Consider the following 65,442-nt stretch of genomic DNA (forward strand, 5'->3'; position numbering starts at 1 on the left):
AATATTCATATTTATCTATCTAGTTTGTTACCGTTAAAGCACGGTTTAGCCGTAGAAAAGTAAAATAATATTTTTGTTCTTATAAATACATCCCTCTAAGAGTTCTAACTATTAGAATTATACAGAAATATTCTTCCAAAAAATATTTTATCCAATAATATGAGAGAGGTAGAAAGGTAAATTTAACTCATAAAAAAAAGAAAAACTCATTCATTAACTAGGGCTAAGTAATTTACTTATGATTAATTATATTTTTCTAACGGATTCTAGGAGTATATTTGAGAACGTTAGAACTTTTGTGAGGATAAAAATATTAAAAATTTGAACTTTATAAGGATATATATTTGCTATTTGATATGTTTATAGAGAGCTGTATGCAATTAACCCAATAATTTAGTAGGCTCATCTTTTCAATCAAAATTATTAATTATACAGTTATTTTAGTCGTGCGTCATACACATCAACTACAAATATATATAGAAATTTATCTTTTCTATTTTTATAACTAAGCATGCGAATCGGAATATAAAAAGTGCGTACTTTAAATTTTTATTTTTTTAATATAATATGTTATAATAGAAAAATTAACTATGTTTATGCCTTAAGGCTTCTTTGACTTTGTCATTAATAACTTCAATTGAACAGAGGGATCTCTCGAAATATTTGATAAATTTTAGAAGCTCTAATTGTTAAGATTAAAAATTTAGAGGTGTACGTAGTACACTTTTTTTGTTAATAAATTACCACCTCTTGATATCCAAGAAATTTTATTTGCTTTAAGTGTAAATCTTTTTAATTTTTAAGTTGAAAAATTTATCTGTATTTTCAACTTTGTCCCTGACTATTGTCTTATTTGCTCTTGAAACAGTACCAGTTTCTTTCCAATATATTTCTGTCCTTGAGAATTATTAAAAACGTTTAAAATTTTAGATGAATAAATTTAAAATATGAATACTTTTTTAGAGGCGTATAAGAAATTGCCTATTTAGTTTATTATTCAATATCGATACATTTATGCAAATTATATACTTTTTTTTAAAATTTTTTTTGAGGTCCATAACAAACATGCTCATCACAGTTTGATCCCAAAATTTTTGAAATTTATTGTCAATATTTAGTTAGAAATGGACTAAAGTGGAAATTGAAAATTTCCTATTTATATTCAAATCTTTTTGCTAGCTTTTGCTGTGTAGAAAACAAATCTATTTTGGATTCTTTTCATTGAGAAAAAGTCTATTCATTTTTAGACTAAGTACATCAACTTAAAATTTTGAAAAATAAAATATAGAATTTTGAAGTCAGAAAAAAAAAAAAAATATTTATAAGAGAATTTTTTGAATTTTGGCCTGTTATACAATTATAGATAAAATTAGATTAGCGTTGATAAAATTATGTCAAATGACTGATCAAGCGCAAAATGCGGCTCTAAAAATATTTGCTTCTTCCAAATATTTACTATATTATTATCGACGTAGATAAAAATTTTATTTTTTTGTAACTTTTGAAATTATACTATAAGTTAATTTTTAGATAGAAAATAATTTTCAATTGAAAAGCTCAAGTGAGAATCAGAATACGAATCGATTTATCACATCCATTGAAAGTGCCTCTCCCATCTCTTTATTACAATTATGATAAAGTTATTATTATATACGCATGTGCCCTCACAGTCTTTTTGTTGTACGATTGGACACCTTAAAAAGGAAAAGAGAAAAGAGCTTCGGTACGGGCCACGTGGCGTGAGATGCATCTGTCAATAGATACGGATACTTAAAAAATTTTAAAGTTCAAATTCAAAAAAAAAATCGAATTTTTTCGATACATGAGGGATATGGTTTTAAATACGGATATTTTTTAAAAAAAAAGTCGATGGGTTTTGACTCTAATTTGATTCAGATCGGATCTCTAAAAACGGTTAAACCTCTTCTCTTACCGATTTGATTGCAGGTCCGATAATTTAATTAGGGATGTCAATGGATTGAATTCAAAACGAATTTTTTAAAAAATTTGAATCCGAACCCAACTACCAACCCGAATCCTATGGATTTTAAAAATTCATATCCAAATCCGAATCTGTCCAAAAATTCGAAACTTGAACCTGAATCCGAACTCAAAAATTCGAACCTGAAATAATTATTTCTCTTTATAATATTTACAATATATTATATTAAATCTAAACTTTTAAAAATATAAATTTAAATACAGCATCAAACATATATATATAATGTAAAATAATTTCATATTAGTGTCGGATTCAAATAGGATACAATTAAAAATTCATATCCGAATTTAAATCCATTAGGTTTTCATTTTTAAAATTCATATCTAAAACTATATCTATTTAGTATCGAACAAATTCATCTCGTACGGATTTGGATTCGGATAAAATTTCGAGTATCAATATCTATAAACATCCCTAATTTCGATGCATGGCACAAATATAAATGTGTGAGTTGTTTTCACAATTATCGATAGTTGAGGGGTCTTTCTACAATTTTTACGAGCTAAAAAACAGCGGCACATCGCCACGGCCCTGTCGCATTCGCGCTTGCTTTTGTCGCGGCATAGAAAAACAATTCCATGAACCGCGAGCGCCACGTCATCCGTAGATTAGTAAATTATCTACCGTTCAATTTTTGCTCCCGCGGCCGAAACTTGTCGGTTTATGATGACGTGGCACGGTGAGTCCACGCAGAAAATATCTCGGTGGTGTGGCCTACGAAATCAAATATATTTAAAATTTAAAAAAAAATCCGAATAAAATTACACCACGAGTCCCCAACCTTTGCAATGCATTTTCACTTTGGTACCTAACTTTTTATTTTTAGCAACGAAATCCCTAACATATAGATGCCGACCCTCTAATTTTCTATTACGGAATTGAAACACATCAACTCTGATGAAGTCCTATTTATTCACATAAATTATAGCATGATCTAGTATCCCCACTAGTCAATTACAGTAAAGCCTATTTATTTTCACTAAAGGTGAATTTCATATTAAAATAAACTTTCAGGTAAACTAAAATTCGTGATAAAAATTAATTTTTAATTATTTATTTGTATAATTATGCAGCTAAAATTTTTTCAGTTCTCACATTTTTTTCTATTAATTTTGATTTGATATGTGCCGAAGCCAATCACGTTATTAGCTTATTTAGTGAGGGAGAACACCCATGGTGAGGAAAAAAAAAAATAGGGGGCAAATCAAAAGTGGAGTAAAGGATGAGGACCACCCCGAAAGTTTACATTAATTAATTTTTTAAATTATTAAAAAAAATTTAAAAAATTATGATGATAATGATGATGATGATGATGATGAGAATAAAAGGGGGCGACGCGGTCATTGTGGGGAGGAGCATTTTGGCCATAATAAAATCCCCAAATCTCTCTCTCTCTCTCTCTCTCTCTCTCTCTCTCTGTGTTCGATTCGTAGCAACGCCTCTCATCTCTAAGCGTGGAGTAATCGATCAATTGTTGTAAGCATTAATCCTCTTCCTTTGTGGTTTTTACCCTAATTTTCCGGATTTTACTGCATTTTTTGGCGTATTTTTGGCTTAATTTCACTTCAAATTGGAGATTGTAGTGAGCTCCTCTTAGTTTGTGGAATTTCGAGTTTCGGAGCTTATTTTGATGTAATTTTTGCTTGGTTTGGCTCAAACTAGGGAACCCTAGGTCGGAGAAGTGTTGGAGTTGGTGATCTTAGTGGGGAGGAGATGGGGAGACGAGGTGCCCTCGGATTCGCGGCGAGATTCGCCGTTTAAGTTGATGGAAACATCGGTGAGGTCCCTTTTTGATCCTGGTTCCGAATCTCGATCGCCTCCTCCTCGATTTGTTTCTTGTGATTTTTGTCGATTATTTTTTGGTTTGATTCGGTTTGCTTTGTTAGGGAATCGGTTGGAAAAGAGTTGGTTTTGGAACTGCGTTTGTTGCATCTTATCCATGGGTTCGTTCGTTAAGGAGAAGGCCCCCGTTCTTTTCGCATTCGCAGGTAAAGGTGTTATCATCATCTTTTTGTGATTTGTTACAATAGAGGTTAAAATGGTTAATGAGAGGAGGGATCTTGTGGAGACCGTACAAAGTTGGTTTCTTGTGAAATGATTTATCCATTTGATGTTGTGTAATTAAAACATCCCCAGGAAAAGGATTGTGATTTAGATTTGACAAGCTTATCCTCGGAAAATCGTAGAAAACTACTTTTCAAAAAAAAAAAAAAAAAAAAAAAATTCCATAGAAAACACCCTTTCCATAGTTTTCATTTTATTTCTACTTTAACTGGGAGCCAAACAGACGGAAAATATTATTTTTCCAATTAGAAAATTGTTTTCTGGGATATTTTCCGAGAAACCAAGCACCCCTTTAGATCTTGTTATTACTATCTTGCCATTTAGATAGATCTCGCTTTATTTATGGAGTGTTTATTTTTGCATCCATATCCCTGGGCATATCCAAAATCTTATAGATATCCTTGAATCTTGGTCTTTGTGGCGTACCCTCAGAAACCTTGCTTATTTGCGCACTTGCCGTGCCAGGAGTATACATGCAAAATTATTTTTCAGGGGTGTGGAAGCATATGGCAATTTTCAGGGTCTTCGCGCTATTTCGAATATTGTTATGCACGCGAGTATAAACCGTACGATACTGCTCGTTGATTAGTGCATCAGCACATGAATTATTAACATGTAACCATAAAAATTGTATTAGTCATTTCACCGTTAAAGTAGATAGTTGATTTATTCCATTTAACATAGCTGCATAATAGTCATATTCTTCTTTATCTGATTTGCTGAATATGGGTTTTGTGGATGTTCCCCAACTCTGTAATATTATATTATTACTACTTTTGTGGTAATAATGACTGTCCAGCCATTTTTTGCCTTCTTTTGTTACTGGATGTAATGTTCAAAAAATCTTTCTTGGTTGATATGGTATCAGCATATAATTTTATATTTCTGCCAGCTTGTTGCTTTCGCTGCAATGCTCTTTTTGGATTATTGGTATGGAATTTGTAAATAATATGCCCCTTTTTGAGTCAGCGTATATTTCGTTTGCGTATTCTTAGTTCTGCCATGGGATTACAGAATACAGTTGCATGATTCAATTGATTGTGAGAAATGTCGCTAAGGTGTCCTATGAACTATAATGAACTTTATTGTGAATTCAGGAGATTTTATTCGTTTACACTGTGTGTGGTTTCCTTAAATTTCACTGACTGAGTGGTGGTTCTATCTCAAGAGGAACTGAGGATCTAATATTTGCTTTTTTGTATCCACCAATCAGATCGTACCAAACTATTGGCCAATTGATTTTTTTTAAAAAAATTATTACATAGGTATAAGCCACATGATAGAAAGTTCTGCGCACACCAACTCTATGATCATTTTGCATAGATAGGCGCAACCAATCCTTTGTCCAGACTATTGAAATATGAGATTCTAGAAAATTGTCTGGTAAGACATGTACAATGAACAGTCTGCTGGACAAATGAAAGATTTGCAAAGAATCGTTGAATCATCAAGAGGACGCTCAAATTGGTAGAGTATTATTCGATCGCATGTCTGATGTAATTAGTAAACGAATGATAAGTACATGTAAATGCAGATGGTAGGGAGTAATAACTTTAATTGTAGAAATAATATGGCATATACTATATATTAACCCATAATAGGCTTGACGTGCTTCACAGTGAGTTCTCATTTTTCTTTATGAGAACCACTATTTGAACTAGTCATTATCATAGTAAGTTGTGCTCTTATTATTCCACTTATTTCTAATTAATTATTTGCCATATGTTGTATTTAGAATTCTTTTTTGCTTTTTTTTTTTTTTATGTCCTCATTGTAATAATTTTCTTACTTGCTAAAGGAGTCAATGTTGTTCACAAGAGATTAATTATCTTCCAATGCAACTTTTTTCGTAGGGTTGGTTTGCTTTTGGTTTTAAATATAAAAAGAGTTTGTCATTCGGTCTGGTATAGAGTTGAGCCAAATTTTGAGCAGAAGAGCAAAATTTTCTACAGAATGATTCGCCTCCCATCTTTTCCTTCAGATACAATGGAAGAATTTGAAGAACATGCCGAGATAAACAGCGACCTTAAAGTCAGCTTCGGCTATCACTGCAACTCCTCCCGAAGTTGTTTCGCTGAAGCTAACTATGAATGTGAACTTTCTTCGGGGCTTCAAATTCAAGATTCCAAAATCAAGTCTCGGAGTAGTTCATTTTCCTGCTTATCTGGCGCTGCTATTAGTGCGAATTTCACATTAGCAAATACCAATATATGCAACGGACTAATTGGGGAGGAAATTCTACCGGAATTGGACTCGCCAAATTCATTCAGAAAGATGACGCTTTCGCCCTCTGTCTCGCGATTGGACCTGCTATCTTCCTCTCAGGGCAGCGTGTCAACTGATAATGAAAACGGTGAAGTTGGTAAACACTTTTGGCAATCTATGAGTGCTCCTACTAGGGTAGAATCCTCAAGTTTTCTCAAGGGCATGGATGTACAGATGGCTGGGGGAGCAGCTGGAGAAGATCGGGTCCAAGCTGTATGTTCTGAGGAAAACGGTCTGCTATTTTGTGGGGTGTACGATGGGTTCAATGGCCGAGATGCAGCCGATTATTTGGCCGGAACGCTGTACGATAATATAGGGTATTATCTGTATTTGCTGGAGTGGCGCATCAAACAACAAAATGAACTCAGCGGCTCACATGAAGAAAATCATTTTCCGTGCAGCGATGGCTTAGTCAAGAGCAACTTATCTTTGGCCATTAAGAGATCAGAGACCGAAGATACACAAAAGATGCCACTTAATACTATAGATGTCTTGGATTGCCTTACTCAAGCTCTTGCACAAGCTGAGAGCGATTTTATGAGAATGGTCGAGCAAGAAATGGAAGACAGGCCTGATTTAGTTTCTGTTGGGTCCTGTGTGCTGATTGCTCTTCTTCATGGGATGGATTTGCATATTTTGAATCTCGGAGATAGCAGAGCAGTTCTGGCTACTTGCAATGCTTCCGGAAGCGGTTTGTTGCGCGCCATTCAACTAACAGAGACCCATAATGTTGATAACGAGTTAGAGCATAAAAAACTCTTGGCGGACCATCCTGATGATACTGCAGTCGTCCTCGGCGGCAAAATAAAAGGCAAATTGAAAGTAACTCGTGCATTTGGGGTTGGATATCTGAAAGAGGTAAACAATTTGCTTTAAAATTTAGACATGACGTACTCTCTATATTTTGAGTGAACTAAAAATCTTTTTAAACAGAAAAAATTCAATGATGCACTGATGGGCATTCTTCGTGTACGCAACTTGCGTAGCCCGCCGTATGTCTATACCAATCCGCACACCTTAAGCCATCGGGTGTCAGAGAGCGACTTGTTCGTTGTACTTGGCAGCGATGGACTCTTTGATTTCTTCAGCAACGATGAAGTTGTGAAACTAGCTCATGAGTTTATCCAGGGTAATCCGTGTGGCGATCCCGCCAAATATCTAATCGAGCAACTTCTTCTTCGAGCGGCGAAAAATGCAGGTATCTGTTGGATACGTATTATGCCTTATATTCTCATACTGCAAACTTTTCTTCTACTCACACGCGGAGAGTGATTTTACATACAAGTATGCAACTGTTGACTGCAATACTGTGGATTGCATAAACCATTTAGCCTTTTCTTTTCATCTGAAAGTCAGTTTATAGAGACCCAGGTTCATGCATCTTCATAATCCTGCTTTCTTTCTGGTCTTTTTCACTGCAATAATCTCATAAAATTCCGAAAAATTTCATGCCAAGCATTGTAAAACAAGCAAATTTGTTTATTACAAGCTAAAAATCCATGATCTAGTTTTGCTTTCAAAGCCGTCTTCTCATCTTAGGACTTGTACTGCTTTGAAATGCTTCGAGTTTTGAAATACGTTCCTTGCTATCTATCAACATCGGATGTTGTATCTTTCTCTTCGTGGCCCGATTTACAGGTTTGAGCGCCGAAGAGCTGACGAGGATACCAGTCGGGAGGAGGAGGAAGTATCACGATGACGTCACCGTCATTGTGATCATCCTGGGAAATAAGCAGCGAACTTCAAGGGCGTCGACGTCGTATTAATCAGCATCGAAATCTTTGGATCTCGCATTCTATCCTTCGCCTTTTAAGTTTTGAAGGACCACGCGAGCACATCATTTCCACGACATGTGGTGTAAATAATTCGTGTCCGAAACCTCCTAGTGGCGATGTTTGAGTCCTTTTTTTACCCCTTTTTTTTTTTGGTTGGATTTAGGTTTTGGTTATTGGGTAATGCGACGATTAGTCGGTTTGTTTTCGAATAAATAACAGTAGTGCATGATATACTGTATGCTAAGCTTCGGTGCTTTTGTATTCATGTCCTGCAAAAACCCTGCTCAAAGTTAAAGAAATTTTGAAGTTGCAGAAGAAATTGTTGCTTTGGTAGCTGATTCAGATCATCCTTTTCTCTTCATCTTTTTTTTTCTTTATTTTTGAGGGGCCAAGTAGAACTAACTCTTTGCAGGCTTTATTAGAGAAGTAATTTGTTATGGTGCAGTTGTTGTTATCTTGTATACTGTAATAAGGCTCAGTATTTTATTTTGTTATGAAAGTGATGTTTACTTTGTACCTTATCTAAGATGGATATAATTATAATAATAATATTTGGGAAAAATGTACAAAGGCCTCCTGAGTTTTGGCTCTTTTGCAAATAGGTCTTTGAAGTTTTAATTTTGGTAAAAAAGAAAAAGGTTTAAATTTAACAGGTAGTTCCATATGTTCCTCTCCTCAATCTAAGTTACTAATTATACAGTCGTTTTAGTCCTACGTCATGTATAGAACTTTTTAGAACTTTTTAAAACTTTTAAAACGCCGAAATTTGTTTCTTTAAATGCATGAATAAAACAATAAGAATCGAAGCTAGGCTCGTCCTATTTTCGCAATTCTCAAGTTTAATTATCAAAAATTTTTTAAAAAATTAGGGTTTTATTTTTATGTACACATCTTACAAAAATCATGTGCAAGACAGGCAATCAAGACAGCTATATAATCAGTAACTTTGATTCGGAAGAGGGTCCTACCGAAATATTTGATAAAATTTGAGGAGTCTATCTGTCAAAATTAAAAGTTATCTTCAAAAATGCTACAATTTAGAGGGCTTGTATAAATTTTTCATAAATTTATCGTAGAGTATTACCAAAATACCCTTCTAAATTCCAAATTCCACTAGTAAACCCTAAAAGTTTGGGGATATTTGAAGGAATTTTTAGAAATTAAGAAGAGCATTTTGGTCAACCAGAGATATGTTAGATAGTTTCGAAGTTTTAAACTTATCCCTTAAACTTATGATGAAGTTGATCTGGGAATGATTAATCCGAAATCAGCTGACGAAAGAGCATATGTAACAAACAAAAAAATAATAGAAGGGTCAATTTTAGGCTTAATTACGTTCTATTGTACTATACTTTTTTCCAAAGACACGTTGTATTATCATATTTTATCAATCTTTACGCTACGTTTTAAATTTCTTTTTTCGTTTCTCTACTTTGTACTTTTTTACCGTAAATATTACTAAACTATTTTATTCTCGCCAATGTCTACATTACTTTTTAACAAATTTACTATTTTAGATAAAATTTGACAACTCTATTAAGAGAAACTAGTCAAATAGTAGGAAATCGAGAAACTGAATCTTCATAGCAGACTTATTGAAAACTTCTATCAAATTATTTTTAAATAGTTTTTTTTTATATTTTTTTTTATTTTTGTGTTAAAATGGGCCGAATATATGTTCTGACGTTTTCAGCCAGTATGTTTCAACAACTTTTATATAAAATTATAAATTTATTACTTATGATATAGGAATTGAAAAAATAATGCCTTTGAAAATAAAAAAATAGTATATTGCAGAAAGTGAAAAATCTATAAAGAATGATGTAGTATAGTATAATTAAGCCTAAATTTTATTGTTTATATTTTTTAAGGGTAAATATAAAAGTCCCATATTTTTAAGAGATTTTTAGGTAATTATACCTAGAAATATCTAAGAGAGCATCTAATCACTGTGGGATTGATAGATTATGCTGGTGAAATATTATTATTATTATTATTATTATTATTATTATTATTATTTAATCACTTTTGGCAAAGATATGCTGGTGGGAAGCCATGCTAAATATTTTTTTTTACCATTAATTGCACTGTTGGGCCCTAACCTTTACCTATTCTTTCAGATTGATCCCTAACCTTTCTTTCCTGCTATTAACTCCCCATTTTTTTTATTTTTTTGCACTTTGGTCCCTGCTATCCAAATTTTTATTAATTTTGATAGAATAGTTTCACCTTTAACTTTGATATATATATAGTCATGACTGCATGACATATAGCCTTTGGTTATTTTAAGTTTTATAATAATTTTTGTGGTATATTTGGTTTGGTGCTGAAATGTCAAATGCTCCAAAAGAGATAATAGATGCCATATGTGAAATCGAGATGGTTATATGAATGAAAAACGATGTTAAGAGTGGCAAGGTTGGGCTTGACGGAATGAGCATATATACGGGAGAAGAGGTTAGGAATAATAGTGAAAAAATAGGGGCAAAGTTTAGGAACCAATGGTGCTATTAATCCTAAAAGTAAAGAACCTGATTGCCGAGGACAAAAAAAAAGATTAAGAACCAAAATAAAAAACAGGATAGATCGGGGACTGCTGATGTAATTACTCTTTTATTTTAGTACTATGCCATCCATACCTATAATAAAATGCAAGATATACATCTTAACCTCTTCCTTACTTAACAGTGTTCTTCTTGTTTTTTCTTTTTCTTTTTAACCAAAAATCCAAGAGGACTATGTGAACCACCTTGGATTGTTGGGTTGTATGATGTGCACCAAATTATAGAGATGTACACTTGCATTTTTCTTTTTATTCTAAGACAATATATAACACCGTAGTAATCTCACATCCCATAAAGAAAAAAAGTTGTAATTGAAAATATAAAAGACTACTTACTATAGTAATAGTAACTAGGATTAAGTATTTTGGGCCGGTGGTTTAGATCCAACGAGTTATTATTGCTAGCAGATTGGGTCGTCACATTTGGTATCAAAGTTGGTTCATTCGCCGGAATTGTGAGGTGGACCTCACATTTTCTTACGATCTTGAACTATGTGTGTTACATTTGGTATCAAAGTTGATTCACTAGCCGGAAATGTGGGTGGACCTCACATCTCCTGATGATCTTGAGTTATATGTGTGATTGGGCTGATCAGGACGTCAAGACACCTAAACGAAGGAGTCAATGCCACTTTAGTAGTCTCACATCAAATGAGAATGGAGTTGTGAATAAAAATATAAGAAACTATGATCCCTAGTAGTAATAACTGGGTTTAAGTATTTTGGACCGATAGTTTAGGCCCAACAAGTTATTATTGTTAGCGGATGGAGTCGTTACAAACTAACCTTTTAGATAGCATTCGAAATAAGAAACCAGCTGCTCTATACGGTGGTTATTTGCAACTACGGTTTCGTTTCTTTATTTGCATCATTTTATTTTACATGATTAGACAGGTAAGGAAAGCATGCAGTAACCTTTGTTTGGGCAAGCTTTTCTGATAATACTAAACTCCAAATGGGGAATCTAGTGATCAATTGGTGAAGATGCTTGTGGATGGATAGAGGAATAATGAAACACAAGAGAATTGGATTCAATGCTCCAATTACACATATATAGGCCAACACTATCCAATATTGTGCTCTTTTCAAGGGCCCAAAACTACTGATATTTCAGTGATAAGGTATCTGACCACTGGTTGTGACTTGTGAGAGGTGAGTTTATAATCAAAAAAAAAAAAAAAAAAAAAAAAAAAAAAACTCATATATAGACCTAAAATTCCTAAGTAATATTAATATAATAGAATATAAACTGTCTTTTCTATAATACTTTTTTCCACGTTCAATTGCTCCTACTAGCTGAGAAATAAAGAAATATATCTTTACATGCTTTTGTCCCAAATTTTTTTTGTCCAAATAACGTTCGGTAGCTTTTGATACCAATCAAATCCCGAATAAAAATTAGTCGAATACTAAGAGTTGCTTGACTACATATTGTTGTACAAATCCAGATATGATATTTGGATTGATCAATAATTTAGCTGTAACTGTCAGAGCTGCATCCAAATTAGCTGTGATTTCAAATGCAATAATTAAAAAGAGTAAATTTAAATAAGAAATAAGTTAAAGATTAATGATATATAGATTCATTTATGTAGAATACTTGTCAAAGGGAAACTTATTGGAGACAACCCCTCCTTAAATTTTGGTGCCCACAAATAATAAAATAAATTAAGCAGGACCCAAAATTAACCTCTTGGCCATCCAGCTTTCTCCTGTCATTGCCATGCAATTAATGAATTTAAAATTTATATATAAAAGAAAGAACTTGTGCTTATCCAAAAAGCACCATTCAATGTGTGGATATATCACTAGGCCACTCTTGATGTTGGCATATGATGATGATGATAATAATAATAATAATAATAATAATGTGGAGCAGGTCGGGTGTGCTATTAAAAGCATGGAGGCCATCATGCTGCTAAGCCGCCTTCAATAATAGAGCTTTCAAATTGACGATCGACTCTGTTAGACTTGATCTAGCATATTTGAAGTATCTAAATAATAAATTTTATGATTTTTCAATATCATTTACTTAGTGATCAGGTAGTCGTAGACATTTGATCATACTAATTAATTTTTGAATATTATGTGCTTCTTAAATAAATTTGAAAGGATATACTGAATAAAATATTCATGCATCGGTTAAGCGTAATAAAAATCTGCCACAATCGTTTTCGAGTGAAGCACTGTAAAATTTTTTAAATGGTCAAAACTTTTTCTTCTTCTTTTTGGTAAAAGCGTATATAATTTATCTGAATTATGAATCATTTTGAATCGACTATTCGATCTTTTAAAATTTTGATTTTACTATCTAATCTTTCAATTTGTTTGATTTAAAACAGCCAACAGCAATTTACCTTCAAAACTTGAATATGTTGTTTATGTTTATCAACTATAATCAATACAATTCTCGCAACGATAAATTTATCAAAAGAAGTAATTAATTTAAATTTTGAAATCAAAATGTCGATAACTGACTCAAATCAAACAAGTTAATTAAAAAGCTTGATAATAAAATCAAAATTTTGAAGGGCTAAAAAATAATCCATATTTTAGATAAATACAAAACGGAACCTTCTCTCTCTGACTTTTTATTTTTGTTTTTCATTTTTTTCTTTTCTTTTCTTTTTTTTTTTTTGTTTTTTGTTTTTGTGTGTTATTTGGTAGTATTTGGGGTACAAGGAAACACAAGGCTCTCTCTCTCTCTCATTGGTGAGTGAGTGGACCCGGAATTGTCCCTGAAATTAACAGAGACCCAATCAATTAATGTCCCCCATAATCAATTATTTAATGAATTAATAATTAAATTATTACACTCACAAACATTGCCTATATATTGCCTATAAATATGAGGCTATACTTTTTTAGAGCAGCTTCTTCTCCTGTTTCCTCTTCAACTTGTAATCTAAACTATCTTTCTTACTACCAACTAGCTAGTTTAGAATACAAGAAGCAGGAGAAGATTAAAAAAAGAAAAAAAAAAATGGATATCTTTATTCCGGAGGACTACGTCAGGACTCGACGGGAGATAAAAAGGCAGCAGAGCCAGACGCCAGCACAGCAGAAGCAGAAGCTCCAAATTCAGATCTTCCAAGTAGGCTCTCACGATGGCTCTCCGTTGCCGACGCCGCGCGATAGCCCGAGCAGCCTAGCTTCGGCGACGGCGGCGGGGGCTGCTTTTGCTTCTGCTGCAGCGAGATTCCCGAAGGCGAGTGCCGAGGGGCGGGCTTTTTCGACCGATCATCTCTTCGACTGCTTCAAGCCTTACTAAATCAGACTCCCAGAAACTCTTTGGTGTTCTTCTCTTCTGTTTGTTTGATTAGTCTGTGGGTGGATCTTTTATCATTAGTATGTGTTTTGCTCTCTCTTAATGTTGAGCTTCTTATGTTGCCAATGAATGATCTGGTTGTTTGTCTTATGGCTCACTCCAGTAGATCCATCTGCAAGATATGAATGAATCTCAATGATCGAAACGAGACGACTGAAATTCAACAAACAGCTCTGTGCGCAGAAAATTTCTACACACTGAGACCATCCTACAACACGCGCAATCAGTAGCAAAATATGAATCTCGACAGTCTGACAGCCCAAAAGCGCCTAATCGATGGCAGGATACGAAACCTCAGCTCAGCAATCTGATGGCTGGGATGAATCTCGGTCATCGAAACTTGACGACTGAAATTCAACAAATGACTACGTGTGCAAAAAATTTCTGCACACGCACGCAGATCATCCTACCGCCCGCCCATCAGTTGTGAATCTCAAGAGCCTGATGATGTCTGGATGAATCTCAGTCATCTACATCAGATGGCTGCGATTCATCTGGCCAGAGTGGGGCGATGCAAAACTGCTCTACTTTCGGAGTCTGTAAATTCCCAAACTTAACTACAGCACAATCACAAATAAGTACGTAACAAATCCTAAAAATGTAAGCAAATCAAATGATTTGTGATCCAATTCGTAAAAATAAGAAGAATGGTCCAAGAATTTACTTTTTTTAGGGTCCAAAACATACTGGAGGAAACAGAAAATCTAAACGACAGAATTTAAATACCCGTTAGTTCATTCCGAACATCAGACGGAATTTAAATACCCGTTAGCTCATTCCGAACATCAGAGTTCAACTCGAGTCAGATTCACTTAAATTAATTGAATCATAACCCGATTCGAGTCCATCATGATTTGGTAGCAACCGCAGTGTTAAAAACGCACGAACGGCATGAACTTCAGAAACCATATGCGGGCAAGTGCTTCAAAATGCACGACGAGGCAAAATGTCGAATAGCTAATGAGAATTTTACAACTACAAACAGTTGAATATAAACTTCGATGCAACAAATAAAATTGCCTTTCTAATTTGGCCAGAAATTTTCATGTTCAACTCAGCACAACTTAGCAACCACAGAAGAGCCTTTGAAGTCCCTATTTCGTTTACGGATACAAGTATTTCGCTCTAGTACTATTCTCAAAAGAAAGAGTATTACAAACATAGCAGACGGGGAAGTGACAGATATCTCAGACCAACATTGTGCAGATGGGAAAGTTACTGATAACTCAGTAGTCGTCGCCTCGGGAAATTACTTCTTTACAAGTAGGTCGAAGTAAGATAGTGTGCTCGAACTGCGACACATAGCTTCCTTTTACATCGCACAGAGGAGGGTACGGCTGCGAATGGAGAGCAACATCGTAAGCGTACCATTATTTGTATCAGCAAATGGAAAGAAAATCTAATAAAAACTAGAATAGATGAATCTTTTAAAATGATCGTGATAAGAAAGCTCAAGATGCATAAGTGTCTGCGACTGACAGCACATATCGAAGTGAAAATGAGAGACAGAAAGCACCTAAGTTTCATCTGTTTTTTGATGATACAAAATTCATTCGAGTAATAGAATTGCAGGAACATAAAAATGGTAACACAGCAGCTTCGCTATATAAGGAGAAGGGCATAATCAAGCTCTAGGAGTCGGCAAATACGCTGTGTGATCTTTAAAAGCTGCAAACAGAAGCATATGGTTTTGCTTCCAATTACTGGGGCAAACAACAGGAAGATTTTTTGGACAAAACTTCAAACCCAACATATATCAATGTCAATAGGAAAATTATCTAGCAAATTTTTATCTGTGTTATCCTCTCTGTTGACTTGTATCATGGCACTTGTCCATGCACATTTGACAACAACATCAATGACTTGCGATAGACTCTTCCATGTACACTACACATGATTTTACTAAATCTTTGTTTTCTTTTTTTTTTAAACTCATACTTGGGTAGCATGCTCAAGTGAGAAGGGACAAATTTTAATAACTAAACGTGATTATAGAATACATTACCAACAATAGGCAGTCAGATTACTTTTAAAAATAGAAGTATTTTATATGAGAAATAAGCTTGCAACTATACCTAAAAATGGATCGAGCTTGCATTTTCCTAGCAATACCCAAATTATATTATGGCCAAAATTATGTAATGAGAGAGAATAAATCGCAGATCAACAATTATGTTCTGCTGCTTTGCTGCTTTACTAAACATTAGTAAGAGTGTAAGACCATATCCACTACTACAAAAGCACATCACTCCCATGATTAATTGGAAAACAGCCATGAAATGGTTTTGGTAGGAAAGCCCAAAATCTATGTAGATTCCAAGTTGAGCCATTGTATGTACCTGAACAATACCAGCATCACATAGGTTTTTGAGTGCCATAAGATACTTGGTCTCTCCAATACGGTCCAAGTAACGACGGCAAAAGGCCAAAGTTGAAAAGTGCTTGTTGATTGTTGTAAGAAGTTGCTTTGCCCTCGGCAATCTTAGCGGTATGTGTCCAACATCAAAGTTCTTCATGTAATGGCTGCATTCCAAGTCCTCCCTAACTAGTCCTTTTCCTGCAAATTTGCGAGTAATTTAGGAACAATGTCTTTTCGTGTATTATTTACAAATCATTTAGGTTAACAGTTTAAACGTTTGCATTTCTTCATATTAATTTGCCACAAACTTAAATTAAATCTTGAATCTCTATCCTCAGAATAAGAGGTAGTTTTAATGCCTAGAATCATATCTATGACAGGATTATAATCTATGATGGAATTTCTTGTCCAAACAAATTAAATGGTGCATTATGTGTAACCAAGTGCAAGCACTACAGAAGTACGTTGTAATGTTTATACTAGCAGAACAACTATCACTTTGCAGCAAAGGTATATGTTGGTTACCTGTAGATCCAAAAGTTTCAATCGCATAAAATTCTCCTTCCTCCATTTTTGTTTGCTCCCCACCTTTTACAATTGGAACAGATTTTCCAGCATGTATTTGATATGGTCCAATACTGTGTCCGTTCAGGTTTCTCACACTTTTAACTGCAAACAAAAACATACAGACACACAAGCAAATAGTGTATAAATTAGAAAATTTATTTACGAATGTAAAAATCCTAATTTTGGGCATTCACTTTAAACTTGCACGAGCTCTGACTCTCAAGGCTGTGCGTAGAAAAGGATGAGTTATCTAAAAGAAACTCACGGGATCTCAGACAAACACTTCGTGAGAAAAAATTTAAGCCTAGATGTTTCTCTAGGAGCTTCTATTATATCCTTCAATTAGTTAGATGTTTTCGTGTACCCATTTATCTCGTAAAAAATAGTCTGGCAACAGTGATGCAGTTCAAACCTCAACAGTCCAATTTGTGTCGGATTTGATCCAATTTTATTTAAAATTCTAATTTTATTCACTTTTATTTGACTGCTAGAATAAGATCAGAATCTTTAAGTTCAGTTGTAATTTGTTATTTTTAAATTTTTATTTGAATAACATCAAATTTGGACATCAGAGGAGTTGATTACGTTATTGGTCTTTAAATAAGCCCTAAAGGGCCTCTTGTAAGCATATAATAGATCACTAAAAATATTGTGATAGGTTAAACGGTTCTGAACCCTCCCTTTCCACTATTGCTCGGCTCTGAACCCTGCCTTTCCACTATTGCTCGGCTAGAACAGCTATGCCATATTCCTCCACAGATTATTCTCCCACTATCTCTCCCCTTCTATTTCTCTCTGTCTCTCTCCATCTTGTCTATTTCTCTGAACCCTGCCTTTCCACTATTGCTCGGCTAGAACAGCTATGCCATATTCCTCCACAGATTATTCTCCCACTATCTCTCCCCTTTTATTTCTCTCTGTCTCTCTCCATCTTTCATCTCAGCAAAGAGTCAGACAACACCCATTTGCAAGACCCGCTTGCAATTACAGTTGAGTTGCTGCCAAACCCGACCAAGCTCCTTGAACTGGCACCACCCTCACCCCTCTGCAGCAGTCCCCGCCAACCACATCTCCACTGCCGGCTGCCTGCAAAGCTGCACCGTCATCGACTATTTCCTTGCTGTCATCTTGCCAGGAACCTGGCACTGCAGCTGCTGTAATTCACGATGTCCACTGCGTCGGTCGGTCAAGTCCAACATCCCCATCACATAAAACCCTCTCAACTGTTACTTTTACTGAGGGCCCACTATTTAATATGCCAAGTACCCATTTCTCCTGTCCCATTCACTGATTTCATGCCCCAAGCACCTAACATAGATAACTTATGGACCTCAGACATTTTGTGCCACCCATGGCCCATCAAAAAGTTTAGATCAGCCTTTGCACCTTCACAGAAAGGTCCCCAGTCCCGCACGTCCATTCAGAGGACACCACTGTAACAGTGTAAAATTAAGGCTGCATTAGATATTGGCCCATGTATGTATACCGCCAACGTCTATCTTTGCTAGCTCACCAAACTGTCCATGGTTGTAATCTTTACTCCAGTAAAATTCTTTTTAAGTCTCTTATCCACTTGAGCTTACCGACTATCTCCCATGTTTTAAGTGTAAGGTTTGATTGCCTCACTTCAGCTAGCAAAAGTATTTAAGCTGGCTCAGCTACGCAAAGGAAACAGAATATGCACAAGAGAGAGCAAGTAAAAACATCGAGACCCAAGGCCAGACAATCTACCTCAAATCAATTTGAAAGTCTGATATTATACCAATTAGAATGTCTTCCACATGAGGTGAAAAGGGAAAAAAGAGTATTGCAGGGTCAAATAAGTACGAAAAAAAAAATGTTTCAGCATCCAAGAAATAAATGAAATGTTATCTGCAAAAACAAAATCATTATAAATCAGCAAGCATTTAGTCACACCTTGGAACACCTTCCCATTGATTTCAACCTCATATGATTCCATGACTTCTTGAATTGCAGCGCCAACATCGCAAAGTCGTGCATCTATCCCCGCTTCCTAGATAAGAGGACAACATTTCGACATTATGAAAGTCGGACATTGTTTACAATCAGAAGTGATATTCCACATGAAAAGGCATTGTTCTTTCTTCACACCTACATAGATATTTATATTCACGATAGAACCATCATTGAACATTTTCACCAGTGTTTCACTATGCCTAGTACATCATTGATGATCTATCCTCTTTAGAGATTGCAACATCTGATAATCATCAATCTATAAAGATGAAATAGACAAACTGAAACTCCAGAAACATAATTAGTTAACAAGGCAAACAACTTATCTATAAACTATAATGATGAAACTAATGGACTATGGAACCATCTCCATTCTGGTGCTTGGCTCCTATAGATCAATGCGCTATGAAGGAATGCACAAGCAGTAGAAATTGACTGACAAAGATTCAGCAATTCGATCAACATGTTGGTAGATGATTGCTTCCTAATTGTTGCTAATCAGTGAACCTGGCACTTAAGACACAAATGAACTGGGGATAGACAGGCAGAAACACACTATATACTCCTTGATTATTTAGGCCTTCCAATGTGTAAATGCGCATGAAGCTAATAAGCTAGTGAAAAAGAATCACAAGCTCTATTCTGCTTGCCTGGCCATCCACCGACCCATGCCACCCCAAACCCTCGAGCCTAAAAAAGGAGGGGAAAAAAAGGACACAAATCTCTGCAGTAGTTCCATACCTTCAGGCTTCAGTTGCTAATAGGTTGAATTGTGATACCAGAATGAGGTAAAGAGTAATTCAAAGGGAAGATAAAGACCATAGGTTACACTGAAGCAGACAAAAAGATAAGCAAAATTCTACATTCTCTTTGTAAGGAAAGAAAACACTTACCAAAGATATTTTCTCGGGGAAAAAAAAAGAAAATACTCAAAAAAAAGACCAGTAAAAATTCCTAAAGCATGTCAAACAGACCAAAGAACATTATGTAAAACATTACCTTAACCCCGGTATTTGTAGCTTCTCTTGAAGCCTCAAGCAACGGATTGAACATGGGATTAAAAGCCACTGTAAATGCACAATCAACAATATGTCCTGAAAACACAAAAAACTATTCAAGTTGGAAAACTTCGAGAACCTGTTGTCCAAAAGGTTTTCAGGGGAATATTGCCCAGGAAAACTGCAAGCGTAAATATTCAAAAGAAAAAAGCAGGAAATAATACAGCTAACAGCTAAGCCTACCATCTATGTGTGTTCCAAAATCCAACTTCATCACATCATCATACTGAAGGACAGTTTTATCACCGGAATTGGGAGTCCAATGAGCTGCAACCCTATAAGCAAGCCATAGTCAAGCCAAGTCCAAGGAACATAAGAACAGAGAAAAGTATTTCACAGCAACAGTACCAATTTAGGGAGCATCCTGTCGGAAAAGCAATGCCCGCTTGAAGCCCATTCTCTTTGATAAGTTTCCTTACCATATTTTCCAAGGTCTCACACAGGTCAATCATTAAAATTCCAGGCTTCAAAATACTCCTGATATATTTCCGAACCTAACAATCAATAACAATGTACCATCATTGTTGTGAGGTGAAATAATATGTAAAATGGATTGCAAGGCATTTGACTAATCGAACATGTTTAGTAATTCTAACCTGTCGATGAACTTCAGCTGCTCGCCGAACTACATTGTACATAGGCTTCTCTAGCCGTTCTAATTCCCTCTTTTCCTCCGAGGTTGTTCTCCATAGATTACTGTGAAAATAGTCTAAAGTAATTATGCGCTCCAGCAAATCAAACATTACCCATTTGCAGTTCAACAAAGGTTGTCTGACAATAGCTCAGTTAAAGAATCAGCAACTCCTTGTTACAGCAAATATTGAAATTATGAAAGAACAATCAGTAGGCAGTCATGGGAAAACTACATAAATCAGATAACATTTTAAGCAACTCTTCCAGCGGATATTTCAAGAAATAACGTCTGCAAAAAGAATCCTGCAAAATGACTCGGATGGGAAGTAAAAAACCAAGATATACTATATGAGGCCTATTGTATCCTAAAATATCCGAAAGAAAGTACCAGAAAACCATTATTGACTATAATGACAATAGGTTCAAAAAGAAAGACTAGCATTGGATGAACAAGCCAAAACAAAATTGACAATAATAAAAGAAGCATCTGCGCTGAATATTTGTTACATTATTTATCAACAAACTTGATGCTGCTTGTCTGAGACAGCTTTGACGCTGAAGCTAGTTAACTCCTTTTTCTTGGATGTGACTAGAAACCAATATCTTTCCAACTAACACAACAATACAGCTGAAAAGAAATTTCTACAATTTAGTAAATAATCCAAGCTAATGATTGTGTTTTCATGACAACTCTCATACATACAGATACTACATAACAATGATAAAAGGTGATTAAGTGCCAATCTCAGTTCTAGTAAGCTTTCAAACTACAATTTAAATACTCTCCAATGGATCAAATTTGGCATTAATATTGGGCAACCTACTAAAAATTCGTAGTTTTACTAGTTTCCACTAAAGTCCTAAAAAGTAACTATCAGAAAATCAAAACCATAAATAACTACAAACTGAATAATTGTTAAAAAAATCACAGAACACAGATAACTGCAAACTCATTTTAGGAGACTATAAGCTAATATGCACCTACCCAGCAACATTTGGCGTTAAATTCGAAAGTTCTCCTTTTAATTAATAAACTACCACAAGGTTTAAATGTACTTATGAGTGTTCAATTAACTCAAAGAAGAGATCCAGTTCTTCAAAAATGAAAAACACTAAAGAGTGAGCAAGGAGCGAATTTGTATTCATGTTGGGCAAAGTAAGATATAAGATGCTGATTTTCTAACTCACAAAAGACCAAAGCATAAAAAAGTAATCCGATCGCTTATTGATAACACTGACAACTAAAATATAGAATTATATGCTTACTCATCCTTGTACTGCTGGATTTCGCCCTCAGGAAATTCTCCGGAAGGAAAGAGTTCATCAACAGGAATAGATGGTGGGTCGGTCTGCTGAAGAGGCTCTTTCTTTTTCCTACAGATGACAAATAACAAACAATAATAGATACCAAAGCAATATAAAATTCAAAATTCTCATGGCTTATAGAACAGAAGCACTTACTTGGATCTACTCTTCTTCTTCTTCTTCTTCGATGTTTCTGGTTCCAAGATCGATTAAGCAGTAAGTATTTCGAAATGTTTGCCATATCAGCTTTTTTTACTAAGTCAGAAGATAACCTCAAAATGATATAATGCCAGCAAGAAGATATTGTTTGGCATAACAGATACATAAACAGCTAAAGACTTTGAAATTACAGATAAACAAACAGCTAAAGACTTCAAACTTCAAGCAAATGCACCATTTCATAGCTAATGCTCTGCAGGGTGAAATAAAAGAGTTTGCTCTAGAAGGGATGCAGATGATTTTTCAGGCATCCAGCTCAAGTCATTTCATAATAGATCAGGTAAATTATACTTTCCATGACATACATTTTTAGCCAACCAAAATCCTGTTTAACACTTTAATTCACCCATATTTGTATTTCTATTAAACATATTTATTAAACTGACCATCTTTCAGTTATATAGTAAGCACATGCTTATCAGCATATTATTCTTCATCAGGGATCAAGCAAGTGACGTAAATTTGGCTTTTCATTCCACTTCCTTCTTCTGTTTATTCCATTTAAATATTCATATTAAATGCAAGAAATGAAGCTACGGATTGACAAACAACAACCTTGTTACAAGGTCTTAGCGACGAACTAGCCCTTCTAATGACAGGACTAAAACCATGGGCTTGCTGGGTAGTCTGGAGTTTCTGCAGAAATGTAGTCTCCATAGAGCAGTTTGCAGAAGCAATAGCATTTCTCATTAAAATCCCTCCAATGACTCTTCATTGAAGTTTTAAGAAGCTTTAAACTGATCACCTATTAGCCCCAGAAGCTTATTTAGTTTTCTACTTCAGCCAAAAGCTCTAAACATTTTATTTTCCAAAACCATTGGTTATACTTCTCGATAAAAGCACTTACTGAAAGCTGGGTGAAACAATCTACAAGTATTTCTAGACTAGCTCTGGCAATAACCTCACGCACTAGGCTGACCCTTTTCATACGACTGCTCTTAACCAATAACTGACAAAGCATCACAGCTGGTAGTAGAATAGCTAAACAATCAAAAAGATGCAATACTCAGTACAACATCGGTATCACCAATAACTACGTTAATGATTAGTGGGGAGAGTTAAACTGTGTTAAATAGACATCACACATCTCACACTGCTTCAATCATGATAAATTATTGTCTCGGCTAAACTAATCACACTATCTGCATCACGTATAGTCCGTCATGTGCCCCTGAATAGGGGTCCTTTGAGTCTTAAAAATCTTTTCTCAACCACCAAAGTTAGCATTCTCAACTACCAAATGTTGTTTGCCTCACCCAATCCACAAAACCAGGTCCAGCTGAGCCATAGAATCTCTCATTGTCATGTGTTAGCATTTAAACTACACTATCAAACTTTGAAGGAAGAAAATAAGTTCAATTTTCGACTTATAACTATGTCAACAAAAAAAATTACAAGAAGATTCTTATTTGTTTTGCTCTTTCCTCCACCAATAATACGGTAACCGGCATTAGTAGAATTACAATGCTCGGGTCAATTCCTAGATTTCTTGTCCCAATCCCACATTATTCAATCACAATCTCAAGAACAGTATGAATAAATTATGCCCCAAAATGGCCTACCAAACGTTAAAGAATGACCAAATATTCCACATAGCAAAGTAAAGTGAAAACAGCTCAGAAGAGACTACAGAAACAATAGGATAATTCAAAACATGTTAGCCGTTAAAATAAGATTATAAGGCCAACAAGCTGCCAATCCATTGATTGGAAACACAAAGTAAAACAGCCAGGCAAGGTTAAAATATGCAATTATGAACCACCTGATGTTCCATCTTGAGCAGGACCATCTCCTTGCTGGTCATCTTCGTCGTCCGGCACAGAGGATTCGGATGCACAAGCCTTACCATTGCTCTCTACAAGCTTTGAACCTTTATTTTCTTCTGGCTCAGCTGATCGTACTTCAGCCACGTTATTTAAACTCTCCTGCATGCAAAAGAAATGTTATAAGCATGCAAAATGATACTGAAATAGTTATTGAAAGCAGAAAAGTTAATAAATTTGCAAATGTTACTAACATCAGTTGTTTGCTTTGGACCAATATGTAATCCTTCCACGCCTTCAACTACTTCAGCCTTACTTCCACCCATCTCCTCTCCCTTATCGCGGACAACTTTCTTTATCCCAACCTGAATTTAGAACATGCAAAGAAATTTAAAATTCTGCTTGTAAAGCTAGACAGTAGATAGATACTTCCCTGAGGAGAAGATTCTGAACTCGATTCCTTTGGATGTAACATTAAATAGTGTAAAGAATAACCACTAAAAGTTTGATCGATGATGATGATCCAAGTTCCTTGGAAACATCTAGAATATTCTGAGGAGAAGTAAACCTATTTAGCAGGACATAAAACCATGGTGGGATTAAACCTACTTGTCATTTTCCGCATACACTTATTTACCAGGACAGAGTAAACCTATTTAGAAGAATAAAAGAACATGGTGGGGTTAAGCATACTTGTCATTTTCCACATACACTTATATACCAGGACAAAGCCATGATTAAGACCCTAAGGTAAACTTTTGTCGAAAAACACATGATGATATATAGATTTCTATTACTAGATTTCAAAAAATTTATCACCAATAAAAGAACAAGTACATTTAACTCTTGCTGTAATAGCTTATGAGCAAAGTTGAGATTTTGTTTTCTTGAAAAAAAAAAGAAGAAAAGATAAAGCGCTTATACGTAGTATAGATAGTTGTAGAGATTGATTGCCCCAACTCCCAAGATGAAATAACAGTTCAGTAATTCTTTATCGGATATATCTGAAGAGATAACAATCCAGCAATACTCTGATTAACTCCCCCAACTTGCCTCTTGCTTTGAAAATCGACTTTAGGGTAGAGCAAATGAGCTGAATACATAAAAAACTGTTTGCATGTCAGAACAAATTATCAAGCGACAACTTGTGAGCTACAACAATTTTCTTTCTTGCGATCGCAATCTAAGAATTTGCTTTTCGTCCTTGCAAGATCCGGGCAGTCATGCTTTACTAGCATAACGCATTTCACGTAAGAAGTAATTTATCTTACTCGGTGAAAATTGCTTAACACATCTAATCATACTCTCCATCTACCAATTACTGCATGCTCCTTGAGCTAACAAAAAGCACCTTTGGGGATCCAAACAGGCCATTCTCTATTGGGACGCATTAACACGCCAACAAGAGCATATAATTGCAACAATAACCATAATTTAAAAGCAAAAAAAGCCTTAATAGAAGGAACTTGACACGCAAATTTCTCGTTTCCTACAATCCAAAACAAAAACAACCAAAATCCAAGATGATGATCCACTACACCGCAATTATGATACAACAAAAGCATTGCCAAATCGCAAAATTGAGGTGCGGGAACAAGTCGAGTTGAAACCAAACTGCAGAACCAGCTAGGGTTTTGCCAAGAGGGGGAGAGAGAGAGAGAGAGAAGGGATCGTATTAACGAGGTTTGCGATATCGGGATCCTACGCCATGATCAAAAGCTAGGGTTTTGGGAGAGGAGATCGAGGAGGAGAAGAGAATCGTCGCATACCCGAGAGAGATGATAACAGGGTCGGCGAATTCGCGAAGTGAGAGAGAAAGAGGGAGAAGGGCTTATTACTACTACGGGTTAATTGTACTATTGGTCCCTAATCTTTACTACGTTTTTACTTTGGTGCTTAATCTTTGTTTTTTTTTGCTACTTAGGCCCCTAACCTATATATTTTTTTGCAGTTAGGTCCTAATTATTTAAAATTTTATTTATTTAGACAAAATAAGCCACTCTCACTGCATCAGCCACATTAAAACTCTGCTTACAAATTTAGATCATGATCATGATCCAGCTTCTCATGGTCAATCTGGACATCGACTTTTTTAAATTTCTGAAAGTTTAATGGTGCGTCTGATTCAATGCCGAGAGTGTCAAATGACTCAAAAGCGGTGCTAGGCGTCATGTGTGAGGTTTGAAATAATTATAAGCATGGAGGATAGTATTGAGGATGATGAAATTGGGTTTCATCTGAAGTGCGAGCACATGGGAGAAAACGTTAAAGATAAAAGTGAAAAAAAAAAAAGGTAAAGATGAAGGATTTGATTGTCAAAAATAAAAGAACAATACTACCGATACAATTCAAAATGAAATGTATTATTTACACCTACTCCATTCAAGACTATTAATACTCTACTTGTCACATCAATTTTTTTTAATTTTTATTAAAATTTATTTAAATTTTTATCAACCTTGTGATGGAGGGTGTAAAATGTACACCCCTTTTTCGGTGTACACAAAATATTTTTTTCCTTTCTTATTTTGGTCTCTAACTTTTTATTTTAGAAAAGCTTTTTGTATACTTTAAAAGAAATATAAATCTTATACCCTATTCTAGAATTAATAAAAATTCAAATAATTTTTAGTAAAAATAAAAAAAAATTGATGTGACAAGTAGAGTGTTTTATAGCCTTGAGATGAAATGGGTGTAAGATATATATTGCTCAACAAAAAAAAAAAAATCAAGTGAAGACCAGGGACCAATGGTGCAGTTAAACCTCACTATTAATAGGGTAAACTTTAAATACCATTCCTGTAATTTTGCATTTTCTCACTTTGGTACCTTGTGGTTTAAAGTGTATTGACTTAGTACCTTGTGATTTCATTTTTCTTTTTTCATCGGCCCTTCCGTTAACTTTTCGTCAAATCATATACAAAAAACTTCGGATATACCCCACCTATAGTTTATCGAATATTTAATTTTAACTTTATTACTAATTTTACGAAAAAATTAATAAAAGGAATAATAAAAAGAGAAAAACAAAATCACAGAATACAAAAGTGATGCATTTTAAACCACGGAGTATTAAAGTGAGAAAGTGCAAAACCGCATGGGTGGTAATATGTAGGCGTGTCGGGTTTGCACGGCCCATATTTTTGGGTAAATTCGGCCCACAATGTGACTCAGCCCACCAACACTGTTCATGAAGTAGACCCACAAATTAGAAGCCCAAGCCCAAGCCCAAGCCCAGGAGTCCAATCACAGCCACTCATCATCAGCAGCAGTTGCATGATGTAGAGCAGGAGCAGCTGCAGCCTCACGTTCACCCACACAAGGGCTATCCGTAATCTCACTCCCACTCAATCCCCTCGGCCGCCCTCTCGGTCGCCAACGCCTCGCTCCAGGTATACACTTTCACGATCATGATAACAACTAACTGTGTCCTCAGCAACCTACCTCCTGCTGCTAATGCTGCTGTGTGCTGGTTGCAGGGGAGCGGGAAGGGGTTCTCCGAATTCTCGGGGCTGAGGAGCGCCTCGCTGCCCGTCAGGAAGATCGCCACCTCCGACGACTTCGTCTCCGTCATCGCCTTCAGAACTTGCGCGGTAAACTCAGCTTGATTCTACTACTAAACTTTTTTTAGTTATCTTAGGATTTACATTACCATTAATTACCTTCCAATGTACATGAGCTTAAATGAATTAACAATGAGCAAGATTGTTAATTTACTATATACCTGTTTAATTAGTAGTTTTCCATAACAGCCCCCGATCGTTTACTAATTAAACTCAATGCTCATTACACTTCCTTTAATAATATACTAAATTGGCTCATTTTGTTATATATATATCTCACGTTCATTTTAGCGATTAAAAAATTATCTGAATGCTAGAAAAGTAATTTTTGAATCTATATATCATTAAACGACAAATTAGAACTTACCAATTAACAAAATGGATGGTTAAAATTTTTAAAAAAGAAAAACAAAGAAGAAGAGGTATTAATTATAGTGGCAAATATCCTTAATTTTTTAGGTTGAAATTGTAGGTTCATGCATATATATATATATATAATTATGAATTACTTAGTAGTTCTCATAATCAAGTGTAGTTAATTAATAAATTTGTGAATTGGTTTAAGCAACCATCGTTCTACTACTGGTTGAACCGGTGAACCTCGAACTTGAAACTTTTCGTAAATATATCTTTTGTAGTTAGTGGTAACGGCGGTTCCAAGAAGTGAACCTTGAACTTGAAACTTTTCATAAATATATCTTTGGTAACGGCGGTTACAAGAAGTGAACCTTGAACTTGAAACTTTTCGTAAATATATCTTTTGTTGGTGAGCGGTAACGGCGGTTACAAGAAGTGAACCTTGAACTAAAAACTTTTCGTAAATATATCTTTTGTAGGTAAGCGGTAACGGCGGTTACAAGAAGTGAACCTTGAACTAAAAACTTTTCGTAAATATATCTTTTGTAGGTGAGCGGTAATGGCGGTTACAAGAAGGGAGTGACGGAGGCAAAGCTAAAGGTGGCGATCAACGGGTTCGGGCGCATCGGGCGCAACTTCCTGCGGTGCTGGCACGGGCGGAAGGACTCACAGTTGGAGGTGATTGCGATCAACGACACCGGCGGCGTGAAGCAGGCCTCGCACCTCCTCAAGTACGACTCGACGCTTGGCATCTTCGACGCCGACGTCAAGCCCGAGGGTGACTCCGCCATCTCTGTTGACGGCAAGGTCATTAAGGTCGTCTCCAACCGCAACCCCGCCAACCTCCCGTGGAAGTACGAAGCCAAAATCTCCCTCCTCTCTCTCTCTCTGTTTCTCTTTTTTTAAAATTTATCTGAACCACAAACCATTTTGAAATGAGTAATGCTATTGGTGGGCCCTTATAATACGATAAATGTAAAGGATTTTTAAACCTTAGGATGATGTTTTTAAGGACTTCGCTTTTTTTTGGTTAATTTCTTCTTTACCCTCCTAAAAGATTATAATTTCATAGATGCCCTTCTAAATTGGTTGGAAATATCATTATTGCCCTTATATACATAAGAGATCGAGCTTAGGGATTAGAGGTATTAGTGATAGAAAGGTTTTGAGCTTGCTTAGGGTGTATTGGTGATATTTATATATATTGATAGTATGTCCAGCATTGGAGGGGTATCTATAATATTTTTGAAGTTTTGATGGGCATGAATTAATGCACGCGAATGCAGGGAGCTAGGGATCGACCTGGTGATTGAGGGGACGGGAGTGTTCGTCGACCGAGAGGGGGCGGGGAAGCACATCTCAGCGGGGGCAAAGAAGGTGCTGATCACGGCGCCCGGGAAGGGCGACATTCCCACCTACGTCGTGGGCGTCAACGCCGACACGTACGCTCCCGATGAGCCCATCATCAGCAACGCCTCCTGCACCACCAACTGCCTCGCCCCCTTCGTCAAGGTCCTCGACCAGAAATTTGGTACGTGAAATTATATGAAACAATTGTTTGTGGATCGTAAGTGCTAACCAACTATTCCAAAAATACATGCTAATAGAACTGGCACACCCATCGCACTTAAGGGCTCAATTACAGTGCCCACAGGCTTTGACCTTACTCAACCCACTTGGACATTAGGTCTATTATTGGACCTCTTGTGGACCGTAGCTTCACTCAACTTATTAGGCTCACCCAACTCAATTTATTAATTTTCTGGGCTTATTGTTAAAAGGACAAAAAAATGGACCTATTTTAGCCTAATAATAAATAGCCAACAACCCACTTGGACATTAGGTCTATTATTGGACCTCTTGTGGATCGCAGTTTTACTCAACTTATAAGGCTCATGCAACTCAACTTATTAGTCTTCTGGGCCTATTGTTAGGAGGATAAAAAGATGGACCTATTTTGGCCTAATAATAAATAGCCAACAATCCACTTGGACATTAGGTCTATTATTGGACCTTTTGTGGACCGCATCACTCAATTTATAAGGCTCACCCAATTCAACTTATTAATCTTCTGGGCTTATTATTAGGAGAACAAAAAGATGGACCTATTTTAGCCTAATAATAAATAGCCAACAACCCACTTGGACATTAGGTCTATTATTGGACCTCTTGTGGACAGCAATTTCACTCAACTTATAAGGCTCACCCAACTCAACTTATTAGTCTTATGGGCCTATTGTTAGAGGGTAAAAAGATGGACCTATTTTAACCTAATAATAAATAGCCAACAACCCACTTAGACATTAGGTCTATTATTGGACCTCTTGTGGACCGCAGTTTCACTCAACTTATAAGACTCATCCAACTTAACTTATTAATCTTCTGGGCCTATTGTTAGTAGGACAAAAAAATGGACCTATTTTAGCTTAATAATAAATAGCCAACAAATCCCTCCTCTCCAATATCTGGACCATTAATGCAGCATGTGGAAATCGAACCCATGCCACTAGCTCTAATACCACTTGTAGATCGTAAGCACTAACCAACTATTCTAAAAGCACGTACTGATAAAAATGGCGTACTCATCTCACTTAAGGACTCAAACACAGCGCTCGCAGGTTTCGACCTAACTCAACCACCTGGACGTTGGGTCTATTGTTGGGCCTCTTGCCGTTAGTTAGGTCTCTTGTAGACTGCAGCTCCACTCGACTTATTAGACTCATCCAACTCATTTTATTAATTTTTTGGGCCTATTGTCATGGGACAGAAAGTTGGACATATTTTAGCCCAATAATAAATAGCTGACACCGTTGTTCTCCAGAAACTTAAGCTATAGAGAACTATGTTTTTAATAAATACTTGCGTTCATTCATACTCAACATCCTCTCGAGTATTATAAAATAGCATAAACAAACTAGTGTCTGTGAGAGAGGCTTTGAATGATTTACTCTGAAATAGAAATTGGAATTCAATTTCTGTAAAACAAATAATAACTATCGAACATAGTAAATCTTACTCTAATTTCAGAGTCTAAAATAGGTGAATTGAACAAGTCGTTAGAGTAATCAGGTATTTTACATGGTACCAAAATTGGAGGTCCTAAATTCAAAGCCCCCTGATCTTCTATTCAAGCAATTGGCAATATCGGACATTTCATATCCTCTAGAGCCAAACAAAAAACCCGGCCCCTAACACCATGGTTCAAAATGCATGCGGTAGTCATTGACCCGAGAAAAGTTTCAGACATCGTTCCTTGTCGTTACTAAATGTACATTTGCACTTTGAATCATGTAATGGTATAATGAGCTACCTAAAAGATCGATCTGATAGGATATGAGATTGAAACAATACTATCAAACTACGTTCATGTGCATAGTAGAGATCAGATGAGCCGTATACCAGTTTACACTGCATGTGGGAACTGAGTCCATAAGTTTTCAAAACTAAGTGCGCCTAGAAATGACTCAGATACCATGTTGGCTAAAAGATGATCGGATAAGAAGTGGTTGAGTCAGAGCCACTCAATCAAAAGATCCAAACCAGTAGTACATTAGCAACATTGGCTACTCATAACTTGGTTAACTAGATCATCTTATTGAGGATCAAAAGATCCGAACCACAATCAAAAGATCCAAACCAGTAGTACATTAGCAACATTGGTTACATATAACTTGGTTAACTATATCATCTTATTGAGGATTCAATTTTGTTACCAATCCAAATATATGATTCATTTGCTTGGTGCTCGCATAGGCTATGGTTTGTTTATAATTCATCCGATACAAATATGTACTTTTATATATAGTATAGATATATGACCAGGTATCATTAAGGGAACGATGACCACCACCCACTCCTACACCGGCGACCAGAGGCTGCTCGACGCGAGCCACCGCGACCTGCGCCGTGCCCGTGCCGCGGCCCTCAACATCGTGCCGACGTCCACCGGCGCGGCCAAGGCGGTGGCGCTCGTGCTCCCCTCTCTCAAGGGCAAGCTCAACGGCATCGCGCTCCGCGTCCCCACCCCGAACGTCTCCGTCGTCGACCTCGTCGTCCAGGTCAGTAAGAAGACCTTCGCGGAAGAAGTGAACGCGGCTTTCCGCGAAAGCGCCGAGAAGGAGCTGAGCGGCATACTGTCGGTGTGCGACGAGCCGCTCGTGTCGGTGGACTTCCGCTGCACCGACGTGTCGTCCACCGTCGACTCGTCGCTCACGATGGTCATGGGCGACGACATGGTCAAGGTGATCGCGTGGTACGACAACGAGTGGGGGTACTCGCAGAGGGTTGTAGATTTGGCCGACATCGTCGCAGCAAACTGGAAGTAGAGCAAACCGTACGTACGTAACATTTTCTCTTGTTCCTTCAATTTTTCCCCTTCGCTGGGAACTTTGTAACGAGAACGCGAAAAACCTTTTCTTCTCTTTTTCTTTCTTTTTCCCTTTCCTTTTTTTTTTTGGTCCTTGAATGAATGCAACGGTTCTGTATCTTGTAAACCGATTCTTATAATATATCTGATGTTATTAAACAGAGTCTGATGTGCTTAATTATTTCAGTTTCAGATTCTTGAAGAATTGTATAGTAATCTTAACATATATATATATATATGTATGTATATATATATATGTATATGTATGTATATATATATATACATATATATGTATGTATATATATATATACATGTATGTTAGTAACTGAGATGAATGGAATTTTTTGCTTTTCCATTTTCTGATCAAAAAACATCCTTTTCTGATTCTCTGTTGCCTGCCACAGTGATTTACAATTCATTATACCAAGCCCATGCACCTAAGATGCTATTTGATTACATGGAATTAATGTGTTTACTTTGATGCACTTAAATTTATGGGTTGTTTTTGGTTGCACATAATTGTTACTGCACTGCAGCTGTAATTACATACAAATTCAAATTTGTCGTTTGGATTCGTGCATTTTATTTCAGTTACTACAATTGGAACTGTATGAGGAGGCTCAAATACAACAGTTGGAACTACGCTTAAATTGACCGCAGTTCCAACTACAACAATTAGAGAGAGTAATATTAAAAAAAAAGGTAAACTTATCTTCCTAATAATCTTTCAAGTAGAGATTTTTGTTTATACATATAACATGATAAAAATATTGTAAAACGTACTTGTTGACTACACAAAATCAAACAAAGTATTTATAGATGCTGCACTTTCGGCTACATCCAACCAAACAAAATGTATATAATTATAACTGTTGTATTTATAATTGCATGCATTTTCAATTATACTATATTTATAATTACATCCAACCAAGCAGCCCCTTAACTATTACAATTGGAACGGCACAAGAATACTTAATTGCAACAACTGGAACTACGTCATTCCAACTGCAGTAGTTACATAGAGTAATCTTAAATAAAAAGTTGGCTTACCTGCGTAATAAGTATTTGAACAAAAAATATTTTAACTTCCATATAGAAGGCAAAAAAATATTTTAACTTCTGTATAGAAGGTATCCTTGTCACCGTACATATAAAAATAGTAAATTCGGTAGGCGCAAGTTGTCAACTTGCGTACAGCTAAATAAATTATTTATAACTTTAATATTTTCTTCCACGTCCAATCAAATATGATGTACGTAGTTGTAACAATTATATTTTTAACTCTATATATTTTCAACTATACTGTATTTACAATTTCATTAACGGTCTGATTTCTATTTTAAATCAAACATGCTCTAGATTAGGGCTGGACCAGATACGAACTTGGTGAATTTCACGTGGCATGAGCCCGACCCAGCCCAATTTGTTTAGACTGACTTTAAGCCCTAGTCCAATCTGAAATAAGCGAGCCGGGCCAGATCGGGTCGGATCAAATGGAAAAACGTCGACAAGTCCGGGTCCGGCGCGAATTTTCTCAAGCCTTTGTTTTGAGGGGCTAATCCGGCCCAACAAACTAAAATTGGGCCGGGTGTGCGAGTTGCGCGGGTTGGGCAGTGTTTGCAAAAGATCAATTGCAAGTATTGATACTAAGGTTCATTTGGTATTGAGAGCCGCCTAAGGCTTAGTTTGGTATTAAGATCTATTTGACGCTGTTAGATAAAATGGAGTTAGGAAAAAAGCATATAGAAATATGCTTTTGCGTTCTCCGATAGGAGCGCAGAAAATATATTATAACCGACTTATCGCAATTTGCGGAAAGTAATATTACGTAAGGAAACAAATATAGGATATTTTTCCAACGTACTTTCTCACCGCACTTAACGCAATCTCCCCGTAATCCCAAACGAAGCCTAATTCTATTCGGCGAAAAGGAGTTGTAACGAAAGCAGACAGAGATTTATTCTTTTCATTTTTCTGGTGGGACTGTAATGACTACGGACTTAAAACTAAATAAGACATAGTTAAAACAAAATAAAAGGTTGGGTGAGACTCAAACTTAGGAGCTCTAGCTATAATATCATGCCAACAAAGCAACAATCTATAGTTAAAATCTAAAAATTTAAGTGTCGTGACACGAGATTGTGTCAAGTCAGTGTATGTCGATCATAAAAATATCTATGCACCGACACACTATGACATAAATATTTATTTTTTTAACACCAAATATGTTATATTTTTTTATTATATCTTTTATCAATTTTTTGAAGTTTATTGAGATAGCTACTATCTAGTTTCACAGAAAAAGATGGTTTTAATTAAGTTATGCTATCAGCACTAGAATCGTATCGTATCGATATTTTGTCGGCATGGCTCATACTGATGGACACTTAAATTCTTATTAAAATTTTAAATTAATTGAGAATTAGAATTAGGCTACTGTATTATTAATAGCACCAAGTTATTGCTGCTATTAGGTTTTTGGCTCTTGGATGAAGGGATGTGCAGTTAGGATGGTAGCAGTCTCCGAGGATTGAGTGGATAGTTGGCTGAATAGTATGATGGAATATGTGAAAATTGTAGATCACGAAAAACTCGATAACACTAAACGCTTGGTGTTATCGGTCTATATATATATATATAGAAAGAGAGAGAGAGAGAGTCCGACTGGGATACTATCGATAGCACCAAGTGCTTGGTGCTACCAAGTTTTCCGTCGTTAAATTTAATCCTTTGACTATTTTTACCCGTTAGATTATACTATTCAACCAATAACTTACTCAACCCTAGGGTGCCCGCATTATCGTAACCGTACATTTTTTTCATCCAAAGGCCAAGAACTTAATAGTACCAATAGCTTTGTGTTATTGATAGTATTCCAGCCTATATATATATATATATATGGCTAAGTGCACGTGCAATGCGCGTAGCATAAAATATAAAAATAAAATGCATATTATTTAATAACTTAGAAAACTAAACACATAGCTTCGAAAAACCTTTTTTAAAATTCTAAACCAATAGAAATTTAATTCTGGCTAACATGTTGAAGTATATAAGAGTGCCTTAGTAGATTTTCTTTCTTGGCGCATATGCAAGTGTCGATATTTGTATAGAATAGATTGGCCTTCTTGTGGATGTGGATTGAGTTCTGCAATAATTTAAAAGCCAAAAAATATTATAAATTCCTTCATAAATTAATAGGAAATTTCTTTTGAAATGATATAAGCAGAAAAATCAAAACAACATAATAATCCGAAGCTACAGAAAAATACAAACATCACATATATACATGTATATGTACATGTNCTTTTGACCCCCCTAGCTTCTTTTTTTAATTTTTTTTTCTTTTCTTTTTTTTTTGTAGTACCTTCAGTTGTCAGTTACTAATATGCATAAGCAACTAGCAAAAAAAAAAAGAAAAGAAAAAAAGGTCCTCTACTTTCTCATAATTAAAGCCTTGTACAGAGAGTAAAAGAGTGGTCTGTTCACAAATGTGAAAGCTCACGAGAGAAACCGCATTATTACAACAAAAGAAAAAAGGTACCAAAGCCAAAAGAGGTACCAAAGCAGAAACAGGAGGGAAGGTGCGTTTAATGAAAGCTCCCTCCAGCTTCCTCATCCAAATCATTGCGTTGCGTAGAAGCACTGCAAACCACGTTGGATTGGGTTCATACATATTCTTTCTTTTTTTCTTTTTTTCTTTTTAATGTTTTAAGTTTGTAGGCTTTTACACATGCACACACGCTTCTATTCACGTGCTCGGTTTTACTACTACAGTAGAAGATTACTTACTAACTGGTCTATCAGCATTGGCCGACAACTTATGTTAAACTTGTTTATATACATATATATATATATATATATGTATATATTTTTACTGTAGAATGTAAAGCTGTTTGAAAAAGTGTTGTTGTGTTGAATAGCAGTTTTAGGAGAAGGATTTTACTGAAACATTTATGAGCTCATTAATTGCAAGTTGGTGAACGTAGTGCGAGTTACAAATCAGAACTCTGCGGAGAACTCGGACCGAATCATTCCGTCTCCGGTTCACCCGCCAACTCCTTTTTTCTTTGTAGTACTCTTCGGGGGAAGAATGCACTTGCAACAAAAGTTACCTTTCTTTTTTCTTCTTCTTCAACTAGAAGACATTCAGGACAAGTTTCAAGAGGTCGAAAGCATGAGTTCGACAAACGGCGTTCGATAATTAAGAAGATTTCTACAAAATTTTCCTTCTTAGGTAGTTTCCGCTCTCGGGCCTAATCATCGCATTCTAACTTCTCTTGCTATCACAGAAACTTCAGAATATCGTCAAATTCTCCATACAAAGTAACAACAGCTAAACTCAAAAGCAGAAGCAGGACTAAACAGACGAGGTAAACGCTACATATCAGCTTTATATTTTGGGGGGGCCCAAGCTCAGAATCTTGGGCCAATTAATTATCCCACAAGCTGGAACTGTTAATGTGGGCCCACTTTAATTGGTTGCATCCATGGATTCAGAGCCCTTTACCATTATATTATATGTGTCTACATAATTGGTATCATTTGGGCTTATTCATTTATTATTGAGTGAACCCATGGAGTCATGTTCATGGACTTTTATTATCATCATCATCACCATCCAATGCATTGTTTTCAATATTTATATATAAATATATTGTGAGATTTTGGTGGTCCTGAGAAAACATGAAGGTAGTGCCTCCACTGTGCACATTTATTGCACTCCTAGCATTCATACAAGAGTTTTGGGGTCCCCTACGTACACGAATGTTTCACGAGTTGAGTTGAGTACACGAATGTTTCACGAGTTGAGCTGAGCGGCCGAACCAACGATCGACACTGTTAAATTTATGTCCCACTCCTGTCCCATTACCTGCGTTGTCTCCGGTTGGTATCGCACCTTCGTTCCGTCGACTAGGTCTCGTGTCGGCCTTTCGTTCCGGTGGTGACCTAGGTCTCGATTGTGTCATCTTTTAGTTCCGTTGGTGAACTGCCTTTTCGGCTGAAGCTTTTTCTCTGGCCCCTCTGGGAAAAGAAAGCCCATCCAAAACACGATCTACGCCTTACGAACTTATCTATAAACCAAATTTTGTGATTCTTTAGCGCATTAATACTTGTCTAGCATTCAAGTGGTCTCAAAATCAACAAATTGCAACGACATATATGAGGTCTCCATATTTGAGAGCACCTGATCACGAAGTAAATAATACCTAAAAAGAACACGAGATTTGGTTTACAGGATTGATATATTTCTAAAAGTATTGCAGCTCAATTCTGTGTTTCACACCTTCTTAGTTCTCTTTGCAATTATACGAGTTTGTAAGCATCAGTTTTCTTGTATTTAAAGGACCTGTTCCAATTCTTTCATTCAAAAAAAAATAAAAATTATATATATAAAATAAATAAATAAAAACCTGTCCTAACTTTTTGAGAAAGTACCTAGCATGCATGCATGTGGTCTGTTCCTGAGAAGAGTGTTTGGAGGACTTGTCCTACTTTTGAAGCTTTAATTTCTGAGAACTAGGGTTTCTTTTGCAGGTGTGAACATGAGTTTTACATGACCCTTTTTTTTTTTCTTTCTTTTTTGGTAACAGTAGATTCCTTTTCCCTTTTTCCCTTTTTTTGTTTTCTGTTATTCCTTTTCTCTTTTTTTTTTGTGTTTCGGAGGGCATGCTAAATTTAATTATTCATCTTATGGTTTTAACTTATTTGTTACTAATACTGTAATACATACATTCTCTATTTTAAAAAACATAAAATCCTGCTCTAATTAAGGCGTCAATATTCTATACTTTACGTACGATGCTATATTATTTACAATTCTACGATTCGCGACAGTTCTTGTAACACAGCAAAGTACAACTTTTAAAATCACACAAAAAAATTAAGCTGAGGATTAATTTTTAAACAACTTGGAATGCTTGGTATATATGCTTAATTTGAGTGAGACTTAAATAAAGTTTTTTTGTTTTTTTTTTTTAGCTGCTTGGTATACATGCTTTGAGTTTGTGACAGAAATAATATCACTGACAATTGCATAGAACATAACAAATATTGAGCAGCTTTTCAGTGGGCCATCATGGACTCAACTTGTAGGAGAGAGAGAGAGAGAGAGAGAGAGAGAGAGAGAGAGAGAGGGTGTAGATAAACCAAAGAAGCCAAAAAGGTTTAATTTCTGGGTCAATATTCATCAGAGAGGGACAGCACATAGTGCATGACCTTCCCCTTCTCAATACACAAATAGGACAAGCAAAAAAAAAAGAAAAAGAAAAAGAAAAAAGAAAAAAGGTTGTTGTATTGTAGCACTGAGAAGACACAAAGGCTCTGTGCTGTGCTTATGAATGTATGTGTAGTGCTTGTGTAATGTGCATGTGTGTGTGTGTGTGTGTGTGTGTGTGTGTGTGTGTGTGTTTTTGTTTATGTCTGTGTTTGTGTTTGCTCCCAAGATCACTTTTTCTTTTCTTTTCTTTTTTGGTGTTGCTTTTGCTGTTATTTGTAAAAAAAGAAAACAAAACCCTCTCTTTTGTATATTAGCATTTGGCCACTACCTATAGATATATATATATATACTTTCATTGGACCTAGTCACAAGAAACATTAAAAGGTAGGTATATAATTACTATTTGGCTACTATTTAATTTGGTTTTTTTAGGTTATGTTCACTTTACCTATATTGTTGTTTGATGAAGTGCATATCAGAAATTAAAGAAACTCAAATTATTGCTATAGCAATATTTTCACTTACTAAAAAGAAAAAAAAAGAAGAAAAATCCTATAATTAAAAACTATTTAGTGAGTGCAGAAGCAAAAACAAACATGAACACATAAATGGGGCCACAAAAGAGTCCTAGTAAAAGAGGATTCATGCATGATCCATTCACAGAGGATTTGGACATATTCAATAAAAGCAAATGAACACACATCACTTGCATCTTCTGTGGACAGGTGGGGGGGAAAAAGCCTAATAAGATGAAATGACCGAGTCCTAGGGCATCTCAAAAAATAATAATAATAAAAGTTATTTGGTGCCACCATTGTAAATTCCCATGCATAAATATTATATATACATATACATACATACATATATATACACACACACACACTATGTCAGCAAGTACTGAGCCCTTTTAATTCCTATTTTATGACTTGGACCATTAAAATTCCCACCACTTGGATTCAAGACACCAAACAAGCCAAGTAAAGGCAAGTTTATGCATTCCAAGAAAGAAAGAAAGAAAAAAAGCAATATATATAGAGAGAGAAAAAGAGTTCAACAATTATACTATCGATAGTGCCAAACTCTTGGTATTATCGAATTTTCTACCGTTAGATCTATTCTTTAATCATTTTTATATGTTAGATTACACTATTCAATCAACCATGCATCCACTCAAATCTAAGGGATCACTATGATTTTAACTGCATATTCTTTTATTCAACGACCGAAAACTCGATAACGCCAAACGTTTGGTACTATATATTAATAGTATAGCAACATAACTCTCTCTCTCTCTCTCTATATATATATATATATATATATGTTTGTGTGTATATGTATGTGTTAATGGGAGTAGCTGTTGTGGGTGGTGGCATCTTTTGCTGCAATATCCCTCAAAGAGGGGCCCTTCACCTTGAAAGCTGAAGCCTCTACATCCCTACAAGTCCCTTTTCTTTCTTTATTATTCCTTTTTCTTAATATGAGAAAACACTTTTTCTTTTTTTTATTATATCTTGGTTTCTTGTTTTAGTTAATGAGGGAGATGATGATTCTTTAATTTCCCTTGTGGGTTTAGGACTCTGGAATCTAGATAGGTTGAGATCTTCAAGAACCAATAATACAATAAGTTTGAAAAGTGTATATGCCACCCATGTGGGCACACACTATGCATTGTTTCCACCCCCCCCACAACTTATATAGATTAGATTACTAAGATTGGGTTTAAGCATTTTAGGCATGGATCCATTTGTTAAAGGGACATTAATTGAATGTGACAATGTGGGCACACACTATGCATTGTTTCCACCCCCCCCACAACTTATATAGATTAGATTACTAAGATTGGGTTTAAGCATTTTAGGCATGGATCCATTTGTTAAAGGGACATTAATTGAATGTGACAATGACTTGTTGGATACCTCTTCTTTTTTCTTTATTCTTTTTTCTTTTTATAAAAAAAGATCACCTCCCAACCTATATTCTAAGCTGCAATTATTGCAGGGTAAAAAGGAGGGGGAAAAGAAGAAGGAAAAAAAAAAACATATATATTCTAAACTTTTGTTATGTAGCATGGTGAGGACACACACATGGTTTTGTCAAAATTAATCTGGCTTTCAAAAAAAGAAAAAAAAAGAAAAAAGGGAGGGGTGAGAGTGCATATGTATATGGGGGAACAAAGAAACCCAATAAATAAATAAATAAATACATGATTGTTTCTTTATTAGTATCCACATATGATAATTAGGTTGGTTCTAATTTAGGACTTCGTTTGATATCGTTGCTGATTATTTATTTTTTAAATATTAAATTTATATAATTTAACATACTGATGGAAAAAAAATATTTTACTATCAAGTTTAGTTAACTTGCAATGCATTATGGCCAACAAGTGATTAATATGTAATAATTTTTAAATTTATGTTTTTTTTGGAAAAAAAGGACAGTGGTATCAAACGAGACCTAAACATTTTAAATTTTTTTAATTAACTTTCGGATATAGTGAAATATTTAGTTTCTGCGACTTTCAAAAAGAATTAAACTTTGAATGTGAAATATCAATCCATTATGTTTAAAAGTAAACTAAAATAAGTAAATTATCTACAATAGAAGGATAAACTTTCCTGCATAAAAATATTGAAGTTAAAAAGGTATAATTAAAAAGCAAGTTGTAATAAATGAATGCTACATATATAGAGTACTATAGAGACCTGTTCATATATTTTCACCTAAAAATAAGTAGTGTAGGGACATCTCCTGTTCCAATGCAAGTAAAACTCAGAGACTTTGGATGGGGAGGAAATGTGAATTAATTAAGGGAAAACTTCAAAAACCCCCCTTGTGATTTTATTTTTTTTCACTTTAGTATTCTGTGGTTTAAAATGTATCAAATTAGTATCCTGTGGTTTCTCACGTACCTTATCACTTTAGTACCATGTGGTTTAAAATGTGTCAAGTTAGTACCTGTGGTTTTGCACTTTATCACTTTAGTACCCTGTGGTTTCGCACTTTATCACTTTAGTACCCTGTGGTTTAAAAATCACAGGGTACTAACTCGATACAAAATTAAAATCACAGGGTACTAAAGTGCTAAAGTACAAAATCACAGTATACTAACTTGATACACTTTAAACCATAGGGCACTAAAGTGATAAAGTGAAAAACCACAGGGTACTAACTTGATACATTTTAAACCACAGGGTACTAAAATAAAAAAGTGTGAAACCACAAGGGGGGTTTTTGAAGTTTTCCGATTAATTAATAGGTAAACTTCATATACTACTCCTGTTGTTTCACAGTTTCTCACTTTAGTACCCTTTGGTTTAAAGTATATCTAGTTAGTGCCATGTGGTTTTATTTTTATCTTTTCGTCCGTTTCTCTATTAATATTTCATTAAATTATATATAAAAAAACTTCAGATATTTCACCTAAATTTATCGAATATTCACTTCAGTACTTTTTAGTTTTAACTTTGTCACTGATTTAACGAAAAAAATTAGTGGAATCGATAATAAAACGATAAAAATGAAACCACATGAAACTAAATTGATACACTTTAAATCACAGGGTATTAAAATAAGAAAGTGTAAAACCGCAGGAGTGGTATTTGAAGTTTTTCCTTAATTAATTAATTCCTCTTTCTTTCTCACTTTAATTTTGGAAAATTCTATTTGTACATAGCAATAAAAGTGAAGTGTAGATTTTATACCCTTTATTTTAAAATTCATAAAATTTTAAATAATTTTTTAATTTAAAAAAAATTAATATGACAAATAAAATATAATAATCTTTAAACTGAAAAAGTGTAAGATAGATACTCTCACTTTGTAATATATCAATAGCATTACTTTTTTATTAGGCTAAATTAGAGAAAACTTTTCTATAAATACCTACATTTTTACTTTTTTTTCTAACTTTTAAAAATCTATATTTTGCCATTTAAAATTTTAAAAATATTTTCAGAGAAATACAATATTAACGTAGAGGGCAAAATGACCAAATTACTCTCACTTCTTTTATAACAAAAAATAATTTTTTAATATATTTTTGTTGTTTTAAAAAATATTTTCAGTATAAATTATAAAAAATGAATAAAATAGTGATGAAATTTTGACAAAAGATGGCTAAATGCAAGTGAGGGGATAAAATATAGATTTTAAAAAATTAGAAAAAAAAAGTGAAAAATTAACTATTTATGAAAAAAAATTATGTAATTTAGCTATTATATTATTATTATGTTATTTATTTAAGGGAGAAGGTTGTGAGATTCTTGGGAGTACTCTTCACCTTTTGCATTTATTTTTGGACCCTAGCTTGTGGGGTAGCACTACTGTTAATTACTACCAAGGCAAAAACATTTTTTTTAAAAAAAATAATAATAATAAATAATAAAGCAAAAGTGGGAGAAATAAATAAATAAATAAATGGAGAAGCTAGCACTGAGGCTGGCCTGCAAGCATCACTGTTGAATGGGGACAGAAACCTCAGGAAAAAAAGAGAGAAGACAAAAAGCAGGACAAGTCAACTGATCTCCAATGCTCTCTCAAAGTAAACAACCTCTGCCCACCACCCTGTGCTGGCTGGCCCCACACAATTTAATAATTAATTGTGATCATGAAATAAGAAAAAAAATATATAAATATTATCTTTTACTATTCACCCCCTTGCTTGTGGGAACTGATTAGGGATGCAAACTGGGCGGATAAAGAGGTCAACAGGTTCTCCGAATTTTCATCCTGTTTTCTTGACGGATTGATATTTATTCTATTTTCTATCATCATTTACCGCTCCACTCAGAATTGGTCGCGGCAGTAGTGGATTTTTGGCAGATGTTTGGCCGACTGAGACGAATTAAGAAACAAAAGAATTCTCCTGCCTCCCGCTTCATTTTATGATGGATTCTGATATATATATATATATATATTTTACTCCTTGAATTTTAATTAATGTAATTTTCGGCTTGAGCTTTCTAAATTATTATAATTATGTTTCACAACCTAATTTAGTTGATCAAATATTAATGTATTAGTAATATGAAATTGATGCAATAGTGTCGTGACCGGTGACGCGACAATTAGTAATTACACTATAAGAAAATCTCAATATAAGGGCAATATAAGGGCGCCTTTTAGATGACGCTCAGAAAGAGGGTCTCCAAGCGTCCCTAAAAGTATCATCATATAAACTCTCTACAGTATCAAACCAATTTACCAAATAATACATTTTACAATTATTTTAATTTTTTCGATACCTTAAAGTGTCAGGATTTTAAAAAAAATTTGAAAAATTCTGACGCTATAATGCATCAGAACATATTTTACCAAATATTGGCGAAAGCGTCGGTATATACGTGGCGACTCATTTTTTATGATGCTAAACTATATTGGGACGCTTTTTAGTTTCATTAAATATAAAAAACAAAACATCCTTAATTAAATACTAATTAATTTTTTATAGTGTAAGATACCACATTACTTCTACTACATCCTATAAAACCCCCTAAATTAACTTTAATCAATTGCACTCTCTAGAGAGGCTTTCCAATTTCCAGTACAAAGAAGATGCCCAGCTCCCTCTTTGTTCATCCACTCCTTGTCCACATCCATTTGGTAAAAAACTCTTGCCCCCTTCTTTTTTTCTTTTTTTCTTTTTTTTTCCTTCAATTTTTCTATAAAAAAATTTTAGCATCACAAACATTGGTGAATAAAATAACAAGAAACGGTTAAAAGAGTACTAGGATGCATTAAAGTGTTTGTCACAAGAATACAAAGAGGCCCATATGGAAAGATAAGGAGGGGTTGGTATTAATTTATGGGTCATGTTTATTTGATATTATATTATTATTATTATTATTATTATTATTATTATTATTATTTTCTCTTTTTCTTAATTTATTTTAACCTTCAAAAAGACAAATAGAAAGATAAGAAGCAGGTGGTGTGTGCTTCATGAGTTCCTAGCTAGCTTGGACAACTTGCTTTTATGTCACAATATATATATATAATTAGCAACTTATATCCCACATTAATGAGATGTGGACTGCATACTTAGAAATAAAAATTGAAAATAATAATAAAAATAGTGTGGTTTTCTTTTTCATGAAGAAACCCAATAATTTTAAAAACTTTAGCTGCGAGAAAAATGATAGTTTTAGTATATTTTATTTATATATACATATATATGCAGAAGCAACATGTGTTCATATATTATATATTTAGTTAAAAGCATACAGAACTTATTTGAATTGTGGACTATCTTGAATCGACTATCCAATCTTCTGAAATTTTAATTTTACTATTCAATATTTCAATTTATTTACTTTGAGCCGGTCTACGATATTTTGACTTCAAAATTTGAATGTGTTTTAAATAATTAGTTAGTATATTTCATATAATTCTCGTAACTGAAAATTTATTAAAGTAAAAAAATTGGTTTAAATTTTGAACTCAACACCATATGAGGTAATAATCCTTGTTCAAGTTTTCTCCACTTACATATGCAAGCAAAGCAGGAGGAGAAATACTTTGGTTATTTAGAACTTGAGCTATTTTGCCCCTCCATACTCTTTATCTTATACTTTTGATAGAACCAAAATGTATAGAACTAATTAAATACCCAAACTTTAGACCATTTGGAAATGATTGCTTAATCTTTAAAAAATTTTGATTTTACTATTTTACTTTTTATTTTGTTTGATTTTAGCTATTTATTAGGTTTAGAAAATTAGTGGGTTGTGCATACGTACAGCGTACTTTTAATGATCATTCATTTCATCTGATTATTCGATCTCTATCATTTAATAAGTTGCATGCAGTGTTTTTTATTTAATAATATGAAATGTATTTTAAAAGTTAATGTATGGTGGATAAAATTTTGGATGCATTAGGTGCATACAATTACTTTTAAGAAGGTTAAGCTCTATGCAATTTTATCTAATTGCAATAATGTTTCAAAAATCAGAAAAAGTTGTTCATCTGAATTTTTGCTGAGAAATCAATTATATAATTAAAATACACAAAAACATATTACATGTTAGGTGAAACTTCATAGAAATTACATAGGCCCCTCTCACTCTCCTGCAAAAGATCAACAAAGTGGACACACAACCAAAATGAAAATTAATTTCTAACCAAATTAGGGAAAGTGATTTGAGAACATGCACTCCAAAAATGGAGCATAGAGCAAAAGTGAATCATATCCCTAAATCACATCAAAAGTGACCATTTTGACCCACAATACACTATCAAAAGTAATAATAATAAATAGATATAATTTGTGTCACTTAGGCTCCAACATTTTCCCCTATATGGGCATTTATTCTAGTAAATGTAGCTTAGACAAAAAATTTAGGATTATTTGCACCACATATTGGTGCCCAACTTTTACCAAACTTTTCATTTTAGTCCACAATTTTTTTAAAAATTTTTTGTTATAGGAATCAGATCCTCAACTTTCCGAATTAATTACACCATTGGTTCCTAATCTATACCATTCCTCCATTTTGGTTCCTAACCTCTTCTCGGATGTGCATGTTAATTAATTATCTTGTCGAGCCTAATCTCGTCATCCTCAATATCGTTCTCTGCATCTATAACCATATTGAGTTCACATTAAATATCTACTGTTTCACATGGAGCATCCGACGTCTCTGGTATCGAGTTGAATGTTCCACCAATTTTTTTCAAAAACTCAAAAAAGTCAATGTCGGGATCAACCAAGGGCCGCGGCGCAGGACTTTACTGGAGCCTATATAGTGTTTTCCGTCAAAATTAATGCAAATTTGCATAATCGGGGCCTTTTTAAAACAAAATATAAATGTTGTTAGATAAAAATAGAACCCCCCAAAAAAAAGGGTCCCCAACACACATGATATCTATATATATATAGAGAGAGAGAGAGAGAGCAGGGCTGCTGTGCTCTTAGGAGCACAGAGGCCTTCGTGCTTCTGAGCCGTTTTCGATAATGAAATTTTTGAACCGACGATCGGCTCCGTTAGACTTGATTTAGTGTATTTGAAGTTTCTAGAAAATATATTTTGCGATTTTTTTATATCATTTACCTAGTGATCGAAAGGATTCAAAATCAATAATTTTTAATGGTTGATATCTGCCGTTTTCAAGTTTAATGGTGTAGAAGTATTCAAATCAGATGAAATTTTAATAGAAAATTTTTTATACTATCTACAACAATATCAATATTTCTGATCGAAAATTTTAGTGCTATATCACCACTTTTTATAGGATTTTTATTTCCAGCTGTTAAAAATTATTGATTTTGAATCCTTCGATTGTTACGAAAATGATATCGAAAAATCACAAAACTTATTTTCTAGTAACTTCAAATACGCTAAATCAAGTCTAACGGAGTCGATCGTCGATTTGGAAGCCGCATCATCGCAAACAACTCGGTAGCACGGAGCGCTCCGTGCTACCGATAGTATAGTAGCCTAGTTCTATATATATATATATATATATATATATATATATATATCTTACATNATATATATAATTGAGCTCCTATACTTACTTATAAAAGTATCAAGTTATTGGAGCTTGTAGATTTTTAGCCATTGGATTAAAAGATAAGCGTTTAGGATGATGTGGGCCCCCTAAGATTGAGTGGGTGGTTGGTTGAATAGTAAAATCTAATGGTTGAAAATGATCCGAGGAGTAAATCTAACGATAAAAAACTTACAAGCACCAAGTATTTGGTGCTTTTACAAGCACCAAGTATTTGGTGCTTTTACACCATAGCTGGACTCTATAGGTATCGTTTGGTTCGAGGATAAGCAAAAAGTGTCTATTCCAGGGATAGGTATAAATTGAGGTAGACGCGGGGATTAGATCAATTTTGCGTTTGGATGAAAATTGGCTTATTCTTAGGATTAAAGAAAAAATAGTGTTTGGTTAGGTAGGATAGAATAAGGAAAATAGTAGGTTTTTATAAATAAAAAATAATCATATTATCCTCTTATTATATTTAAATTTAAATTTTTAAATTTCAAATTTTAAATTTAAGATCAAATTTAAATTTAATAATTATATAAATATCAAATTTAAATTTCAAAATTAATATATCAAAATTAAAATTTATAATTTATAATTTAATAATTTAAAAATATATAACTTTAATTTGAGATTATAAATTATAATTTAAAAATTTAAAATTTTAATTTTTAAATTTTATAAATAAGAATCGGTGGGAACAATTAATAAAAATAATTTATTATAATAACTTTATAGATTTTTTTAAATTCTACTTAAACTAAATTTAATATAAAAAGAATTTATTATATACTTAAATATAATTTATTATAAATTTTTATAATATTATTTAAATATAAATAATATGTATTAATATAGTATAATTAATAATTTTATAATAAAAATAATGTATTATAATATATAATATATTATATTATATAGTTTAGTTTTAATTCAATTTATAATTTAATTAAGTTGAAATTTAGCATTGGAATAGTGCTATTCTATCAAAATAGTGAAAATAACAAATCCTTGCTATCCCGGATAACGCGGAATAGCATGGTTTGACCGTGAATATAAATATCCCGGCCAATTTTCATCCGTTGGCGGAATAGTGGGATAACTTTTGTTATCCCCTGCTTATCCCAACCAAACGGGGCGCCATTATATATATAGTAAGATATATAAATATTGATATATAGACAAGTGGGTGACATATCCAAACATAGTGGGACATTGTACACCAAGGTGGTTTATATTGAAGAGTTTGTATTATTAATCCAATATCTATGCTAGTGCACATAAAAGGGAGTGGAGATCACAGAACTTTTTGGAGTTCAAAAAAGGAAAGGAAACAAGAGAATTGGTGTGGGTGGAACTCCATTTTCACCAACGATATATATATATAGTGACAGATATATATATATATATATAATATATATATATATATATTATACTATATATATATTGGGGTGTGTGTGTGTGTGTGTGTGGTGGAATTCCCCTTTCTTAAAAAAAAAAAGAAAAGAAAAGGTGTTTGACTCATTAATAAAGTTCTTTTTTTTCTTTTTTTTAAAAAAAATAATAGCATGTCATTTATTTTTTTAGAGCCAAATTTAACTAAAACTACAGAGCAATAAGATTCCAAATATGGAACTTGGAAAACAATCCATTAAGCTTTTTGGCACTTGTTGCACGAACGAATATATTTAAAATTTTATTTTATTTTTTAAGAAAAAATGAGTTGATTTCGAGAAAGAAAGAAGTACATATTTATAAAGATTTATAAAAAGAAATTGAAAATCTAATTATTTTGCAATGATAGTATTTTGAAACAAGAGTAGTAGTGGATGAGAGAATTGAGAGTGTCATCTCTAGAGCAGATATATAATTTTGCAGCAAAATATAAAAACCTTGGTAAGATAAGCAACTTGGGAGGCCGTGTTTGACTTTCGATCGAGCCGAACAAGTTGGCCGGCGTCGGACTGAGTTGTCGTGGGTCACGATTTCACCACCCTTGAGGCCTTGACCCTCGACGAACGCGCCCGAGTTCGGAAGGAGTTGTGGTTCTCTTTTTTCACCTGGCACGCCCCATCTAGCTAATAAGTTGATTAGTTACGGGCCCCATCCTTCTTTCTCCACATTACTCACGCAACAACATGTGTGTACATATTCATACCACGAAAGGAAAAATACGAAAAGAAGGGTGCGGGTGTGGGTGTGGGTGTGCGTGTGGGGCCCACCATATCTTTCTTTTTCTTTAAACTCCCACACTCTCTCCTTAATTATATATTAGAGAGGTCCTGCGGTAATTAATAATAATTCGCGGGCCAAGTATCGCACGGTCACTAACTCAGTAATTAATCGTATGGTAAAACTACTAACCGTTGAAAATTAATTTCCACAGCGAAAAATAATAATAATAATAATAATAATAATAGTAGTAGTAGTTTCCCAGTAGGAGTGGGGGAGTTGAAACCGCAAGGGGACCACCACTACTCTCTCACGAAGACACATTCCAACGCGCCATCATCAATATTCGTGCACAACAGTAAAAAAAAAAAGTATATATATATATATGTATATATATATATATATATATATATATATATATANTATCTAATAAGCGAAATGAAAGGGAATCGCCCGTTGGGAGGACGTTACCACGAATACGGTGGTAATAATAACTTCTTAACTAATAAAATACACAATATAACAACTTAAAAACAAATTAATGAAAGATGATGATAATCATAATAATAAAAACAATAACAACAACGACAACATTTTTTTTTTCTCTCTTTCCTTTGTCTTTGGGGTGGGTTTTTCTTTCCATATATACAACAATGGAACGAACAAAAATGTTGCCCAAAAAAGGGTCTATGAACAGAGAAAGCGTACCGGTACCACGAGCAGAGGGGACCAAAAAAACCCGGTTCGGTTTGACGACCAAAGAAAAAAAATAAAAAATAGAAAAAGGGGGAGAGGACGGAGAGGGACGAACCGGGGGTGGTGGTGGGGGGGTTCAGGCCGTGAAGATTTGGAGGGAGGCGTTCTTGGGGACGTGGCAGAGGGGACACGCGTCGGATTTGGATTCGCAGACGCGGCAGAGGCAGAGGTGCCTGCAGGGGAGGAGGAGCACGCACGCCTCCGCGTCGCCGCACGCCCTGCAGCAGCAAACCCTCGTCCTCTCGGAGCGGATCCCGACCTCCTCGTCGTCGTCGTCGTCGTCGTCGTCGTGGGGCTTGGCGGCGAAGCAGCAGGATTGGGCGTCGTCGATGGCGGGGGAGGAGTCGCCGAAGCCCTCGGGGAGGAGGAGAGGGGAGGAGGTGTGGTGTTGTTGTTGTTGTTGTTGTTGGAGGAGGAGGTGGTCGAGGGAGGCGCGGAGGGAGGAGGCGAGGGCCTCGTTGTTGCGGGCGACGTTGAACCAGATCTGGCTCTCGGCCGCGAGCTGCCGCACCTTCTCCTCCAGCTCCGCGTTGCGGCGCCGCGCGGCCTCCAGCTCCACCTCCTTCTCCCGCAGCCGCCGCGCCGCGCCCCGCTCCGCTGCCGCCAGCAGCGCCCCGCAATGCCGCTTCCGCGCCTCCTCCAGCCCCGATCGGAGCCTCTCGTTCTGCAACAGACCAATCCATCGGTCGATACAATAATCAGAGACGCGATTCTAAGGATCGATAGGATGATGGACTAGGGTTTGTAGTTGATCACTGCTGCTGCTGCTGCTACTACTACCTGGAGGCGGACGAGGGCGTCGATCTCGGCGTTGTGGTGGCAGAGGTGGGAGAGGAGGAGGTCGTAGGCGAGAGGGGAGGGGGACTAGCGACGCGACATCGGCTGCGCCGGTCGGCGGCGCGGCCGCTGGTGGACGCGTCGCCGGAGCCGAGGACGCGCGTCTGCGACGCCACCACCGCCGCCTCCGCGGCGGCCATCTTCGCCGCGGGGATCGGGACCGGGATCCGGAACCCCTGCAGGTGCGAGATCGAGGAGCCGTTAGGGTTGGGGTTCGGGGGCGGCGCCCAGGGGAGCGCCACCGCGTCCGCTTCCCGCGCCCGCTTCCGCGACCCGGGCGCGTTGTTGCAGGTGAGATCGCTCTGCGGATCGCTCACCACCGCGGCGCCGCCGTTGTTCGCTGCACGGATTCGTCCAACAAATCAAGTCTCAGCGAAATCGCATCCAAAATCAAACCCCCGAGAAAAAAAGAAAACGCCAAAACGACGATCGAATCGGAAGCGGGAGCGATCCTCACCGAGAAGCCCGTAGGCGCCGAGGAGATTCCGATCCTGCACCATCTGAAGCTCCTCAAACACACTGTTCCGCGGCACCACCCTGCTTCACCATCACACAATCACATCCACTACTCAATCCCCACGCAGAAGCGATTACACCAAGAAGAAGAACAAGAACAGGAACAAGAACACGAAGAAGAAGCGCTTTTCTCCACCGCACTCACCTGCCGCGAAAATCGGGGGAAGCCGCGTTGGACGGATACTGCGCTTGCACGGCCATCACCATGGAAAGAAAGAGAGACAGAGAGAGAGAGAGAGAGAGAGAGAGAGAGAAACAGAGGAGGCGAGGGGGGAGGGGTATTTATAGCGGGATGGTGCCACGTAGGACGCAGGGGGCAATTTCGGAAACATGGCAAAAACAGGGGCAAAGAAAACGAACGCACTTTTTTTTTTATTATTACCACTTAATTTTATATATATATATATTTATTTTATCCGATGCTTCAGGTATGACCTTGCCTCTTTTTACGTTTTTTGATTAATTTATTGTAATCAGAAATTAATTAATAATTAATTAAAATTAAAATTAATTAAGTTGGGGCTACGTACACATGCACAAGCGTTCAACGCAAACCCACTATCAAACTGTGCGGACGCACGGGCTTTTACTATGCGGGAGCTCCGCATGGGGACGGTCAAAGCAAAAGAGGGAGGGGACAACAACGCACACGAGATACGAGTGAGTGATAACAAGGCCGTGTCACTACCACCATTTATTTCTCTTAATTAATTAATTAATTAGATTTAATTAATTAGTTAGTTAATCGATTAATTAATTACTATTTATGTGGATGCGCATATCTTTTTAGGACGCAGGATTGGGGGGTTAGCATTAAAATTAGGATTAATTATAGAAATTGATACGGGCGAGTTTTTAGCATTTATTGTTCATTGCTCCCCCATAACACGCCGTGATAAATATAAAGAAAAATAAAATGAGGTGTTACATGACGACGCTTTTTTATTTAATTTTTGCTGATGTATTTATATTATTATTTAGCCAATACGTCCAAGGAAAAAAAAATTTAAAGTTTCATGTTAATTTTTGAAGTGTTGTTAAATTTAAAATTTAATGCATCTATAAAATTTAACCTACCTCCCATACAGAGGAAAAAATTATTCAAAAGATGATTTGGGAGGCAAATTCTTATGTCTTATTTAAAACGCCTCTCTTCAACTGTTATAGTTGGAACGGTAACGAATGTAAAGAATTATTTTTGGTTAGATATAATTATAAATAGTGTATAATTGAATATGCATGTAGTCGAAAATACAGCAGCTATAACTATATATACGATGTTTAGCATGATGTAGTAGAAAATGCTGAAATTACAAATAATTTGTTTGGTTGTATACAGTTGAGAAATAAATTTTAAAACTTTATCATTTTATATATATGATGGTAAGATTACCTCCAATGTACAAAATAAAAATATTTTTGTTTAAAAAATAGTTAAGGAGGTAAGCTTACCTTTCGCTTAAAGTTACTCTCTCCAATTGCTGCAGCTGGGACTACGGCCAATTTAAGCGTAGTTCCAACTACTGCAGTTGGGCCTTTTCTTACATGCAATTATAACTGCAGTGTAATTGCAATTATATGCAACCAAACTACCTCTAATATAAATAGGAAAGTTGAATTCAAGAGCATCAAAGTGAACATTATATTTGAATTTATATGTAGTTACAACTGCAGCGCAAACTGTTTTGATTTGTAGCGCCTAAGATTCTATGCATTAGGAAAGGACCACTTTGTTTGGCTCAGCGAGAACAACGTGACCACAGTTCATGCCTCACAGTAAATAACAAAATAAATAGGAATTTAATAAAGGAAAAAAAAAACTTATATTTTACCTTATTTGTAATTAATTAAAAATTTTACTTTATTATTTATATGAATTTTTTTACTTTTTTATTACAGCAAAAATCTATTGTCAAACGCGATATCAAAATATTACCGGGCGATTCCAAAGTATCCATCAAAACTAAAAAAAGCATTACAGATACCGTAATAAAATTGATAATATTAATATTACTCTTATAAATTCATAAATAATATCCTAAAAATAATTTATTTGCCCTTCACTATATAGCTAATTATTAAATAGGTAGTAGTTTATTAATTTATTCCACGGCAGATACTATTATAGTATGATTAATTAAATTAAAATTAAAACTAAAACTACAGCGTGACAAATTAAAAATATGCTAAATTAAATATCAACAAATTAAAGTTTACAGTATAATAAAACAGTAATAAAATAATAATTTACATATGTGAGATGGAATGCGACATGAGCTGTTCCCATGCACCATGTACATGTGCTGGGTTGGGTGTGGAAGCAATTAAGAAAAGTGGGTTTGTTTGGGTGCGTGACCGGACACGGACCCAAACTCGGAAAAACTCAATCCGTACACGTTGCCCCATGCCAGGTTATCTGCTGTTGCACGATATATATATATATATATATATATATATCTATACTTATATTAAAAGCACGTATATTTAAATTTGGGTCTGTCGACAAACCCATTTTTCGGCGAAAAATTAGCGCCCATTTTCCTCTTTCCGTACGAAAAATTTTAAATATAAGAATAAAAATAGAAATAGAAACAATAATGAATACGTAAGTTCTCTATAACAGATTACTGATGTTGAAAATCTTAAAATATAAATTTTCTATTTAATTCAAAAGTAAGTTTTCTATAACAAATTATGGTGTGAAAATCCTATAAAAGATATTTTCCTATTTTATTTTAAAATATCTTTTTTAGATATTATCTATTTAATTTCAAAATATATTTTCTTTTTAAGATAACGGATTTTATTTTTCTATTTAATTTCAAAAATTTATTTTCTAACAGATATATTTTTCTATTTAATTTCAAAAGTAATTTTTGCATTAGAGATTATTGTTAATTATTTATCATTTAAAGCATATCTTTCTTAATAGTGTGATATTATTATTTTAAATTTTTTAGATATATATTTGGCAATCATATAAAATATGGCCTAAATTAAAAAATAATTTAAAAAAAATTATAACTTTTCTAATAATTATTACGTGCATTTGAACGTACATTTTACTAGTATATATAAATTATATATATATATATATATATATATATTATAATATATATATTATATATATATATATATAATATATATATATATATATATATTTATTTATTTATTTATCGGAGTTAAAATATTAGTAAGAATTGGTAAAATAAAAATATAATTGCTTCACCGCTAAGCAAATTATATGGTAAATTGTTTTACTCTCTTCTATATATAATTATATTACAAGAAAATTAGAACCGTTACTTTTGTATTAATTAGTTTCGATAATACAATATCTAAGTGATGGTTTGTATATATTATTAAACTTAATTTATACCATTTAAACTTCTTAAGCTACCAACCGGCCTAGAGCAAGTGGCAAAAGGCTTAGTGGTTGGTATCCGAGACCCAAGTTCGAATTCTAGCTGATTCATATTTCTAACTAAGTTGATTTCTAAATGAAATAAACGAAGCGGATAGCGTGCTACCTATCTCTTCACAAAAAAAAAAAAAAAAAAAAAAAACTTCTTAAGCTCGGAATGTTTTAGATTTCACTTTTATGAACTGTGCTCGTAGTTGTAATTAAAACTACAGTTATATATAATTATATATGGATTTAAATTTGACATTTATATTAATGTATTTAAATTCAAGTACTGTAATTGTAACTATATGAGAAGGTTCATCTGTACCAGTTGGAATTACACCCAAATTGACGGTAATAATTCTATGCATTTTATTTGATTCGATATAGTAAAATACGTTGGTGCAGCTATAAATATTTTATTTGATTACAATAATTTTTTATCACATCGAATTAAATAAGATACATATAATTATTATATTTTTAGCTATATATATTTCTAACTATCAGGTATTTATAATTACGTAGAAGCGCCCCGAACAATCTCTTGCGCCTTCAATACATGATAAAATTCGAATGAAATTTGCTTCAGAAAAAACAACTCCGATATGAAGCGACAATTAAAATGAAATATTTATAACTACGTTACTTTCTAATACAACTATCTGAATTAAGATATAGATGATTATAATTATTATATTTATAATTATATATTATTTTTAATTATATGGTATTTACAATTACGTGGAAGTACTAAACAGGAAAGTTAAATACTGAAAAAAGTGTGAAATCAAATGTATAAAAGTAGTGGGGTCCGCATAAAAGGTGCGCATAGAGAGAGAGAGAGAGAGAGCGAATCCCGATCTGGGGCGGTGTGCCCCGCGACTCTGAGAGCAACAGGAGTGGCCTTGGGTGGGCACGGTGGGTCCCACCCACTACAGTGCGGACATTTATACGTACGTACCCATAATTTTCTTAGATACGACAAGATATTATTCATTAATGCGTGGCTACAGAGCGGTGGTGGGTGCATGGTGGAATAGAGCGGTGCACCAAAAAATCTATACACTTGTTGTAGATATTATCGGTAGCAAATGAGCTCCGTTGTCATCTATTTATAGAACTGGCAAACGGGCCGATTGAGTAACCCGCGCGCAGATTATTATACCTGTGGGTTACTTGGGTATAAATAAAATTTACCCGTAAATTTTTAGATAGCCAACATCTTTACCCATACCTGCTCGCTGGTGGGCGGGTGGGTATGCGGGTTACCCGCAATTTTATTTTTTTTTGCTCTTATATTTTTTTAAATACAAAACACACATATATAAATTTTAAAAGTGTAATATAACTTATTATTTAAAATATCATAACATATAATAAAAATACTTAAAGTCTTAAAGCAAAAATATTTCATAATATAAAAGACACGCAATAAGAAATTAAGATTAAAATTTTTAGGATGAATAAATAAAAAATATATATTAATTAAGAAAATATATATTGTAATTAAAATATATGTGTGCGGGTACCTATGGGTACCCGCGGATTACTCAAAATGCCCATTGCTTAATCGGTACCCACCCATTTTATCCGTAATTTTTTGGGTTGGAAAAATTGGTACCCATACCCGTAAATTTTTGGGTAACCCGCGGGTACCCGCGGGTTTGGGTCAAGATTGCCAGGTATACCCATTTATTTGCAATGATGGAGCCTCTAAATTGACGATCGGCACCGTTGAATATGATCTATACCAATTGAAATCTTTAGAAATCATATTTCACACATTTCCGATATTGTTCACTTATATATCCATCGAGTGGATACAAAAATAATCAGCTGGAAATAAATATTCTTTAAAAAATAATGATAAGAGTCTTGTAATCAAAATCAAGAGTATAAATCTTATTTTAAATAATTTAAAAATTTTCTAACAAAAATTCGATTGATTTGGATATCTTTACGTCGTTAAACAGAAAAACGCCTCATTTCGACCATTAAAATTACAAAATTTAAAACCCTTTGATCATTAGACAATTGATGTTAAAAAGATTTAAAATTTTATTCCTAAACACTTCAAGTGACGTAGATCATGTTCAACGGTGCCGATCGTCAATTTGGAGATTCTATCATCGAAAACAAAATGGATGGCAACGGAGCCTGTTTGCTATTTATAGTATTCTAACTCATATATATATATATATATATATATATATATATATATATATATATATATATATATATATATATATATATATATATAATTGAGCTAGAATACTTTTAAAAGTATCACCCTATTGGTGCTTTTAGGTTTCTAGCCCTTGGATCTACTACTTGATTACTAATAGCCATTGGATCAAATACTATTCCACCTACCACCACCTACCACCACCATCACAATCTTACATTCCTCCATCCAATGATTAAAAACTCAAAAGCATTTGATGCTTTTGAGAGTATTCTAGCTCAACTCTATATCTATTAACTTATATGAATTTCCAATGTTTGTTGCCACATGGCAAGTTTTCCTTCACCCTCACTAGAATGTGACTCTTCTTCTTCCCCTCATTAAACTTTCAATGTACATTTTAACGGTTCCACTTACAAAACTTTCAATTAATGTATTTAAATGGTTCCACTAACAAAACTTTCAATTATTATATTTAAATGGTCCCACTATCATCTACCATTTTACCGTTTCTATCTACAATNATCCACTCCGTTAAATATGATCTAGAGTATTTGAAACTTCTAGAAAATAAATTTCGTAATTTTTTGAAATCATAATAAAGTCCATCAAGCGGGCATAAAATGAACGGTCAAAAGCGAACGACGTCCTAAAATTGGATGATCGGATCCTTCAATTTAAGATCGGAGTTATTGATCTTTATCTAGGTAGTTAATAGAATTTTCTATCAAAAATTCAACATTTTCCGATTCTTTTCCACCGTTAAACTAGAAAGTATCCTATACCGGCCGTTAAAAATTATCAATTTTGTGAGCTTTTGATCGTAAGGTAAATGATGTCGAAAAATTTTCTAGAAGTTTTAAATGCTCTAGATAACGTTTAACGGTGTGGATCGTCGTTTCGAAAGCTCTATCATCGAAAACAACTTATGAGTACGAGGGCGATCGTACTCATAAGAGTATAGTAGCCGGACTCTATATATATATATATATAGAGAGAGAGAGAGAGAGAGAGAGAGAGAGTTGAGTTAGAATATTATCGGAAGCAAATGGACTCCGTTAACATCTATTTATTTTCGATGATGGAGCCTCAAAATCGACAATCGGCACCATTAAATATGATTTATAGGACCTGAAGTATCTAAAAACCAAATTTCAAATCTGTTTGATATTATTAGCCTAATGATCGAAGAGTTTTAAAATTTGTAATTTTAATGGTCGATATAGGACATTTTTCGTATAACGGCGTAAAGATATTCAAATTAATTGAATTTTGATTAGAAAATTCTTTAAACTATTTAGAACAAGATCTATACTCTTGATCTTAATTATAAAACTTTTATCATCACTTTTTAAAGAATATTTATTTTCAGCCGTTCATTTTTGTGCCCACTTGATGGATAAGAGAATAATATCGAAAATATATAAAATTTGATTTCTAAATGCTTCAAGTGATATAAATCATATTCAACGGTACCGATTATCGATTTGGTGCCTTTATCATCGAAAACAAATGAGTGATAATAGTTCTCGCGTCCATTTGTTATGAATAGCATGCTAGCTCAATTTTATATTTATATATATCTATATATATTTATGAATTATAATTTAAAATTTAGAATATAATAATAATATTTCAAATTTAATAATTAATATTTAGAATGTAATGATGAAGTTGCTATTATAGGATGCACTTGGAAATATTTGTAGCATCACTGGCTCGATTTATATATAGGACTAGGTAACAATATTTTTAGAAATTAAGGCATAAATGTATAAAATTTTCTTCAACTATAGCTCATGTGGATTTAATAAGTTAACTATTAAAAAATTTAAATTTACTGTCTGATATTTTAATTTATTTGATTTGGGCCAATTAGTGATCTATACTTTCAAAAATTGAATACATAATTTATCTTTAGTATTTGTTCAGTATATTTTATGCAATTATGTAACTATAAATTTATGAAATTAAATAATTAGCCTAAATTTTATATTCATAGAGCTATCAAAACACTTAAATCAAATAAATAAAACAATTAAGTATTTAAATTAAAATTTTGAAAGATTGGATAATCGAATCAAAATAGTATATGGTGCAGGTAAGTTTTATACATTTTTACCAAAAATAAATGTGATCATTTAATTGCTGCATTATTTTCAGTGATAGAGCAACCAAATCATCGATAAGTATTATTGAACACAATTTATGATATTTCAACTTTTTGGCTTCAAATTTTTTAATTTTTTACGTTATAATGTACTATTGAAATGATTTAAATAATTGATCATTTTTAATGGTTAATCCAAGATGAATTTTATAAAACTTGAACACCGGAGAATTGCTATCATAAAGTCGTGAAATTTCGTTTCCAAGATATTCAAACAATTTATATTATATTTAATAGAGTTGATTATTGATTCGAATGCCCCGGTCATTTTCATAGATGACGTGAAAATAAAAGTTGTCGTTCACTTTTAAAAGTATTATAATTTTACTCCTATATATATTATTGGAAAGTATTTTTATTTTTTTTATGCGGACATACAATATTCTACGTACATAAAATTATATTATTTATACAGTTCAAAAAACTACTACACTAAACACATACAGTTAAGAATAAGTAAAGCGAGCCCCATACCATTTTAGCCAAAAAAAAAAAAAAAAAAAAAAGCCATTTTCATGTGCAACGTATACTTATAGTATTTTTCATATAGAAATATATATATAAAAATATCTGGTGAGAAAAAAAAAAAAAACCTCTGAAATTTTATAAAAAAATGTTAAAAACTTTAAACAATCTCAGTATGCAATGATATACTAAAATCTTTTTTTTTTTTCATAATATAGACGCTTTAAATAGCTTGAAATTGTATTTATCAGTATCAATTTTGATTTTACATGATGTGCCGTTTTAGTTTTCGTATAAAGTTTTTTTTTTTTGATTTTATAAAGGAAAATAGTCTTTTCGTTTTTAAATTTTTTATTCCGAAAAATTGTAAAAAATTGGTTTTATGGAAAGTTTTTTGTTTTTCTTTTTATTTTTTTGATCCCAAGAGCTAGCGCAAGGGTTGAGTGTGGTGTACGAAGTGTACGGATACACCGGGTGTAGGCAATATTTAATATGTCACTAATTAATGTCGCAGCATCGGTGTAATGTGTCGCAATCGTGTTATGATAATGTTGTGTTGTGTTGTGTTATGAGCACTTGCCCCTGTCAAAAACAGTGTTGTGTTGTGTTGTGTATAAATTTTCATTTTATGCTCATTTTTTTTGCCTGTTTTTTTAATCATATAGATATATATACTGGTAAAAAATTAACTTATGATTAGATAAAAGACGCACTAATAAATATATAATTATTTTTTAAAAAAATTTTATTCGCAAACGTCAATTTAAAGGTGTGCTTGGTTCGTGCGACAAAAAAAATTCTAGCAACAAAAAGATTTCTACGGATGTAATTCTTACGCATTATATTACAGTATTTTATTCGTACAGTCATATTATTCGAGATTATCGAAAATATAAAATTATTTCGTTTGTTTCGTCAATTTATTTTTTTCGAAAGTGCGGTGACCAAACACTGCGATGCATTATTAATCTTTACAGATTTAGTTAGTACGCATCACGCAATTCTCGCAACTATAAATTTTTTAAAATAAATATTTATCTTAAATTTAAAAATAAAATAATGTTGACGGATGCAAATTAAATAAATTAAAAAATTAAATAGTAAAATTAAAATTTTAAAAGTTAAGTAACTAATGTAAAATAATTCCTAATTTAGATAAATTTTTTTATATATTTTTTATTTACATCTACGTGAGGATAAGTGAAGAAACTCGAGGTGGAAGGCGTAATAAAACACATCACCATTACTATAATTATTATTATTATTATAATGTGACAAATATATATATATATGATACATTATTCCTATTATTACGTATTTATTTATTTATTTATTATTATTCTACATCATGTTCCCTTCTTCTTCTTCTTCTTATGGGAAACCGAGCATGAACCATTTTTAAATATATATTTTTCTATAATAACGGTTGAGTAAGGGAGGGTAAAAAAGTAATTCCACATAGTAGGTTGGGCTAGGGTTTGGTTAGGTTGGGTCAAACAAGGAAACCTATACATACACTTTATTTTTATACTCAACCATCCATTCACTTCAATCTAATCTTATTCCCAATACAAATCCCCCACTCTACTCAAACCTAGGTTTATATATAGACCCTTCTCTTTTTTCTTTTTCTTTTTTTTCTTTTTTCTTTTTCATATGAAAATTTATTTATTGCTTGGACCAAGTGCAAATTTTATTGCGATTTTCGTGACATGAAATTTCTGTTTATATATATATATATACACACACTGCTATTTAATCTCATTCTCGCAAGGAATGTAGATGGATACTAACACCTGAAACTTTATTCAAATTAGAATCTGAACGGAACATATTTATTTGATGCTAAACGGATATAATTTTAAATACGGATATAAAAAATAAAAAATAAAAATAAGAGGGATGTGAATTTGGGTGTGAATTTGGACAGATCGATTCAGAAAGTGTAGAAATTTTCTACGTACTGAAATTTTCTACAGTTTTTAAAAACTAACTAAACTCTATATCTGTATTTTGAAAAGCGTCAGACGTGATCTGCAAACTCTAAATAGTCGCGAACCTACATTGGCAATGGGGTGAGATTTTTTTTTAAAAACATTTCTTTTAAGGCCTTCATAAATGTGTTAATTACGCCAGGTTCAGGAAATAATTTACCCTCTTCTTTATAGATGTTTTATTTTATTTTATATATATATATTTTCTCTCTCTCTCTCTCTCTCTATCTATATGTATCATCTGCTTTTGCTGCAGTTAAAATCAGTGGCGAGATTCTTTCCCCAAATGCGTCAAGATTCGTACTGTTTAATCTCTGTGTACACACATTAACATCACATCGTATCTCTGCCACCCATCACCTCTCCCACCCCCTCACACTTTTTTTTTTTTTTTGGCATTTAATTTAATAATTTTCTATATTTATTATTATTGTTTTTACCAAAAAAAAAAAAATTAGTTGAAGCGCAATAATTAAAGCACTTGTGTTTAATTTACTTGTTACTTTTATTTATTATTTACTGTACAAAAGATACTCCTCGATAACAGCGACGCAACCAACATGAACTCCACGTTACGTCGAACTAATTGATAGTAATAATAATTATTATTAAGGGACTTACAAGTTACAATTAACTACTTCATAAATATTCACAAATAGTATATGCCATGAAATTATTATTATATTTATTATGTGGCATTTTCAAATAGATAATTGAGTTCTAAAAGTTTTGAAAATTTTTTAATTTTGTTATATAATTCAATAGCAATAATTTTCTAAAAATTTCATAATTAAATTATATAAATAGCTTGTGAAATCATATAAAAATATGATAAGTTTAGATAGCAGAATAAAAACTTTTGATGTTTAATTAAATAGTAGTATATATATTGTAAAAAAATGAAGATGCTAATTAAGCCCCATGCATAAAATTAACTCATAATTTAAAAAATGCTAAACACCAGTATGATCTATTTGTCATTGTGTTATCATGTATAATTAACCCATTGTTTCTAATTAACGTGTCACACACTCACGCATACATAGACTAATTGAGAAAATTAATTAAGTTGCTCGCTAACCAGAATCTTCTGACTTTTTGTCACCCTCACGAGCTTTGTTTTTTATTTATTTTTCTTTCTGCGAATCCATTAATCTTACTCGCGCGTCCCTTGTTCTTGAATGTATTTTTTTAAAATTTTTTTTATACTTTGTTCTAATAATTTAAAGTGTCATATATATATATAGAGTGAGGCTACTATGCTATTGGAAGCACGGAGCCTTCCGTGCTTCCAGCTCGTTTTCGATGTTGCGACTTTTGAATCGTCGATCGGCTCCGTTAAACTTGATCTAGAGTATTTGGAGTACCTAGAAAATAAATTTAATGATTTTACGATATCATTTGCCTAGTGAACGAAGGGGCTCAAAATCAACGGCTGAAAATAAAAATCTTACAAAATGTAATAATATGACATTAAAATTTTAAATCAAAGATATTGATCTTGTTTTATATAGTATAAAGAATTTTCTATCAAAATTTCACGTGATTTGGATATTTCTACACTGTTAAACTTGCAAACGGCTCCCTACGGCCATTGAAATTTGTTGATTTTGAGCCCATTCGATCACTAGACAAATGATATCGAAAAATAATAAAATTTATTTTCTAGGTACTCCAAATACTCTAGATCAAGTTTAACGAAGCCGATCGACGATTCGAAAGTCGCAACATCGAAAACGAGCTGGAAGCACGGGCTCCGTGCTTCCGATAGCGTAGTAGCCTCACTCATATATATATATGTGTGTGTGTGTGTGTGTGTGTGTATGTATGTATGTATGTATTATTATGTCGTATATATGTGTGAGGCACGGAATCCGATTAGTTCAATCCAACTCTCTTTAAGTCCCTTTCGTGACAACATCCTCCATGTATATATACATCTATTCCCTCTTAATGAGGGAATATAACTTCGACACTTCTTATACACTTTTCGCCCTCTTAACAACATTTTCGTGGAAGTTTAAATACTGTATACGTGTTAGAGAGTTGAATAATATTGTTCCCACTAGTCTAAATATTTGCGCGACAACAATAATATCGACAATAATAATAGTAATAAGATAAGGGAGACATTAAGAAAGGAACATACAAGTACGTGACAATGTATGTAAACTACCCATGTGGATTGAGATGGGGAACCACTCCCTATCTATTAATGGGGCTAAAATTGATATCATGTGGCTCGTCACGCATATTTGATAGAGTTTCAGAAACGCACCCTTTGAAATGCGTCACCGCCTTAGAATTTAATCTACTATATTCCACGGCTCGTATCCTAATCGTACAGTAGATGATGGCGAGATGCGAGCGCCCGAATAGCTCCAAAATGGACGGGAAAAATTTAAAAAAAGCGAGGTACTTTGTTTAGATGGCTTTGACATGAAGGAGTAGCAATCACTGATTAATGCTTATGTATAATGTTTATGTGCATATGTAATTACTTTGTGGGTTGGAACTTGGAAGGTTCTAACCATATTCCATGGTCCAATGTGTGGAGGAGTGGTTTTAGGTCAAAGGAGGGTGGCGTAAATTAGCTTTTACATTTAGTAACAATTTGGTAAGAGGAGGTGTTGGTCATGCTCTAGATAATTAAAATGTTTCAAATTCAACATCTCCTTAGGAGGAGAGTCCATTGAGTGGGGCACCCCCTTTTTGGGATGGAAAAAAAAAGAAGAAAATATTGTAATACACATGTTGGTTGGTTCTTGTTGACATGCACTTGGAATTATATTCCACAAATTAATGGAACTTAGTCCCTAAGTTATGCACAGTTGAAAAGGAGCAAATAGTTATAGAGTTTGAGGTTTCAAGTAATAGACTCAATTTAATCTCTATAAATATCCAAACCAACTTCTTCACACATCATGTTGTTGAAATAATTAAATAAAGAAAACTCTTAGTAGGATACAATTTCATAGCATTTATATATTAATCCATTAATTTATGAAAAAAATTGTGTACAGGACAAAGTCCAATAAACATTTATATATAATTCACAACACGATTTGACATGTTGTTGCATGATTTTGTATAAATTTCAGCGTATATTCGTAAACCAAATCGACGAACCCGAGAACACGGTGTGTGGTGTGTAAGAAAGAACCGTTGAAAGAAAAAGTCCAAGAGCGTTGCTTGACTTTAAATAGAGGATGTGATGTCTCCTTTCGTTGCATCTTTCACACAAATGCAACTAATTATTATTATTATTATTATTATTTTCATTCCTAACTTAGTACATAAAATCGCCCCCGATTATTTTAATGTTTCTGATCTGTTGTCTAGGATATTATTTTTGTTACTATTTTGTTCACAAGTAATTAAGTCAGAAGGAATACCCTATTCGAATTCTTTAAAATTGTTTAACTTAAACGATTCGTAGTCCTCCAAAGGAAAGAGATGGATCAACCAACCCTAATGAATTCACATTACTAATTAACTTTTCCATGTCTTAATTAGTTGGGGCTATAAATAATCTTCCAAATATCACAAGTATACATTGCTTTAAAGTTGCCTTCCACTTGCTTCCATTTGGAGTAACGCAATGCAAACCCTAGCTATCACATGACCCACAATTATTCAATGTGTACAAACAAGAGATCAAAGCACACATATACATATACATATACATATAGGTACGTACAAAGAGGAAGGGAAAAGATGCTTGCTAAAGTATCTTGAAAATGACTAAAATGAAAAACAAGAGGGGGGGTTAGAGTGTGAAAGGGACACAAAAACACCAATTAAACCTTTGCTTGGGAATGATATTTTGGAGCTAAGCTTTGTCAAGATCCTATTTGGAAGGTGCAATCCCTTAGCCAAACAAATTTGACAAGCCACACATGGCATGGGATGTGGGTCCACCAAAGGCCCTTTTCATGAGGTGAATCAAAACACATGGTGACCCTGTCACCCATGGAGCCCACCACCACACCACACCACACACACACATGTACACATCTCTCCCATTTCTAGGCCCTTAATTGAAAGAGAGGGGG

The 65,442-nt window shown here is 34.2% G+C and overlaps 3 protein-coding genes and 1 pseudogene across 6 annotated transcripts; 2 read left to right on the forward strand and 2 right to left on the reverse strand.

The window, feature by feature from the left end:
* Window positions 3,317–8,541, forward strand: LOC109723004 (probable protein phosphatase 2C 39). Of its 3 annotated transcripts, none has more exons than XM_020251192.1 (6): window positions 3,317–3,478; window positions 3,665–3,779; window positions 3,889–3,990; window positions 6,048–7,189; window positions 7,265–7,529; window positions 7,970–8,541. In XM_020251192.1, exons 3-6 carry the CDS (start codon window positions 3,942–3,944, stop codon window positions 8,095–8,097), a joined length of 1,584 nt encoding a protein of 527 aa, XP_020106781.1. In that variant the 5' UTR covers window positions 3,317–3,478; window positions 3,665–3,779; window positions 3,889–3,941; the 3' UTR covers window positions 8,098–8,541. The 3 variants fall into 3 exon arrangements, with proteins under 3 accessions (XP_020106781.1, XP_020106782.1, XP_020106783.1); XM_020251193.1 differs by having other exon boundaries at window positions 3,346–3,478; window positions 3,675–3,779; XM_020251194.1 differs by lacking the exons at window positions 3,317–3,478; window positions 3,665–3,779 and having other exon boundaries at window positions 5,920–7,189.
* Window positions 14,928–25,735, reverse strand: LOC109723179 (methionine aminopeptidase 2B-like). 2 transcript variants are annotated; one of them, XM_020251454.1, is made up of 13 exons: window positions 25,648–25,735; window positions 24,133–24,243; window positions 23,878–24,040; window positions 22,053–22,089; window positions 21,858–21,965; window positions 20,555–20,654; window positions 20,307–20,452; window positions 20,142–20,233; window positions 19,900–19,994; window positions 18,841–18,937; window positions 16,882–17,025; window positions 16,337–16,554; window positions 14,928–15,334 (listed from the first exon to the last, which is right to left on the reverse strand). In XM_020251454.1, exons 2-13 carry the CDS (start codon window positions 24,202–24,204, stop codon window positions 15,224–15,226), a joined length of 1,383 nt encoding a protein of 460 aa, XP_020107043.1. In that variant the 5' UTR covers window positions 24,205–24,243; window positions 25,648–25,735; the 3' UTR covers window positions 14,928–15,223. The 2 variants fall into 2 exon arrangements, with proteins under 2 accessions (XP_020107043.1, XP_020107044.1); XM_020251455.1 differs by lacking the exon at window positions 25,648–25,735 and adding an exon at window positions 24,803–24,937.
* Window positions 27,217–32,323, forward strand: LOC109722921 (glyceraldehyde-3-phosphate dehydrogenase A, chloroplastic; the record flags this gene model as incomplete). Its single annotated transcript, XM_020251097.1, has 5 exons — window positions 27,217–27,270; window positions 27,358–27,471; window positions 28,348–28,652; window positions 29,085–29,329; window positions 31,621–32,323. Coding segments are annotated over 5 exons (1,221 nt in total), but the record flags the coding sequence as incomplete, so codon positions are not given.
* LOC109723618 lies at window positions 49,497–51,428 on the reverse strand (annotated as a pseudogene).

The sequence above is a fragment of the Ananas comosus genome, linkage group 17, assembly GCF_001540865.1.
Source record: "Ananas comosus cultivar F153 linkage group 17, ASM154086v1, whole genome shotgun sequence".
In the NCBI taxonomy this organism is placed as follows: Eukaryota; Viridiplantae; Streptophyta; class Magnoliopsida; order Poales; family Bromeliaceae; genus Ananas; species Ananas comosus.

Bases quoted from the DNA above. Each gene is read 5' to 3' on its own strand.
- LOC109723179 (XM_020251454.1), bottom strand. From the start codon at position 24,204: ATGGGTGGAAGTAAGGCTGAAGTAGTTGAAGGCGTGGAAGGATTACAT. The intron at 20,234-20,306 runs GTACTGTTGCTG...GCTTGCTTATAG, and splicing joins ACAGGATGCTCCCTAAATTG to GGTTGCAGCTCATTGGACTC. The intron at 17,026-18,840 runs GTGTGACTAAAT...TTTTGTTTGCAG, and splicing joins CAATGGGAAGGTGTTCCAAG to TTAAAAGTGTGAGAAACCTG.
- LOC109723004 (XM_020251192.1), top strand. From the start codon at position 3,942: ATGGGTTCGTTCGTTAAGGAGAAGGCCCCCGTTCTTTTCGCATTCGCA. The intron at 3,991-6,047 runs GTAAAGGTGTTA...CTTTTCCTTCAG, and splicing joins CGTTCTTTTCGCATTCGCAG to ATACAATGGAAGAATTTGAA. The intron at 7,530-7,969 runs GTATCTGTTGGA...CCCGATTTACAG, and splicing joins TCGAGCGGCGAAAAATGCAG to GTTTGAGCGCCGAAGAGCTG.